This window comes from Cololabis saira, chromosome 3, assembly GCF_033807715.1.
Source record: "Cololabis saira isolate AMF1-May2022 chromosome 3, fColSai1.1, whole genome shotgun sequence".
NCBI classification, from domain to species: domain Eukaryota; kingdom Metazoa; phylum Chordata; class Actinopteri; order Beloniformes; family Belonidae; genus Cololabis; species Cololabis saira.
This window is the reverse complement of record NC_084589.1, coordinates 32,200,127-32,271,396: the sequence shown is the minus strand read 5'-3', so window position 1 is coordinate 32,271,396 and position 71,270 is coordinate 32,200,127. Positions and strand designations below refer to the sequence as shown.

At 38.2% G+C, this 71,270-nt stretch overlaps 5 protein-coding genes across 8 annotated transcripts; all 5 read right to left on the bottom strand.

Annotated features, from left to right (window-relative positions):
• Positions 1–671: 671 nt before the first annotated feature.
• Positions 672–19,010, bottom strand: stk40 (serine/threonine kinase 40). Of its 3 annotated transcripts, none has more exons than XM_061717259.1 (11): positions 18,790–19,010; positions 15,072–15,198; positions 14,494–14,579; positions 13,841–13,984; positions 11,962–12,186; positions 11,724–11,776; positions 7,950–8,065; positions 5,410–5,554; positions 4,896–5,015; positions 4,602–4,686; positions 672–4,378 (listed from the first exon to the last, which is right to left on the bottom strand). In XM_061717259.1, the coding sequence occupies exons 2-11, from the start codon at positions 15,187–15,189 to the stop codon at positions 4,160–4,162; spliced, it is 1,311 nt and encodes a 436-aa protein (XP_061573243.1). In that variant the 5' UTR covers positions 15,190–15,198; positions 18,790–19,010; the 3' UTR covers positions 672–4,159. The 3 variants fall into 3 exon arrangements, with proteins under 3 accessions (XP_061573243.1, XP_061573242.1, XP_061573244.1); XM_061717258.1 differs by having other exon boundaries at positions 18,799–19,010; XM_061717260.1 differs by lacking the exon at positions 18,790–19,010 and adding an exon at positions 15,481–15,603.
• Positions 19,011–23,476: 4,466 nt separating this feature from the next.
• oscp1b (organic solute carrier partner 1b) lies at positions 23,477–29,975 on the bottom strand. Its single transcript, XM_061718477.1, has 10 exons — positions 29,763–29,975; positions 28,082–28,236; positions 27,682–27,849; positions 27,184–27,264; positions 26,976–27,079; positions 26,029–26,157; positions 25,647–25,716; positions 25,294–25,433; positions 25,114–25,177; positions 23,477–24,508 (listed from the first exon to the last, which is right to left on the bottom strand). The coding sequence occupies exons 1-10, from the start codon at positions 29,872–29,874 to the stop codon at positions 24,389–24,391; spliced, it is 1,143 nt and encodes a 380-aa protein (XP_061574461.1). The 5' UTR covers positions 29,875–29,975; the 3' UTR covers positions 23,477–24,388.
• Positions 29,976–34,711: 4,736 nt separating this feature from the next.
• LOC133441088 (cornifelin-like) lies at positions 34,712–36,114 on the bottom strand. Its single transcript, XM_061718476.1, has 4 exons — positions 36,061–36,114; positions 35,374–35,554; positions 35,116–35,252; positions 34,712–34,905 (listed from the first exon to the last, which is right to left on the bottom strand). The coding sequence occupies exons 1-4, from the start codon at positions 36,097–36,099 to the stop codon at positions 34,801–34,803; spliced, it is 462 nt and encodes a 153-aa protein (XP_061574460.1). The 5' UTR covers positions 36,100–36,114; the 3' UTR covers positions 34,712–34,800.
• A 2,032-nt stretch (positions 36,115–38,146) lies between these two features.
• mrps15 (mitochondrial ribosomal protein S15) lies at positions 38,147–47,495 on the bottom strand. The gene is made up of 8 exons (XM_061717256.1): positions 47,266–47,495; positions 40,510–40,572; positions 40,329–40,404; positions 40,175–40,223; positions 39,966–40,050; positions 39,224–39,282; positions 38,719–38,910; positions 38,147–38,489 (listed from the first exon to the last, which is right to left on the bottom strand). Exons 1-8 carry the CDS (start codon positions 47,378–47,380, stop codon positions 38,388–38,390), a joined length of 741 nt encoding a protein of 246 aa, XP_061573240.1. The 5' UTR covers positions 47,381–47,495; the 3' UTR covers positions 38,147–38,387.
• Positions 47,496–49,459: 1,964 nt separating this feature from the next.
• On the bottom strand, positions 49,460–66,318 carry csf3r (colony stimulating factor 3 receptor). 2 transcript variants are annotated; one of them, XM_061718474.1, is made up of 17 exons: positions 66,233–66,318; positions 62,436–62,540; positions 61,762–61,836; positions 61,347–61,640; positions 59,001–59,133; positions 56,276–56,442; positions 55,598–55,764; positions 55,326–55,476; positions 55,000–55,082; positions 54,677–54,884; positions 54,389–54,580; positions 53,299–53,400; positions 52,883–53,029; positions 52,651–52,791; positions 52,448–52,544; positions 52,286–52,364; positions 49,460–51,186 (listed from the first exon to the last, which is right to left on the bottom strand). In XM_061718474.1, exons 3-17 carry the CDS (start codon positions 61,823–61,825, stop codon positions 50,701–50,703), a joined length of 2,511 nt encoding a protein of 836 aa, XP_061574458.1. In that variant the 5' UTR covers positions 61,826–61,836; positions 62,436–62,540; positions 66,233–66,318; the 3' UTR covers positions 49,460–50,700. The 2 variants fall into 2 exon arrangements, with proteins under 2 accessions (XP_061574458.1, XP_061574459.1); XM_061718475.1 differs by lacking the exon at positions 66,233–66,318 and adding an exon at positions 65,070–65,183.
• Positions 66,319–71,270: the final 4,952 nt, after the last annotated feature.

Below are 71,270 nucleotides of genomic sequence, written 5' to 3'. Positions count from 1 at the left end.
ATGTTTGGAGACCGGTGGTGACCTAATCGAGCTACAGAAGGGTGGGAAATGTTTCTTGAAAACGTGTTTCTAAGCATTACGTGAGCTTTTAATCATTTGGGTTAGGAAAGATGTAAAAGCTGTTGCTGTGAGATATCATGCATCTATTGCCATTATCACAGACTGGATCCATTTATCAGCTCTGCCCAGGTTAAAGTTTCCTGGTCTGGGTCTGCTTTTGGTCTGCACCCTCTTTAATGTTAGAAGAGATGTGTGGTAAATCATGGACCTCAGGTGAGGTGAGAGGAGGTGGAGGTGTAAGCCGAGAAGTCCACGAGTAACTTTAGTGCCGGAGTCAGCAGGAGGTTTCCTGTTAGAGCACGTTTGCTTCAGCCAGCCCAAAACTAAAATCCACACAAGACTGAGGCAGCACAAGGAATCATGGCTTCTGTATTCTTTCCCATTTTCATACCTTTAAAAGGTTTAAAAGTACACATCAGCGTTTGAGACTTAAGTACTTCCAAGTTGTACTTCATATCTAGTAGAAAAATATACAAGTTAATACAGGTTAGCAATCAGTATGTTGATTTCTTAAGACTTTACCTGCTTTTTTTTTAATGTTGAAACAAGAAATTGCTCCACCTAGTGTTAAAGCACAAACAATTCAGGACAAGACTAAGTTGAAAGTTTCCATATCAAAGTTTATTGCTGACATGCATGTAGAGATCTGATGATGTAGAAAAATATGTATTTTATACAAACATGTTTTAATCTGTACAATTAATCAGTTTTCTGTATTTAGATGCCCATGTCCAACCAAGCAGCTTACAACACATTGTCCCATTGGGTTTAAACGCCACCACATTTTCAGAACCTGCACCACGTTTCCAGTGAGAACAGGCAGCAATACATCAGATATATGCTGACAATTTTAGACTCCAGGTGAAAAAAAATTGTTTTTTTTTGTTTTGTTTTTTTAAAGAGGGTATATTTAATTTATTTATATAATAAACATTAATAACGTTGTTCTACTGATTCAGTTGGGGCTAATAATTTGGCCTTTAGATCTAGGTGTGTTCTTTTCTTGACCCAAAGGGGTGAACAAAAAAAATCTAATTTACTTTGCTCTGGTGGACCTTGCAGGTTCAAAATCATGCAACAGTAACATGTTTTATTTCTATCGAGTTTAACACCAAACTAATGTCCATGCTTTTCAGTCCACAATGCAGTCTACCGATACAACTCTGTAAAACAAATATTCAGCGTGGAACAGTCCACTAGCTCGAAAAATGAAACACTTTTGGATTCGGAGAGACAATTAACAACAATTACGGACCTCCAGTTACTAATCTGTAGCCACGTCTCATGGAAGATGGTGTGTGACACTTTTGAAAGACAGTCACTTGATGTCAGCGTTCAGCGAGGGGCTACGGAGTCCAGATGGCAACCTGTTTTCTGATGAACAACGTAGACGACTACAATACTGCTGTATACCCATGGAATTCACATTGAGGTGCAAGAAAGCTGACAGCTCTCATTATTTCAGATTATTTTAGCCTCCAGATGTGGTGGTTTGACGGCCAACGTGGCCTAAAATACACATCGATCAAAAATGTGTTGAAACAGAGTTGGTAAGTCACTGGGTGGAACTACTGTACATACAATACGACTGGCGCAGTCATGATAGTACATTATTTACATACTGACCAGAGAATGCAGCCTTGTGTTGGGATTTGAGGGTAATGGCGGAACAAAATACACTACAAACACCCCCTCCCACAAATCAAGACAACATGTGAGAGATTTTTTCTTTAAAAAATAGAGCTATGCAAAAGTCAGTCTCAATTTTAGTGTAGCTTAAGGTGACCACAAACGTCACGGCAGAATGGCAAGAACTATTTAAGTAATCTTTAGAGGAAAAAGAACAAAATGCTACTCTTTCATGAATGAGTGTGGAAAGGATGGAGATTAGATGGCTTAAGTAGAAGCACTTTTTGAGTGAACAATGCGTTTTAAAGCTGAGACAGCAAACAGCTGTGGGGCCTGTTTCACGGGCGAAAGTTACACCAAGTCTCTGACAACTTTAAGGAAAGTTTTACAATCAATGTCTGTGACACAAGCCCCAGTGGTTTGGGGGAAGAAGTCCACACACGTGAATAAATAAATCAACATGAAATTCCAAGGGGAGAAAAAAAAACAAAAACAAAAAAGAACAAGTAAAGATATCAGAAAAATTCCAAAGGCTATGTTCATGCAATCAGTTTGAATATAAATAGGAAGATGTCTAAAGACCCTAAAGCAGGTACCAATACGAAAAGGCAAGATGCAGTGTACAAATGCCTAACAGTCACTGGTTAGTAGCGTTGCCATGATTTAAAGAATCGCTGTGATAATAGAAGACTCCATCTAAAATGCTTAGCAAACCCAGAATCCAAACTTACAAATCAGCGAGTTTGAATTGTTTTTCTTTTAAACTATGAAATATTACAGTATTGATTATCAGCCACCAGTTAGTCTCACAGAGCCTACATAGTGAGATAAGACAAGCATGTACAAGATGCGCTTAAGAGAGGCAATCGATATGTGATCCTTCCCAATCTTAAAAGCATTCGTGTTACTCCCAAAAACATTCGGGTCAAGCCCCGCCGCGGCGGAGCCTGCTCTGGTTTTCACAGTGTCTGCCAGTGACGGCAGGCCGGATAACAGAACACCATGGTGACTGGAGGAAAGCTTAAAGTGTCAGAGAGCGTCAAAGGGTTAACAGCTCGACGGCTCCACAGACTCTTTATTATGCCTGGTCCAAACACACACACGCCGACACAAACACACACACACACACACCATGCACCCTCGTGGATACTGCAGATGTATCAGACCAGATAAATGACAGTTCACATTCATACTGAAAACATTTGTCCCATGATCTGTTTGGATAAGGAGTAACCGGGAAGATACCTGGAAGCCACTTTATTATTCCGAATGAGTGAGAGTACCAGTTTCCTTGGCTAAGAGTAAATTTAAGACAGGATTTTTTGGCAACAGAGACATAACGGTGCCTGATCAGTGTTTTAGCGGCACCGGAGGAGTTACCATCAATATGCCTTGGCATGGAGGATCGTATAGGTTTACCCATTCAGTTCTTGGCATTGTGACTTCCAGGTATCTCACGCTAGTTGCTTACATGCTAAAAAGAGATTTCCACATGGATGAGCTAAAGCAGGGGACAATGCATCCCAAAGGTATCAAAGGATGTGTGTTCACACGCTTTAATGTTCAGGTCTTTCTTCAATGCAACTTGAGGGATAAAATGCTACTTATTCAGGTAAATGATAAAAAGCTTATTCAGATTTTTAGAAACCACCAAAAAAGGGGTTTCAAAGCATGTTCACTCTGACAGAAAACATTAATGCTTTATGTCACTGGTGGCATCAAAATTCAATTGTTACAATACCTTGTCTCAGTGAGCATCGTTTACCAACAGAGAAGAGAGACAAAGAGGTAGATTGATTTGAAGTCAGAGTTATGGACAAGATGAGGACCGTTCTCAGTACAGGAAAACAGAGGAAGGAGTGAGAAGGAAGGTGGAATGGAGGTATACAGAAGTGACATCTGTGATCAAGTAATCTGACTAGAGGCAATACCTTTAACCACTCAGGAGAGAGAGGGGGTTGCTACATTATTCTGGACCTGTATTGCTCAGGGGACCCAGAATCAAAGGGGGGGTGGGGCTGTTACAGTAGGAAGATCTCAAAGATGGAGGAGGAAGAGGACGGGGGATTATAGTTTCTTCAACACTGCAGGCAGAGCCTTGTTGACCTTTGTGTTACGCCCTGTGCAACTGTGCCACCGGGTTTGGTTGCACAGTAAGAACTTGAAGTGGACAACCTAAGGGCAAGGAGCCTTCGCTTCAGAGTTCCCTCAAGGCCTTTCCATGTGTATGGTGGATCCCTACAGGGGGAGAGGAGCTCTGAGTTGGAAAGTTGTTCTGATGCCCACCTTATGTCTGCTCTACCCCAGCCTGCAGAACCCCACGTATGGGGTTGTCGGTTTGCCAGCTCATGCAGAGCCTCCTGTATGCCAGTTCACTTTTGGGGCTTTTCCACCTCAGTCCTCTCTGGTCTGTGCAGGTGTCCTTACTTCGTGGTTGGGCCAGAGAGGCTTGAGTGAGTGGGTCGGGGGGCTATTTCCGGAGGAAACGTTGGGCTAAGATGGCAGCATCTAGCGTGCTGACAGGCTGGGCGTCGTGGCCCAAACGCCTTACAGGTGGGATGCTGCCAAACTGGCGCTTGGTGAGAAAGCTCTTGGCTTCGTGGATAGTGTTCTTCTCTTCTGCCAGCAGCAGCTGCTGGCGCATGTAGTTCTCAAACTCGTACTGTGAAGACTCTTCGATTGCCTTGGCCTGAGTCAAGGAAAAAAAGAAGAAGAAGAGAAAAAAAAAAGATTCTTTAGTTGCTGTGGTAACATTTATATAATTAAAAAGAAAAAAGCTTGTGATGTTAAAGAACAGTCTGTTTCAGAGGATCATATGTGTTTTAGCAGTAAAGCCTGCATGCATTTTTGCTCAGAATGACCTAGACTTCTTTTCTACTCAGACCTGTACGCACAGATGTGGGATGTCTTACCTCTTGCAGATGTTCTGGGTTATTGACCTGATCATCAATATCTGGAACCACCTGTAGTGGGCCATTCATTGAGGAAACAGACTGCCTGCAATTGCGCAAAGACAACGCGTTTAAATAAAAACAAAAAAGCAATGATCACATTTGTTGGGATGACATGTGTGCAACTAGTTTGTGGTCACTAGCAGAGTAAAAAAAAACAAAAAAACAACTGCAGGCAATACAAATACAACATTTCTTCAAACCTGAAACGCTCATAATGCAGTTTTTCAAGCATCCAGCAGAGGGCGTAATTACCATGAGGCGATGATGCCACTGAGTGACTCCAGCACTTCTCCTGCAGTCAGCCTTTGCTGAGGATCCAGTACGAGCAGCTTTCGAATGAGGCACACTGTGTTCTCTGACACACGACCGTCCCTTTGAGAAGGTGGAGTGAACACAAAACTAGTTTAACAACGGAAACTGACTATTATTTCTGTCAGCTTTGCAAAGAGTACAGTGCGAATGCTTCATGACTAAAGTGAAGGTAAAAAATGTCAGCAGATGCATAAAAACTGTGTTTCATTGACACCACATGACCTCAAATCAGAAAGAGGATGCAAAACTACAGAGATTCATTTATTGTGAATGGAAAATATGGGAAAATTGTCAATGTAACAACACATAAGCATCAAAGCGAGTTATATTATCATGATAGCACAGCTATCATGATAATATCACTCGTGCTGTAAAGTGCTGCAAGTCGCTTTGGACAAAAGCGCCTGCTAAATGACTAGTAGTGGTAGTAATCCACCGCAGGTGAGATACTTACTCTGGGATAGAGTACTCTGCAGCCTTGATCTTTCGGAAGAGTTCTTGAGGTATGCTGTCATAAAAAGGAAACTGGCCATACAACATGGTGAAGAGAACGACTCCAAGGGCCCACATGTCACTGGGTTTGCCACGATATGGCCGACCTGAAGGACAGAAATCAGTCAAAAACAAAAATATGGATGAAAGATTGCACCAGCAGGTGATACGTAGAGGCTGACGGTTAGTGCAATCAAGGTTTTTGCCTGGTGTGACTAGTGAGTGATAAAGCATGTATTAGGGCTGTGCAATTAATCGATTTTAAATCTAAATCGGATTTATTAATCAAAATCGATGTTAAAAAAAGGAAATCGGAAAATCGATTTTTTGCAGCTGGCTGCATTACAGACAGAGCTCGTCTAGTTTGGTCAAGAAAATTGTAAATGTTGTCACTTTACTAAACTCAAGGAGGATTTACAGGATCTTTCAATTGCACTTCATTCCCAATAGGGACATTTGTTTGCTATTTTTCTTTAAAAATAAAGATAAAATATTTGAAATCATTTTTTTTATTGTCTTTTGTAGTTTTACCAAAAAAATCGAAATCGAAATCGAAAATCGGGTTTTCAGAGAAAAAAAAAAAAATCGGGATTTTTATTTTTTTCCAAAATCGCCCAGCCCTAGCATGTATCAATATCAATATCAGCCAATGCACCAGGTCTAATAATGAACAAAAACACACATCACAAATGCAAGCAATGACTTCACATTAATTATGTGTCCTAGAAATCCTAGGGACAAACATACTTTTAAAATGCAGTCAATGGTTTTGTAATGAAATCTCAGACAATAAACCAAATGGGGCTCTAAAATGAATAAACTGGAGTTGTTGAGGGAGGTGCATCATGGCTGTGCACTACCATCGGCAGTGTTGTTACAGCCAGGGAGGCGGCAGCAACAGCAGCCAGCAATTATGTTAAAGCTTGTGACACACACACACACTCACAGGCGGGGGAAGGGAGTAGATGGGAGTAGTTTCCCTCTAGTGAGTCATCTGTGCATGAGTCACTGAAGCTCTGTTTAATTGTGTGCCTCTCACGTTATGCAGATATGTACGCTGGGGCTTTATCTACGGTTTTCAGCTGGTTGGACGGGAAAGATGTGTGTTTGAAATCTTGTACTCAGTCCAGGATATTGCTCAGGAAATCCATGATTAAACTCATCCAACTAAGGTCTTTCATAGAAGACCATGCTTAAGCATCTGTGTTAACTGGCATGTGGCAAATTATGGGAACCTTGAACAACAAAAACATATTTCTGCTTTCTCAGACAAAGAGAAAGAGCTTCCTTTGTGAACGCCGCATAGGAGAAAATGCAGAATCACCATGATTACAAAAAATAATCTAATTTTTGCTTTTGTCACTCCAAGATTGCGACACAACATCCTTCTTATTTCTTAACAATCAGGAAATCAAACCTTTGACAGACTACCAAACATTACACAATCCCTGAATTCCAAGATCCCCTTGAGACATGCATCAATAAAGTGTGACTTCTTTAACCACAACATGCTGCTCTGTACTTTTTGTAAATACGACGGCCCACTGTGTTCACACATACTGCCATCCCATTTCGTTTCACTTCTAATAGTAAGTGGTGGTGAAGGTTTTCACATCTGTGTACACATGATCAATCACCGCAAGACCAGGTGCGATTTGTGAGTGACATTTGAAGGTGCCAAATACAGAGCAACACTCCTCTAATGACTAAACATCAGGGAAGCTTTCTGCACGTGTCTAACTGTCGAAATAGCAATTTGTAAACAATGTCTTAAGAAAAAAAAAAGCACATGCATCAAGGGCTGTTCGATTTTGCCCAAAAATAAAATCTCGATTTTTTTTCTCTCAAAATCCGATTTTCGATTACGATTATTTTGTGAATTGACAAAAGGCAAAGAAATGATTTCAAATATGCTGTTTTTTTATTGAACATTTGCCCCATTGGGCTTTAAGTGCAAACTTTGCTCTTATTAAACCAAAAATGAATGAATAAAGTGCAAAACTCTGTAAAATAAGTTGAAAAAAAGTTTTAAAAAAATATAATAAAATATAAAGTTTTATCTCTGGAAAAAAAAAAATCAGCAAATCAGCACTTGCAAACATACAGTAAGTTATATTTCCAATTAAATAAAACAAGACATTTTCTAATTAAACTAAACTGGGTCTTTGCATGCTAAATAATAATGCAACCCATGAAGGAGGTAGAGGTGTGTAATGTCAGTCATTACATTTGCTATTCACATTTGCAAGTTTTTTGCAAGGAACACGAGCTGGTCTACCGCATCTGGCTTGAGGGATGCCCGGTGGCATGTTACAACGCCCCCTCCTACACTAAAGAGCCTCTCCCATGGGGCACTTGTCGCAGGTATTGATAGGTATTTCCATCAATCATTAATATGGTAACAATCATGTGTGCAGACAAGGTAAAAAAAAAATATAATCGCGATTACGATTTAAAATCGATTAATCGAACAGCCCTACATGCATCATATTTTTCACTCACCACTTAATACATCTGGACTGATGTAGGCAGGACTTCCTCTCTGGTCCTTGAGCAGGTCGTCTTCGCTCACCAGGTGTTTCCCCAGGCAGAAGTTGGTGATGGTGATACGGTGAGTCCTGTAAGCATATAAAACCATATATATTTTATATTTTTATTTCCTAATACTTCCTCCTTTGGTTGCTCATAAAGTTTACAACCTGACAGCTCAAAGCGTGAGACTTTCCTGCAAGTTTTGTTACTCTTTAAGATCTAAAAGATTTTGGTTGTCCACACGACATTTGCATGATTTCAACAGTTAAATCTTATATAATTTATCGCTTTTTACTTGTAAGACAGTCATCTAAGTTTTAAATTTAAATCTAAACCCACTTAAAATAAGAACAAGACAAAGCATAGCAGAGAATAAATTAGACTTTACTTTAAGCTACAGCAGTTTATTATTGCAAGGAAGCCCTTGGTAGGTAGATGGATTTATCATTAGATGTACAGAAGTAATCCACAAGCAAATGCTTCTGAAGCAGCCCGACGTCTTAAATGTCACTGTATTCAAACAAGAGATTACTATTTTTGACACGAGAGCCTTTGACCCTCTAGACTCTAGAGCATGCTGCTTTTAGGATTTACTGTAGATAATACTCTTATATGAAATAATCCAGTGTAATGCATGTGCTCATGTTTGTGTTTCGTCTATTTAAGCTTTAATGCTCTACAAAGGGTTAGTTAATGATTAACACCATCTTTCCAGCTCATGACCATCTTCCTACAGACACAAAGACGACAAAAATTTCATATTCAAAACAGTGACATATTAAAATTCAACTGCTATGAATTAAATTGGAGCCTCTAGAAACAATGTCACAAAAGGTCATCAAAATCAACTTAGTTTAGTTATGACGGAGTGAAACCAGACTTCGCTTGAGCTGTGGGACTATGGACTGTGCTCTTTCACCAGAGATCGAAATAAAGCTGTACTTCGACAAACATGTGAGTCAAACAGTGGCTTATGATATTTGTTGCAATGACTAAGCCCAAACAGTGATGCACTGGAAAACGAGCATGTACATATATACATATATATTTAAAGCTCAAGAAGATTCAAAAATATGTACACAAATGCACAATTTGAATTGTCACTCCCTAACTGCACACGTGGACACGCACAGAAATGCATTCAAAAGGCACATTAGCACACACTAAAGTAGCCATCGTCTACAGTCTGGGTCCTCTCTGGATCACGCTTTTCACCCACATCCGCTTTCTAAAAAGCTTGAGGTCAACAGCTTCCCTTATTCTCTCTCACTTTCACACCCTGTTCCATCACACATATTCACTGCTCCCATTACAGCGTCTGGAGCCAACTACTGTTAAACACTCAATTTACAACTAAATGCTCCAATCTCAAGCCTCCCCGTAGATCATTCACTCTACATAACTTCCAGCTTCTAGTGCGATTCAAACCTTTCCACCGTTTTGCAACCATACAAGGGCCTTGTGAACTACGCAAGGATAGGCCAAATCACCAGAGTGTGATGCTTCAAGGAACCCTCCAAAGAAAAGACTCCTTTATGAAGCAGTCTGTTCTTTTGTCTGTGTGCATCATGACCCGGGCTTCTATTCTTGCACCGGAGATTGGCTAAATGAAATTGCATGTTTGCCTCGTGAGGCAAAGGTCCCAGAGGACTGCAGAGAGACCACATCATCTCCGCTTCCTGGTCACGTGAACCTGGGTAAGTCAGGAAACCAGAGTCCTAAACAACTCCTGAGACTTTTCCTTCCCACCGCATTCTGTTGAAAATACACCAGCTGATGAGAAGGGAGGTTAAACACAGGGCAAGCAACTTCCACAGAGACGGCCAAATTTCATTTCTCCAAACTGTTGGGGCCTGGTGCTCTGAAACAAGACGCAGGCTTTAGCAATTTAAGAAATATTAATCGTTGTTATGCAAGATGTGCATTAGTGCAGAATTTTGTTTGGCTAATGCCCCTCAGTGCAAAATGTGCTTTATACAGAGGATTCAAGGGAATTATTTCAGTTTCATTATATTTCAGAAACTAAAGTTAAAATCTACCTGGATGTAACGTCCACCCAAATGGCAGTTAATTCACAGAAATCCAGTTAAATTGGGAAGTCATTAAAAAAAACAAAAACTCAAAAAATACCTTGTCAGTGACCCTGCACACTGATTAACAACATCCTGCTTTCGTAACAGCTGGCTCTGCAAGAGGAAATCGCATCACTCTTGCATAAACTGCTGAGCTTTTTTCATGCCATTAAGACATTTCTCAGAATGATGACAAGCACCACAGAACAAGAGGGAGGTTCGGAGTCAATCTGCGTCTAAATTGACCACGTTCTTCCCACGCTGACTGTACAAGCACACACACATCTAGGGCAGGACCCCCAGGAGACAATAATGAAGCCTGAATGAATGGAGGAGAGGAAGTTAATGTGATACGTGTGGCAAAGTTGATACGGGGTCAAGGTTAGGGATTTCAGAGTAAAGGAACAACGGCAGAATACAGGGTAAATAAATGATGACTGTGTGTGTGTGTGTGTGTGTGTGTGCGCATGTGTATCCAAGTGTGTGTGACTTGCACTGTGGTGAGTCAGCTCTGAGCTATGGGGCCTTTGGCAGGCCTCTCCTTTGTCTCCAGCTGGGACGGAGTGTTCTGCTCGTCTGCTCCTCTCCCCGCCCCCCTCTAGCCAAAACATAACCAACTCTCCTACTGCTGGCGGTTAACGTTGCTGATATAGGAGACGCACAGTGTATATGCAGAAAATGTATGTGCTCAGACATGCTAATCATGTGTAAGAAGTTGCAAGTATTATAACCGTTTTCACAAAGTTGTCATGCTATGTGTAACTCCCCAGGAATGCAGTCTGGTCAAGTTGTAAAATCATAATGCTTCTGAGAGACAAATTGTAGATTGGATCTATATGCAGGGCTCCAGGTACTTCAATAAGAAGTAACTGTTACACTTATTACTACCACCTTCAACATAAACTACCCCTTTTGGATTTGATATACAAGAAGAAACTTCAAATGGAAATCAACCTCAACTAGCATGCTGACACTGTAAATGAAGACCAAAATTGACACATCAAACACAAGAACAGAAACGATCACAGTGACACGGCCTCCTGCGCAGGTCCTGCGAGATTCTACACGGAGCCATAAATCAAGCTCACGTTAGTGTAAAAACAGAAAGTCTGTTTAGTCATTCAGTCCTTCCAAATAAATCAGCAGCTGCAGAATGCATAAGAGGAGGCTCCAAGACTGCATACTTCTTTTTGGAGTTCAGTTTGTGTCTGTGACAAAAAAAAAAAAATAGGCAAAAAATAGAAGTTTTCTTAAAGTGAGAAAGACGTTTTCACTCATGCAAACCCACACCAACCATTTCATACAGAGTTTACAAACGAGTAATTTTCCATCTTGCACAGCCCCTCTGAACTGTGCAATGCCCTTAGGAGGGTCCTGAGTGCATTGTAAAACCCAATGAAAACAGAACGGCAGCATATTCTTTGTTCTGTTTAGCATTAGTGCCCAATTCAAAAACCCCAACCATGAGGAATGAATCAACACACCGACACAGGCCAAGAATGGAGCACAAGAGACAGGCCTTTAGGTTCCTGAGTCTGATCTTACTCTTAAATTAAGAATGTGACCTCTGCTTGGCTGTAAAGCAGCATGCACACTGGATCCAGGCTGCTGGGGCCACTGAAACGTCTGAGGATATACGCCAGCAAACTGACTGACGAGACGTAACCCTTACCGTTTGTTCAGCACCATGTTTCCCAGCTTGAGGTCTCTGTGCACAATGTTTTTCTGCAAGAAGGAAAGAGAGTAGAAAAAAAATAAGTATGGGAGTGGCACATGAGCCGGGGAAATGAGTAATCACGAAGACACGCAAAGAACAAACAATAATAAAGTAGTTCCTGTTGTAGTTGATCAAAACATTGTTAAATGAAAACTTTTTCTTTGGACGAGTTACCAAACTAACTCCAACTGACCTTATGGAGTGCCTCCACCACACGCACCACGTCGTAGAAGATGACGATGGCCTCTCGCTCGCTAAGCCGCTTCTCCTTTATAACATAATGCTGGAGGTTTATTAGATCTGCTGTCTTGTCGCTGAAATCATGAGCACACAGGCAGTCCAACACAAGGCAGATCCGCTTCTTCATCTTCCGTACTTTGTTGGACTCCATGTCCTCCACAATTTCATAGGCTCGGTCCTGGAGAACCATGAACAGAGAGAAGGAAGCGTGCAAAAAGAACCATTAAGGCGTTGCCTACTTCACAAATGGACAGAAGTGTGTGTATTTTAGATGCACATTTTGCTTGCACCTGATCAAAATGAGGTTAATCTATAAACATCTATGAGTACATCAAATGGAACAGATTACGCTACTAAATTAAATTTAATCTAATTTAATAATTTAATCTAATCATCAAGCAGATTCCTTTGGGTTGGAAAGAGACAGTGAAGGAGGTTAAGGTCAACTTTCAACAGCCTGCGTGTAGCTGATATGAATAAGAAATTTAGTCAGCTACAGTGTGTGGGTGAGAACAAATGACAAAGGTCGTTCCTCCTCCAACTCCAGCTTAAGCAGAGTTGACACAGCTAGACTATTTATTTATTTATTTTTATCAGGTTGGCAGTCAGCAACTCTGAAAAAGTACATTATGAACGGGTTTTCTGACAGTGGAGATGAACTATAATAACCCAATCAATACTGCAGATATAAATAAATGAGGATGCATAGCCCAGTGCTGCTATTCTGAGAGCAATACCGGAGTGAAAAAGACAGGATGTGAACGACAGACAAAGAGGGAAAACGAATCGAGGTGGAGGGGTGTGATGGAACAATAACAAAGTTGAGTGGAGGAGGCAGATGGGACGCCAGGTGTGGGGGGTTTGAATGGATGGAGCTCTGAACACAGAATGACTGGAGATAAATAGTGCTTTTAATGGTAGTGCAACAACCATGATAAAGAAAATACAAGCAGATATTACTAGACTAATGACAAGCCCTAATGACCACTGCTGTTACTGAGCTGAAAAGACTCAACGGTGAAACCCGAAACTGAAAGGTGACAGAAACTCTGAAATGACTAAGCTCGGCTACACCAAATGCTCACATGCATGATGCAAAGTTACACGTCAAAAACCAAGATGACTGAATATAAATTCTGAATAGGGCTGGGCGATATGGACCAAAAGTCATATCTCGATATTTTCTAGCTAAATGGCGATACTCGATATATATCTCGATATTTTTTCTGTGCCTTAATTGGGGTTTCCCCCAAAGCATTATAGCATAGCATCTCTGTTAGCTTCATTTTTTTCTGAGGCAAACCCTTAAAAAAACAGTCAGTTTTAATACAAAGCCTCGTGCCAAATGTAACACAGGTTCCTTTATTAACAGAGGTCTGCACAATATCAAAATGTATAAAACAAATGAAATAAAAATAAACTGCCTGCATATATAGAATAAAAATGCTTCTTGAATAAAATAAAACAAATATCCCTTTCCTGCATAACAATTAAATTAAAATACACTGCAATTAATACAATGTAGACAGTAACAGGCAGACTTTTCCACTGAGGTTGACAGTTGTCCAAATAACAAAACATTTGTGCAAATCTCAAATAAAACATTCAAGTCAATTTGTCACAAAATAAGTTATATCAAAATCATTTTAAAAAAAAATGTAAAAAAACATTTTTTTTTTTTTTTTTAAATCGATATAAACGATATTGTCTCGTACCATATCGTGTTTGAAAATATATCGATATATATTAAAATCTCGATATATCGCCCAGCCCTAATTCTGAATATGCAAAAATATAACGTATGGGGTAAATGTTTGCAGATTTCAGTCTACCTGGAAGAGGCCGTGGTGGTGGACCACTCCATCCTGGTTGTGTAGCAGAGAAAGAAGAGAATATTCTGTGTGCAGCAGCATCTTTCCTTGTCTCTCCTCCTGAGTTTCCCCTTTCGAGTCCACTCGCTCCTCCAGTGTCAGGATCTACCATAAAACACGCACGTCAACAGAGCAAACATTAGGTTATAAATCCAGAGAGCATACAGTGTGAGAGTTTTAACCTCCTGGTATGAAGCTAATCTTCAGTTTTGGCTCTGAACATTTTAATGAATAAAACATATGGCGTCAAGTCACATCGGAATTGAACTGAAAAGAAAAAGGGAAAAAAGCACTCTGGGGTTGTCATGGAACAGCTGGAATGCTGCATCATGGTTTGCAGTAGACACAGAAGCACTGTGGTCATGGGTATGAGGGGAGGGTCACGCACTGACCCACACCATGATTACTGGGGTTAATAGCTGACATTCCAGGTGGGGGGGATCCTTGTTTAAAAAAAACAGTGGATGGCTCCCAGTAAACAAACTGGCTCATGTTTTGTCATCTTTATCGGACCGAAAGAGGGGCAATAAAATGTGAACCCAAAAAAAAAGGTTTGGTGATTAATAGAAATTGAGAATGAGTATTTGAGGTTTTAAAGAGTCCAAAAATCTTACTTTGAGCTGATAGAAGTCATCCGTGCCATCTTTCCTGGCCAGACACTGCACTATACTTGGTACTGGAGAGTTGCCCAGGCGAGGCCCTGCAAGGATAACAAAAAGAACAGCTGCATGACCAAAAGGCTGTCTCCATGCTGGAGTGTGTGCTCTCTCCACAACTCATTGAGGACTGTGTGTGCATGTACCTTTAACAACCGTTGTGTAATGTTTTCTTTGGTGCCAACTGTTGCAAGTCATGTAGCAGAAAAACACATATGTTCCAGAGTATAGGGGAGAATTACATTATCCAGAGAGAGGAAATAACCTTGTCCCACCATAGACAGGGGGCATTTCTGGCAAATGTTACAGGGATCAAAAAAATTCCTAACATTCTTCTCTCAGACCTGCGTAGGCCAAAAATGTACAAACAGATACCCGACCACTCACACACACATACCTTTCCCCAGTCCCCTAAGGTCACACACAGGTTACACGATGCACACTAGATGCAATGTTAAACAAAACAGATGCCGTTTCTTTTTTTTTTTTTTGAGTGGGGGGTGTTAGCAGGTTGAGAAAAGAAGTAGCTTCCATACCAAGCACGAAGGGGCCAGCTCTCTTGGCATTACTGCCGGATATCCCAGGACATTGCAGCTTGCTGGCCCTGCCTGATGTCTCTCCAGCCCCCCTCTCCGACGAGCGCCGCTTGGACATACTGGAGCTCTACAGGGGAACAAATCTGATTAGTTCATGGGACAAAGATAGTCGACTTAAAGGGAAAGTGCATGCACATGGCTGAAAACATGCAGATAAAAAATAAACTGGAATAAAATGTCTTAATAAATGGTCAATAATATTGTTCAAAACTAAAGTCTATTCTCAGAACTGTAGAGGATAAAGGCTGGCTGAGAACACACCATTTAGCGGACAGAAGTGAAAGGAGGTAAACCTCAGGGCAACTCCACCCAGCCCATTTGAAATGTCCCTCCCCTCACATTTACTCACCTCAGTGTGAATGTGAGGCCATTACAGCTCCATTTAGAATAATGGCTGCTGGCGTTGAGGGCAACACCTCAGATTCAATCTCCCCAACAGGCCAAATGAATGTGCCACAATCTGAATTTTGCATGCAAATGCATGCCTCTGGCCCATTTAAAAAAAAAAAAAAAAAAATCTTACACAGAAGCATTTTAATTTGATTCTCTAATCTTTAGCTTTCTGTGCAGCTGTGGACATGGGTTTAGGGAAATCCTTGTGCTCTTAATCTGCCTGCTCTATCTCAGGATCTGTGCAGCAAGCTTATCTATGCAGATCTTCCTCTGAAAGGACATGCGTGTTCTAACAAGACTGAAAAGTAAAAATACCAAACCCTTGCCCTACAATAAAGAGGCAAATTCACATGCTAAAAGAACCATGACACATCGCCTTTTACTTTTTTCTTTTTTACAAACTGCTATGATCGGGATGACATATCTGATTGAGCTTTCATAAATCGGAGTGAAAGGTATGCCTTGTTAACTGATACTCAGTTCCTTTGTTATGAAACTGCACCCATTTCCCATAATGGGGAAGTAATGCCCTAAAATGAAATTCAGCATTCAGCTGTCGGCAGGTTTTCATCGGGCATAAACGCTTTTATGTCAAGGTGACGACTGTAGGGTTCCAAGACTGACATGCGCATCTTACCGATTTGGAATTTACTTAACAAAAAAAACAATCAGAATCATAAAAAGGAATATTTGAAAACAAAGCAACGAATGACTTGTCCTTCATCTGTCGTGTGCACCGTTAGTCAACTACTGGTTTTACCTTTCAGTCCACAGCACCTCAACGCACAAATTATGCAATATGAAAAGAGCTGACAACCGTGCACAAAGGAAATTCAGAAAATGTAACCAGTCTGGCTAAGTAGTACAAACCCAAAAATATTTACCAATCAATAAGGCGATGTTCCTGTCTCAAAACCAATCGTTTTGCCACTCACCAGTTGGCATTTTTGGACAAAGAGGAAGCAAAACAGTTGGCAGTCAGTAAGGGCTGATATAAATTTTCACTTCCATGAGGCTTTTTGTGATCCCAGACTGTAGACAGTGTCATCACCATGTCTATCACCCATCTGTCTCCATCTCCGCTAGTCATCACTCACCGAGTCTGATGAGCTAAGGTTTTCTGACAGCATTTATGGCGCAAGCCCGAGTGACAGCAAGTTACACAGCCAGTAATGAGAGACAATCTTTCTCTCGAGAATGCAAAGAAGCGGATAATCAAGAATTGCAATTCATGATTCCCAAAGAGGGAAACTCCAGTAAGTGACTGCGCACATACAACTTCCAGTGGTGCCAGTGCTAAAAAGGATGTTCATAAAAAAGATAAATTGGCTTTTTAAAAAAAAGAAGAAAATTCCTATTAACTCATGCACTTCAGAAGTGTGCAACTCCAATGATCCATTGATAGAAAGCACTAAATAACACGCTGCAAAACTGACCCAAGGCTTAGGCTATCCATCTACCAGGTAACAACCAACTGCAGTGCCGCCGGTGGAGCCAACCTCACACACATCTAAAAAGCAAAGGTCAATGTAACCAACTACTGCACACAGCGACCTAAATGACATCAGCGCAATGACAGCACCCAGCTATCTTTTCCTGACACTGCTGTGCCTCTCTGCACAGCCAGTGATCTGGCAAGCATGACCGCCTCTGCCTCTGACTGCACCACAGGGAGGACGAGAACAGATACAGCCTCTGAATCATATCATACCAAAAAGCAGCAGAGAGAGCTGCTAGTGCCCACGAAAAATGTGGGCTCCATAAATAGTATCAGAACAAAACAAGCACGTAGGTGTCTCTATATCCTCCCACCCAGACTCCCAACTGTCTGGCTTTGCAAGAAATGCTCGAGTGCAAAATCAAGCTAGGAGCAAGATGGACAAAAAGAAAAAATAGACAATGATAGGGAGTGCTCATAGGTTATTTAAAAAAAAAAAAGTTTATAGAGATGAGAGGATGCAAACTATAATAACTCCACGAGCAAATCAAACTGGGGTCCAAACCCTCCGCTAGAAAGCTGTCACTCATTTCAGCTCACACACTCCTTTCCCCGTAGAAAACGCTGCTGTTGGCTGCACTTTATCGAGACAATGATGCCCTTGACCATGCTGTGGACACAAGGTCACGCTTTAAATCACTTAACCAAAACAACTTCAAGTGCACGGCGTTTAATACCATTTTGGCAAGGCAATGCAAGTTTATTTATACAGCACAATTCAACACAAGGTAATTCAAAGTGCTTTACATCGACATTAAAAGCGGCAAGACATAATTAGACAGTAAATAAGAAATAAAATGAAATAAAATTATGAGAAAAGAAGGTAAAATAATAAAAAGCACAAGTTGCTGATTTAAGAGTACCCTTAAATAACAAATAAATGATATAAAATGATAAGAAAAGAGGTAAAATAATAAAAAGCACAAGTTGCTGATTTAAGAGTACGCTTAAATAACAAATAAATGAAATAAAATGATAAGATAAGAGGTAAAATAATAAAAAGCACAAGTTGCTGATTTAAGAGTACGCTTAAATAACAAATAAATGAAATAAAATGATAAGAAAAGAGGTAAAATAATAAAAAGTTGTTAAAAATAAGGGCAGTAGAGTACAGCAGGTTAAGTATTTTGCTTCAAAAAGTCTGGACACAGACCTGGCAACGAGCAATGCAAACGAGACGAGTTTATAATTTAGAGTTTTTAGAATTTAACCAAAAATAAATAAATGAATACATATTTTTAAAGCATTTAGGCTTAAAAAAAAGTCTATATAGAGTAACCACATACATATGTATCGTGCATGAATATCTATACGATTATCCTTGCACAGGTTGTTGCATTTGGTTAATATTAGGCAAAGTATTAAGCTTGTATGCCTAAATATTATATATTAAAGCAGTCCTTGTGTGCAGGAACAAAGTTAACTGGATAATGTTACTCCGGCCACACAAAAGGGCAACCCGACCAGGACTTTCAACACAAACTACACAAAGCAGCCGTCCTCCAAGTGCCTACTTCAACATGTACTTTAGGTTTAAACGTGTTGTTTTTTTCCAGACAGACGGAGAAAAGCAGAGTCTGCGAGGCAGCCGAGAAGAGGCCATTTAAACAAAGTAGGCAGCGTTAAGCCTGAATTAAATCGACGCAGAGCCTACGCCGTAGGGTACGCGGCGACGCGCACTGTACGCCGTAGCGCTCTGCGTCGGTGTGACGCTGGACCATAAATCAGCCGTTCCAGCTGGCTAGCAGATAGCACCGGAGTCCCCACCTCGCTTACCTCGAGCCAAAACCGCCGGCTAAGATCTGCGTCGTCTCCTTAAAACAGGGGCATTTCTTGAGTAAACGTTGAGGTCGGTGTAGCTGAGCTTCACGCTTCAAACCAGGGCACACCGCAGAGGTCTGATTTGTCGCGTTGCTTTAGCCTCTGTTACTGAAATGAGCAATTAAGGAAAAGCCTCCTCTCGTCGCTGATCGCATCTTTCCACAGCGACAGCACCACCTGACAACGGAAATGACGCACACGCAGGGGATTGATTGGCAGCTGCGATCGACCAATGGGAGCCGTGGATTCCCCTGGTGAACGTTCGCACATTGACGATGATGATGATGACATTCTTTGCATAATAAACGTTTCTTAATGAAAACATTACATCATATTATTGAGTTGTATAGCCAGATTTTGATGCATTAATATTATGTTTTGATTTCTTGCAGATATCACTGGACAATGAAAAGCATGTGCATATCGAACTGTGGAGTGACTCTGTGGGACAGTTTGGACCAGGAAATGAAACAAAGTACTAACATAAATCTGTTTAAAAAGAGATACAAAAAAATATTTATAAACAGGTATATGGAAGAGGAAATGGGTTAACGGGGAGTGTGATACACAAATAAAATAGGGAAAAATGGTATATTATACTTGCTTAAGATATATTTATATATTTATGTAGTATATATTATATGTTGAGAGGGATAGTTCTAATTATGTAATATATGTTATATATTTATAATGTATGTATCATATATATATATATATATATATATATATATATATATATATATATATATATATATATATATATATATATATATATATATATATATATATATATATATACATATATATATATATTTATAGGGCTATGTATGTAGCTTATATAGTATATATTTATATAGATTTATATAATATTTGTATTTTCTATATATTGATATAATTTTTATGTAATATTTATATTTTCTATATACTTATATGGATAAATATGTAGTAATAGGCATGTTTACGTAGTATTTATATAGACTATATTTATATGGATATTGTGTAGATATAATAATAGCAATAATGTAAATTCATAGAGTTATAAAGGGGTAGGAACTAGGAAAAAGTGTATACTTCGTCCTACTCCTTTTTCGAACCTATGTGCATATGAAGATGTTATTGTTTTATTTTTATTTTGTATATACATGTTCGAAATAAATTCATTCATTCATTCATTCATTCATTCACTGTTCTTATCTGTTCTTTGAACGTCAGCACACACATTTAACAAATCAGTCAAAATTATCAGAATAATTAAAGAGACAAACTGGCTCCAAACAACAAATAAATAAAAAGAAAAAATTTGACTTACGTCAAAGGTACCTAAAATATGATGATAATGTAAAGAAAGACACTGAAACCTGAAATGAAATGAAAAGAGGTTTTACAATGATTACAAGTCAACAAAAAACCTGCAGCATATTCATATATGTTTCTACCATTGGAAGGATGATAGAGCAGTCCATAATGATCCATGAAAAATACTTAAATCACAAAAATAAACAAAATGAAATAATGAAATATTTACAACCATGAAAACAATTTGTATTTACATGTATAATGATTCCCTACAAATAAAATGTTGCTCTGTGTGTATGCTCTAGAAGTCAAATCAGCTTCCAAAAATCTGTTTAGACACTTAATCTATGTATTTATTTATTCAGCAGTTACTGGAAATTAAGCCGATTAAATAGATGTGCTAACTCAAGATATTTGAAATTCTGCCCAATGTAAGACAGTACATGCTTTGGCATGGCACGATACATACTGCATTTTACTTTAGGTATACTGTACGAGTGAATGAAACTGCAATACCGGGTTCAGTAAGAACTCTGTCTGAAAAATGTTTTTGTTGCTACATAAGTGGTTGATTTATGATTTGATAAGACACAATGTCATTTCCTTCAACACTCATCCATAGACTAAGGATGCAAAAAAGTCATTTGGTTACCCATTGACTCTGCAAGTATACAGTTGAGTGACATTTAGGAGAGCCCACCTATATTCCCAATTTAGACCAACCGATTCATCTTCAATTCCACCCACAGCTACCAGTTTCCAAGCAGTGGGCGGATATGACAGACACTGAGAGGACAAGTTAAATGGCAGGGGCTCGTTTGATTGCACCAGCCCTGACTCAGCAGAGCATATGCCCCTAGCCACATGAAAAACGTGTCAGCTTGTGGCTTCATACTTCCCTGCCCGGCCGCGCTTTTCAAAGAGGAAACTGAATCATGACTAAAATGTGGGTTTATGAGAAAAACATCAAATATTTGACATGCAAAGAGAAACATTTGAGCTTACTTGTCAATACTTTTGTTTTTCTGTAATCTAGTTGTTTTGATGTCAAGTATGAGACTTTCCATCTTTTATTTTTTTATTTATTATTAAGTCTTTGAGGATATGGTCTAACTTATGATGTTGGTAAATCACATTTGTGTTGTGCACATGTTTCACATCAAGTTCTAACCTTGAAACCTACCAGTTGACCTATTTGGAAAGCTTTATGGTGTAATATTGTTTTTCAAGGAAATTCTGAAATAATCCTCTGCTTTCGGTTTCTTTACTAAGTACCGTCAGGTCAATAAGTGTTTGTTGTTTTTGTTTTGGCAGCATTATTGGGAAAGCCTCACCAGAATCGTCTGGCCCCCGTTCCATGAAGGCCTCTCCGTTTTTGCCTCCACAGCTTCGACTGTGTTCATGTGTAAGTGCGGCTGACCCGGGGAAGTGCAGACAGTCACTTTCTGAGTTGTCTGCAGGCCTCCAAATATCGTGCTTGCAACTTATTTCTGTTGCCATGGCGATCTCCACTGTGGTTTGTGTTTCATAGTGGAGAATATACACGTTGCTTTTAGTGATCTGATTTGGTTATTGAGTGGTAGTTGTTTGAAACAGAAAGTAGCCAACACCCTTTTTAAGTTACCTTTATGTTTCACGATGTAAGTGAATATCTTCTGGTACTCATCAGTAACGTTCACATTTCTGCTTCTGAAGGAAGTATGGGCATAAGTATCACCGAGGTGTTGCTCATAAAATGCACTTAATGATAATCAGCAAGTGTGAGACTGCCTTTATTCAATCATAGATTTTTTATATTTTGCTAGTCTGGAAAATTTAAGGGTTTGTTAACACAATGCCAAAAGGAAAAGACATCAGCATTAATTGTAGAGAAACAGCTGTTGCTCCTTATCACACACACACACACACACACACACACACACACACACACACACACACACACACACACACACACACACACACACACACACACACACACACACACACACACACACACACAGTAATTTAGCAGACTGTTTTATCTGTAGTGACTTACAAGTAAGGAACAACATGTACGTTTCCGTACATTACAAAACTGTGGTACACGCATGAAGTGATGAATCTATTTTAATCTATTTAAGCCATAGCACAGATGGAGCATAGCCTGGGGAGCCAAACCCATTCCCTTCCTGAAGATTGTCTCTGCTTTACATCAAGTAGTAAAAGAATTAGGATGGGTGGCCAGGATAGATGAAGCAGACGTCCAAAGCAAGTGTAAGTTATTCCTGTTACCAGAGGAGTTGCTCTGCAAAGAGAGTAGTCCTCACAAGATTCTCAAAGTTAGCATTTAGTAGAACCATAAGTGCGAAGACTGGACTGAAACTACCCTGTGCAAGAGGGATCATAAGAATAGAGTGGTTGGAAAGGAGCATAAGGTTTTGCGAGTGAGTTTACATTCTGGGTGCAGGCCCATCATTCATTATGTAAGCATTAGTCACTAGAATTTGATATAGGCAGTCATTGGTTGCCACAGGAGGTCAAAGAGTAGTGGTGAAACATGTTTCCTTTTATGTACTGTGCGCCTTGTTCTGGACCATGTGTAAGAGTTTGACTGATCCCGCAGGGTGACCTGCTAGAGATAAAGATAACTATGGCTTTTCGCAAGACTTGGGTTGCATACTGAGATATGGGTTGACTTATATGTTGTAAAGAGCAAATAAACACAACTAAGAAAATGTGTTGGAAGAACAGCTATTCACAATCTACCACAATCTACAATTGATTAAATCCAAGTTTTTAGCAAACTTCCTTAGATGCTTTTTCAATGCTGATATTTTAAATCTTTATTTTAGTCGGATTATCTGGAATGATAAACAGACAATTATTGGAGCTATTAGTTGAAGGTGGAATTCCTTCATCCATGCAGATATATCAGAGACTAGCTGAACACCAAGACAGTGCCACTGAATCACACACTTAGTTTTCTCAAACAGCTTCTGAATTTTCTCAAATAAATAAATTGCACCGTGTCATTTTATATGGTTTGTTCTTCAATCAAGGTCGCATGTACCTATTTTAAAATCAGAGAATGACTAGATACGTTTTTATTTAATCCTGATATAAGATTTAGACTTCAATAAAATTATATTTTCTTTTCCCATCTGATTTCTGACAGAGTTCACATAAACATGCAAGTGGTAGATTTTGAAAAAGGTCAGATGGCGCCCTCTTCTGCTACACCGCAGTAACTACAACTTCAAAAGCGTAAGCAACTATTAAGTCTGCAATCGGTTTTCAAAAATGTGAAAAATATATTTATTCATCTATTTCTAAGTATTAAATTGCAGATTCAGTGATTTTATATATTGTCAGTAATTTCCTATACACGAGATGATACATTCAATAAATACAATTTGCAACAGAATATTTTTTAATATTATAGTTTCTTCTTTTGCATTGTTCTTTATTATACCAATGCAGTCACAAAGAAACCCTTTCTTTCCACTCAGCATTCATAGACATGACAGGATAGTGAAATAAGTTTTTACTGTATAAAGTTGGCCCTCGTACTCTTATAAAGGTTGAAAATTCTGATGGAAAAAAGCTGATTTCTAGCCAAAATAAAGATTTGGGTTAACCAAAATAGGAAGAGCACTTCATTGTCTTCTGATTCTCCCACAGTACCGTTAGACGAGTCATTAACTAGCATACAGAAGTATTGAACTAAACCCTTCTCACCATGTGTATAAGATAAGATACTTGCAACGGGAATAAAATGTGAAAAATAAAAATACTGTGACTGCGACTGATATTTATGATATAATCACGCTATGTTTACATGAATTGCAATATTTAACTTAAACTCTAAATAAGACACTGTCTGTAAACATGTTCTGTTTACCTTAACTTGAATAAGGTACAAACACACGGTTAACACACTGCTATTCTTCAAGCTTAGTGTACACCTTGTTCCACTGTATCTGCTCTCCGCTTACAGGAAGCAAACTGTAACACCATATAACAGCTGGAAGCTCAGATCACCACATCAACTTTTTTGTTAATTGCAAATCACGTAGCTGCTTATGTGTCAACCACTGGCAGCACCTGCTCACATCAACATCTTAAAAGCAACCCGAGAAGACAGTCCTCTGGCTGCATGCGAGGTCGCTGCGTGTATCTGCAGACACGGACTGCAGGATGATCTTCAGTGGTGTAGACTTTGTAATACAATTGGTCCAACCCCCTGGGCGTTAATGACAGAGTGACAATGTCACAGACCGTCCATCATGGCCAAAAGGTCATCTCCTTTGCTGCTGGCAGTGGGAGACTGGTTTCCAGACTCTGTGAACTCTCCCATGATCTTAGTCAGTTCTGCATTGGCTTGTTGGTCCTGAAAGACAACGTTATTCACCAGTGATTTTGCTGCAATGTTAACAGGGAGTTAAACCTTATTACAGTAAATCCTGTTAGACAGACAGAGCAATCACATTGCTGATCATTGACTGTAGTCTAATCATAGAGGCTGCTTATCAAGGGGAAAAGAGAGCTAATCAGTTGTGAGGCTGATGTGTTGGGGCACGTGCATTTTGCATGATTTCTCCTCAATCTACCTGATTTGTTAAATATTAGAGAAAAAAGAAATCAAGAGTCCTGATGAATTCTGAACTCATATTGGTCAATATGACTGCTGTGGTTCAAGTAGTTCAAAGACAGGTTCTGGGCATGTTGTGAGTTCTTGCAGACCCTGATTCAGTTTTCAAATATGTTTGACTTCACCGCAAATTAAAGGAGAATTATAGAAAACAAGCACCAAGAGTAAACTCCAGAGTAGCCCTATAAGCAGTACATCTTCTCTTAAGGTCCGATGTAGAGTTTATTCAGTGATAAGAGCGATGAATAAACTGAGATATTTTAATCTGGTACAGTGCACTTTGTGTGATGACATGGTCACGCGACTTGTCAATAACAAACTAAAATCAGATCAGTATTCTTTACCTTTGTTGCTTGGATGTTTATGACTCCATATGAAAACTCATCGGGTCTCGACATTAATGCTTCTCTGTGGCAAAAGAAAGTTACAATCTTAGTTTTTTCTGTAAATTAAAAACAAATTAAGTGCTGCAGATAAAAATTTCATCTGATTAAATGCGGTTCACGACGTGTCAGGACACTCACTCCTCCTCTTCATCTGTGGCAAAAAGGTTTACTCGGAAGCCAGTGTCTTTGTGTCCTGGTTTCTGAACGTCTAAACCTCCCATTAGCCTGGCTAGCAGATTCAGTTCCTCTTTGGCCAGAGGGTTCGGAGCAGCATTGACCTGTTGAGACATGATGAGTCATTCACTTCAGTACATTTATTATTTTGAAGATTCTGCTTCTGATGATGGCACTGCAACGTGAATGTAAAGTTGTGCAGCAGGGTCACTTTCATGTTATGTACCAAGGACACCACACAGAGGCAAAACATCACAGGATCATATTTGTGGATATAAATGATCTTTATGTATTAATAAAAAACACAAAAAATTTACCTTTGTGTGCTGGGCAGAAGTTTTAGACGTGCCAGACATGTGAGTTTCCACAGGGCGGCTTACACTGTACCTGAATGAACACGTAAAAAAAAAAAAGAGAACAAGCACTTATGTTAATGTAAGCCTAGAAAGTAATTTTAAAATATGTTTTTACAAGATACAATTCTTTATATCTCTCGACAAAATGATGATATTAGGAAATCATTATTAATTATTGACTTTTGAAGCCTCTTGGATGAGAGGTGACGTCAACCTGCTCATGTTTGTAATTTAGACCTTTAAAGATATTTTTCTACCTGGTCAAGTAATATATTAATAAAACTGCTCAAGTGCATAAAAACAGAAAGTAATGTTCAACTATGAGTCATGTCCTGTGCCTTACATGTTTGTCCCCAGTTTTGTGACTCTATCTCCAAAAATATCAAAAGACCCTTCGCGGAGTGCAGAAGCGTAGTTTCCTCCATTATTAAACCGCTGTCTGGTCACTTCCTCGCCAGTACAACTAAAAATCCTGGAACGACCACAAAAAAATACAACAGCATGGACAAAAATATTTGTAATGTTTTTTGAATGAAAGGAATAATGTACTAGTTTTTGCAATAAATAAAATTGGTTATTTTCAAATGAAGCTGCACCTATGATGGTATGATGTCTTGCCTCTTTGATGGTTTTACTATTTCACTGAGCAAATACGATACTTCAGAGATCAAATACAAGCTAAACATGCAACTCATCTAAAATTAGTCACACACTGGTTCAGCTTGACCTCTGTAATGCACTTAGCTGCAGATAGAACTACTTAACATCAGATTACGCTGTTGGAGTAAGACAACCAGCATAGTATATAAAAGACAAAGAGGCAAGCGTGAGATGTCAGAGGAGGGACTAAAAGCAAATCTTAGAAACAAGGCTACTTATTTTATCTGTGTCCTCAAGGAGCACAAAAGAAATGTTTGCAATTTTTAGCTCAGAAGGTCCTGATACAGGATGGTCACTTTTATGATTCGCTCATATTTTCTTCCGAATTTACTTTCTTGAGTCTGTGAGGTAGCTTTGTCGATCTTGACGTGTAACTTTTTGCCATAAAACCATATACAGTACAGCTGTCCCACAATGATGGGAGTTACTTTGGATGGTTTTTGCCAATAGCAGAGAGGGGGAATCTGCTCCAGCTGCATTCTTTGCTTACTTAGGAAGCAAAGAATGCTTCCTAAGTAAGCAAACATTCTTTCAAGTGACATCTGATATTTTAACATTTAAAAAAATTATTCCTTTGTTCTGCTTTAGTATTTTGATCCGTGGGAAAATAAGGGATGTGTGCTGTTAGACCTTATCAACCCAGGGACTTGTGTTCCATGAGGCACAGGACCACTGGTGGGAAGCACAAAGCGGCCATTTGAATTCTGCACTTTATCCTTCAAAAAAATGGACACCTAACAGAGAAAAGGGCAGAGGGAAAAAAGTAGAAAGAAATTAATTTAAAAAAAAGAATGTATTTAAATCAATAGAGTCCAATGAATAATAAAAAAGGACTTACCCTTATATGCATGTCTTGAAAGAAGATCAGAAGAGTTTGTCTAATAAGCTGGAATTCGCCATTACACAATGGGGTATACATCTAAAAGGCAAAACATATAAATATGAATATATGTATGGTGTCAAGTCCATCCATCCCTGTTTTTATACCCACACATTTCTATCTAGGGTCACAGGAGTCTGCTGCTAACACTGATACAGGTTTCCTCTTGGTTTCCTGCATGTTCTTTACTTTTGCCAGAGGAGAAGCAGTGACCTGTACTGTATCATCAGCTCATCAATGTATCATCAGTAAAGTTGTTTTATACTAAAGATACTATATAATTGTGAGCCATTTATCATTACTTTTTAAAATTGTACTGAATTTAATATGAGGGAAAAAAAAAAAATCAAACATCGTATGGCAAACTGCAGGCAAAACCAACAGGCCATGTGAAATATGTCAATAACAATGTCATGTTAATGACAAACACAATCAGCGATCAAGTCCCATATTTACCTCCACGAGCTGCTGGTAAGTTTCATCAACCTGGCCGAGAATGCTGGGAGTGTCTTTCACAAAGTCTTTGATCGCATCCATGTGGTTGAAGGAGACGAGGAGGATGTCCTTTGGTCTGGGGCAAAGAAGTACCTGATATTTGAAAGCCATGGTCATCAAATCATAGAGCTGTGAAGAGAGGACAGATACAATATTAATACTCATTTGTGCTTTTGTTGTACAATTAACAGCAGAGGGAGCCACAAACAGCATATAAAAAAAACAAACTGTGGATCAATTACATTTTACCACCTCAAATATAGAAACTAAAACTTTATAAAATATAATACAGTTATAAACAATTAACAAAAGAAGGAGAGAGCCATTTGGTGCATGTTTCTTCTTTACATAGTCAACATACCTTGTCCATACTAGCTTGATTGAGCCTCATTATGGATGCATGGGCCAGCCTGTCAAAAACAGTTCGTAGGGCCTTCTTGGAATAAAGCTCCTGCGGCTTGAAAAGCTCCTCCAGAAACTTTTTGTTGAACATGGTTGTAATGATGTCATTCATAACTAGTAACGCAGACAAAAACAAGAAGAAAAATCCCAAAACGGATCCAAAAAGTTAGGCAAATGTCCTTTTTAAATGGTAAGCTCAGAAGCAGGCAGATAAGCACTCTATACTGTGTTTGCATAAAGCACTTCATTCATAACCTGGTCCTAATAAAGCTGCAGCATGGTGAGACATTAACAGTTTTCTACTTGGTTGCATATCTGTTATATATATATATATTTTAAAAAAATAACAAACGTACCTCAACCCACCAACAGAAACCGATTAGTCATGTAAAACATGGATATGAATACATTTTGGTGTATACAATAAAAACAATAAAAAATATATAGATTATTCGGTTGGAGTCTCAGAATTTACGCATAATGTGGCTTAACAGTGAAGAGCTTCACAGCCAATGAAGTTGGTGACCAGCCTGTGAGCATTTGAGGTTCACATTACTTGTGAACTGGTCTGTGCATATGAAGTCTCGACTACTGCTCATTAATCAAATACTATAGTTTAAGCAGCACATGGATTCCAGCAAGGCCAAAGCAGAGCAAAAGAGCTTCTACTGCATGAGTGCATAATTAAACTAAACCTTGCAGCAGTACCTCTCTTTCTGTCCTCCTCTATCCAGGCGGCTATTGTAGAAACTTTATGAATTGAAAGAAGATATATACATTAAAGTGTGTTCTCAAAATCAGATTTCTCATTGGAAATCCCAAACTGTAGAAAAATTTATTTTTATATACATAATATATAATTTAATGTAATTGATGTTATCATCTGTAAAGTTTTGTGAAAGATCTGAAATTGCACTTTCCTGTTAATAGACAGCAGAACAATATTGTCTTACACAGGACTGTCTGTATTTGAATATTGTGATTTTCTGTAATGCATTTACAAAAACAAAAATGTCATACATTCTGGATTCATTACAAATTAACTGAAATATTGCAAGCCTTTTATTATTTTAATATTGCTGATCATGGCTTACAGCTTAAGAAAACTCAAATATCCTATCTCAAAAAATTAGAATATTCTGGGAATCTTAATCCTAAACTGTAAACCATAATCAGCAATATTAAAATAATAAAAGGCTTGCAATATTTCAGTTGATTTGTAATGAATCCAGAATGTATGACATTTTTGTTTTTTTTAAATTGCATTACAGAAAATAAAGAACTTTATCACAATATTCTAATTTTCTGAGACAGTCTTGTACAGCTCCAAATATACTAACTACCGTATGTAGGTTAATGTATCGACATACAGTTAAACTAACCCAAGAGTTTTGAATTACGTTTTATGACTAACAGAAAATTACAAATGACCAACATTATATTAAACTGAATGTGTATTTGTTGTTTTACAGCAGGATGTCATTTGTGTTGTTACGCCTGAATTATGGTTCTGCGTTACATCGACCCCAAGCCTACGCCGTACGGTACGCGTCGCCGCGTACCTTACGCCGTAGGCTCTGCGTCGGTGTAACGCGGAACCATAAATCAGCCTTTAGCCGCATAGCTGCAAAACTCGCTACCTTTCTTAGCTTTGTCAGCGGGGATGTTCTGAGCTCGAAGTCGCTGGTCCAGGATGTAAAGCATTTCGCCTCCGAGATTGATGAAGAGCAGCGGCAGAGTCCTGGAAGACATGCTGGTATTTAAAATGTCGAATGTTTTGTCAGAAAAAGTCAATAACGTCTGGTTGATGGTAATGATGATGGGGGGTCTGTCTGTCTGTCTGTCTGTTTGGTAAAGCCTCTTCTGGTTGCCAGGCCACGAAGCAAACAGCCAATCACAGGGGAGTGACGTAATGACGTAATACGCAAGCGGTCAGAGAAGAAAAAAAAAGAAAATTTATTTTTATGAAGATAATTTTTAACATTATTTATTCTAAGTTTCAAATTCAAATTTAAGCTTTGAATGTATTTTAATTTAAATTAAAATCAATTAAAACGTAAACGAAAATCATGCTTTCAAAAGGGACATCCAAGTGCACCTACAAATCCTAAGGAAATTTGTGAGGTTTGACTTGATTTGATTTTTGATTTGATTTATTCACACTCACACATGTGAATTGGTCTCCTGGAGAAGCTATCAAAAGCTTATGGTAGGAGCCAATGAACATAAATACAGTAGACAGGAATACATACATGCACTTGCACTTATATACACACTTAAACTTAAACTTAATTTATTTATATAGCACCATATCATACATTTAAAAATTGCAACACATGGTGCTTTACATGCAGGATAAAATGACAATGAGAAAACACAATTTAAAACATCCCATACGACCCCACCCCCCACGCGTACACACACACTCACTCACTCTCATACACATGTGAACACACACACACACACACACACACACACACACACACACACACACACACACACACACACACACACACACACACACACACACACACACACACACACACACACACACACACACACACACACACACACACACACACACACAGTAAGTGGCCTGGTGACATGGCTTAGCACTAACGATCCAGGTGAGGAAAACACTACCTATGGGTGGCCGTCCACACTGAGAGGCATCACCGACCATCACCTACCATGACCGCAACAATACAACAATACAACATGCACATTATACTAGACTACCACTTACATTACAACATATCACATTACAAACACTTAACATGAAACATTTTGTGGTCCCGAAGTGTACATTTATATATATGAGCTTAACAAATGATTCTGACTGAGACTGTGACTTTTTAAGGCTATTTTTCAACTCGTTACAAATCTGTGGTCCCCGACACACAACACTCATAGTTGTTCCCACAATTTTACTTTTTTCCCCTATAATAAGGTGTTTATGTCTAGTATTGTGGGTGTGCTGGGGAACGGAGATTGGGATGAGTTGAGTTAATCTGTGATTCAAACCTGAGGCCACCTGGTTTACGAAAATTATACATGTACTGTTTCTATCTTAACTTTTTATCCACTGATTTTTCATCACATCACAATAAACCACTTGTAAAACTATGTTTCCAAAAGATTGAGACAGAGTATGAAATGTAAATGAGAGAATGGGGGAAGTTCTAATTAATCAACACTGCACACTACAAAAATTACATATAATTATTTTTTTAATATAATAATTTCAGTTAAGTTCTTTATCATTCCTCAAATATAAATGATATTCTTGCATAATAAATTAGTGCAAGTAAATATTAAGTAAGTACATATTGCAAGTAAATATTATAATATTAAGCTAAAGAAGTTGCAGGTAGCATATAATGATGCATTCAGGATCCTCCTTAAGCTTCCAAGATGGACAAGTGCAAGCACTTTTTTTGTTAATTGTTATGTCCCCACCTTCCATGCTCTGCTGAGGAATTTTATGTTTAAATTTATGTGTCGACTCCATGAGTCAGAAAATTGTCTAATAACTGCACTCACTAACATCAAACGGAGTGATACAAGGTACACATCTGGACTATGGAAACATTGGAACAGATGTTCGCATGTATTTTAATGTGTGACCTGTAATTTTATGTATTTTGAATGGAACCTTTTGAGTCTGTAATAAAGTATTCATATTCATATCATATAAGGTCACCACAAAGAGTCATTGTAAAAAGTTATATTATTGGGCAGAAATTATCTTTACTGCTGTATTTTGCAACAAACTTGTAGAAGTCTGAGCAAAGACTCTCAGTTGCTTCACTGTGTTTTGTAGAGTATGCGCAGTGTTATCTATTATCTTGCAACATTCTTCTTTGCACAATCAGTAAGAGGGGCTGCGGAGCAGCAGCGCTAGCCTTCTATATCATTTTGATCAGTTTGTTTCAGTCACCGAGTCAACAGCTTGCTGCGAATATTAAAGGGCTTAAGTTTCATAAAGAAAAACAGTCTGCTTTGTCACTTGCTGAGTAATTTCTGCGATTAAAAAGAAAAAAAAGTCAGTTCATCCAAGTCATCAAATGAGCATATTATACCTTGACGTATATATTATCTGAAAGAGATGTTACTAAGTTGAACCTAATAACATTTATGCATGACTTTAACACAGCACAACTTACTATTTATGTTACCGGTATTAAATTGACATTATGTGCCTCTTTTCTAGAACAATAACCAAGACAAAACTGTCTAATAGTCGAGTAGGACAGCAGCTGAAAAAGTATTCTTGTCTCTTTTTGCGGTGATGTGAAAACGAATAACCCTTTTTCAGTTCTAAGATTTGACCTATCAAGACATAGAGAGGCATCTGGTCTTATAAAATAGGTAAATACAACTTCATATGAACAACAATGTATGATGAAAAAGAAAACCAGTCTTTACCTTTGTTGTTAAAACTCTTAAAACTTGCCCTTCTGGTGTCACATTCAAAATGTTAGTCTTGATACTAAGAATCATTACAGTTTCAGCCGACTCATCTTGAGGGAAAACAAACATTTGGAGGGTTCTTTCTTTGACCTCTTCCATTTCTACCACTGACATTACAGAAAGTATTGGAACGATTTAGTTTTCCTTCCTCAAATGACACTGTTTTGAAAGTAACACTAATGGCAGTTCTGTTCATTTCCAGAAGGGGCGTGCAGCACTGATCATATCTTACTGGTTGTGTTAGTCATCCACCTTTACATGTTCAGCTATTACATTCAGTCATTATTGGAAAAAAAAACTGTTGTTACTGCCTGTATTGACCACATTCAAACTGGCTCGGGTTATGAGCTGGGGAGACCGGCCTGCTCTGGGAAGCCGGATCTATGAAAGGCAACCTGGCTTGAGAAAAATGAGGCAGCTGATGAAACAAAGCAGTCAATCAAACATATTTAATACACTTTCTTTTCTTCTTAATCTTTGAAAAAGTGCATCCTGCATTCTTCCCAACTCTTAAACCTCCTGGCCAACCTTTTCCAGTTCCTCTGACAGAAATGAATTCAGATGAGTTTGTTGTTATAATGGTCCTAGAGGCGCTAATATTAAATGCAACACAGTAATAGCTCGTAGCACACGCTTTTTTGCACATACTGTGGCTATATGTCAAAGATAACCCTAGCCACAAGATGTAACCCATTGATATGTGGACAACTCTTTTGATGCCTTAAGTGTGGCATTTGTTTGCCACCAGCTTAGGTTTATTTGGAGCTAGAAGTGATCAATGAGAGGGTTTATCTGGACAGCAGTGCACTTCCCTGGGTTCACTGAGTTGTGAGTCACTGACATTGGCTACTTTACGGTACCACTTCATGACAAGCTAAGTTTGTTCATCTTGCTCATAGGCGGTTCAAAGGCCTCCCAAGCATAGACAGAAATAAGTTAAAAGAAGAATTAAAATAACCAATTTAAACACAGAAAAAACACCATTGTTCTTAGACTTTCAAATTGCTGCTAACTGGCATCAAACTTAGTTGGAGGAGAATAATTTCTTTTGTCAATTGATTATCAGAACTATTTTCTCTAAGGTTACATTTAAGCTCCTCAGTTACTACTAAACGTCTGTTAAATTATGGATAAATATGCAGTAAACACAATACAATCCTTAAGACATTTTGGACTCACGCCAAACATACAGCCAAACTACAAAAGACTGCACTTCTGAAATTACATTCTTACTATTAACACATCTGTGCGCGCATGTTGCAACAAATCACAACAAAAAAACCTATTAGCAGAAGCCCGAGTCATCTGAATCAGCTTTGTTAATCTAGTTTGCATGTGTCATCATGACTAAATGTGGTCGTATATTAGCAGGAACAACCGCAAGAGAGGCTGTGAGCAGTTGTCAGTCTGTCTGCAGACAGATTTTGTCAACACGTAGCTTACCGACTTTGCAAAACTCCATTATAAGTTATTTGACACAAAAACCATCGGTTGAGACAGATGGTTGACGATTCAGATGGTTCAAAATGGCAGGCCTCCCCTAAAATGGCAACCTCCATCTATAACCTCGGAAAAGCACCTAGAGACCATTTTTATTGTAATAAATGCTATATAAATAAAATGTAATTGAATTCAAATGTATTTACCTGAATAATATAGTTCATTAAAGGATTGCAGCTCAGAAAAGTTGAATGTAATGTAATGTGATTAGCTACCTTTCCAATTTGAGTTACAATACATACATACCATACATACTATATGTATGTATATATGTATATGTATATATATATATATATATATATATATATATATATATATATATATATATATATATATATATATATATATATATATATATATATATATATATATATATATATATATATATATATATATATATATATATAATATATATATACATACATACAGACCAAAGGTTTGGAGACACTTAGCCATTTGTTTGAATGGGAAGGTGTGACCAAACTTTTGATCTGTACTATATGTGTATTTTTCCACATTTAAAAGTATATGAAATGAACAGACGGATTACATTTTAAGTCACAATGTAGTTACTCATGTTTGGGTTTAAATAATTCATATCATAATCAGGTGGGTTTTAATAATGCATTTTATTTACAGCGACAGAAAGTTTAAGCATGAACAGCTTGCGAGGTTTCCATGACGTGCTGTCCATCAAACATCTTGCTACACTGAAACGTCCCCATTTCTGATGCGGACTTCTCGGGCCATCCTGCACACTTCACAAACCCCGCAGCAAAAGGTCATGAGGGCGTCGTTCAGTATTGTCCCCTGCGGTGGAAAAATTGCAACAAATACTCACTACATGGGGCGTTAGCTGAAGAAATCGTGGTGCAAGTCAGGTTTCTCAATTTTTACTGCAAAGACATTTCCCATCTTAGGGTCCCTTCCTTTCTTAAGAGTCAAGGCACTGTAAACTGTCTGTCTCCTATTTGAAAAATGCTGCAGGATATTCTGACAAGTCTGAAATCTGTGACGTACCTGGATACCATAAGTCAGCCTCATGTGAGTCCTCATGGCTGTCATTCCTCCGGGTATGCAACCCAAACAGCAGTTTTCTCCATACTTATTTGCCGTGTAGCAGCTCAGTGCAAGTGGACAGAAAAAACCAACGGCACCTGAATGACGGAGGTGACATTTATGAAGAATTTTTCAACATGCAAAACAATATCTCCCTGAACGTAATAAACCATGCAAGTGTTTCTCTGGTAGGTGAACCGAAGAAAGGATTGTACTTACAGACCAAACAGTCACTGCAGCAGGAGCACAAGCCCGTGCTCCATTCTCCTGTTTGAACATTTGTCCCATAGCCCCCTGCGCCAGGTTGCTGAGTGACCACTGGGTTGGACATCTTTACGACCAGATGTGCTGCTTTGACTTGGCTGCAGAGTGAAGAAGACAGATTCAGCTGGTAACACTCCTGCAAAAAAATAAAGACATAAAAAGGATATGACAAAAATCAACCTTTCCATATGGTTGAATTACTTGGATATGACGTGTCAGTTCCAAATATTTGGACTTCTTTTGGGTTTCTTTACAACACACGTCGAGTTGGTTATCGCCTGCTCAGTTACACAGTTACACAGTTACACAGAACAGTCTTTATGAACTGGTTCGTGAGCTTTGAGAAGTTTTTTGTTTTGTCCACAATAATTATTTCATCCATTCACTTTGTCAGTTGTTTTTTATGTTCTGGAAAATTCTTCAGTGTGTAACATTTCAACCTCTCATCGCTTTAACGTTGCTCAGACGATGTTATCATTTGAAATTGTTGCAAGACAGAAAAACTAAATTAAATTTCTGTTTATTACATACACTTCGACTCAAAATACTGGTTTGCAAAATTATATTTCCATAGGAAATGTCTGGTAAATGTGAACTGAGCGACACAGGGATGTTCTTAGAGCCATGTAAATAAACTGTTACCTTCAAAGTAACTTGCAAGTGATTATGTAGGTAATACATCACCTGAAGACCATAAAAGCCCCTGGAATAGTTTGGTTGCACAATTAATGAGAAATTTCAGTACAACTAAATTAACAATGTTCGTCAACCTAATGCGAGGGGAAACAAAGATGTCACTTACCAGAAGTTTCTGAGCGTCTGAACTCCTCCTGATCAAACTGACAAACTGCACACCACACAGGAAACGGTGACGAGCTTGAGCTGTGAAATGATGGGTTGGCAACAAGCTGCTGTTTCTGAGGACGACAAAGATCTGTGGTGATTCGAAGTGGGACAATTAACGAGAAATGCTGTATTGTTTTTAGTCAAATATAGAAGAACTAACGTAGAATGCCGGCAGTTAATCTGTTGTTGCCTTGGTTACTGGAATGCTCTTCTTATGCTGGTTAGTTAGATGTGTTGTGCTTGTCATTAAAGAAAATATTACGGGTCAAGCCAACCTTGGGTCCTCTTACACCGTTAGACTGCTGCAGGTCTACATGTCTTCTGAAGAAGTTAATGATTCAATTTCGCATAAGATCTGCACAGTTCAGAGAACTCATTCAGTTGTGAGAATTGTTCAGATCACATTTTCACACGTCACCCAAAAACACACCATACCCCCTTGTCAAACTGCCTGAGGTTTAATAAACCATAGTAGCATGTTTCCAGTGCAGCTTGTAAAAGAAGAGGTGGACCTCATTTTTAGATTTAATAAAACCCCTTTACTGGCAGTAAACACACACTGGGCTGAAAAGTTGTTAAACTGTTTGAAAGATACGTGGAATTCGTGGAAAGTATAAAGTGAGGTTACAAGGTAGAGGCAGTGATAGCTTTTTGTTGCTTTGTTCATTAATAAACAAAAAATGAATGGATGAACACTATCTTGGAACTCTACTTTGCAGCCCAGATATAACTGAAAACATCCGGAAAAGCCACCCATTTTTGTCAAAAGGAAATAAGGAACAGCATCACTACACTGGGAATGAATGAATGAATGAATGAATGAATGAATGAATTAATTGTTTATTTATGTGTCATACACCTTTAAGATGCCCAGCCTATAAGGGCTTACAAGACACAGATACCCTACGCCAGCAAACAAACATCAACTGTGTACAAATAAAAACACAAACACAAAATTATAATATCCACTTATACATTACAGATCAGATCCTTTCTCAATTTTCATATAATTTGTCCTTTCTCTGTTTCCAGGCTCTCTTTATAAAAGTAGCTATAGAGGAAACCTCCTCTTTAAAACTGGGTTCAGTGGTGCTCCTGGTAACTACTTTGGTACGGCTGTTCTGCAGCCGAACCAGCTACTCATGCTGCTAAAATTCTCTCATGAAACTGCTCCAGGACTGCTCCCATTCATAGCCACTGCTACTGGTACAGGATGTACCGAGCCAACTGCAACAGGCGGAGGCCGGATATATTGTTGATGGCTCATACAAGAGCCAGTGGAGCCACAAGTCAAGACAATCAAGATGGCTGCTATCATATGGTTCGTATCGCTGCTGTATGCCGATCCAGGGATGTCCAGTTTCTTCTGCATCTGTTGGTTCTGGCCCCTGGAAATGAAAATCAAATCTAAAAGAACAAGACTCATTCTTTCCTTGGAGGAGGAAAATAATTAGTATGGCTTCTCTGGCTATTGTAAACAATGCTCTCATTGGTCTTATAGTATAACTTTACTAAATAAGACTGAGCTGAAACAGAGAGGAGTAGCATTGTGTAGTACTAGTAGTGACTAAATATTTGAATAATTTGCATCCAATAGGAATGCTAACATTGACAGCAACTGGATGAAATCCAATTCCAATAATGTGACCAAAAACCAACATTGTGGACTGCATCTAAACACAGAGCAGTCTATTAGTAGTTCTCTCCCAGTGATTGAATGTTGAATCACCTTCTCCACGCATCTGCAGCTTGTAATGGATCACTTCCATTCTAATTACTTCATCTTAAATTAAACCCTCATTTTGCATTTTCAGGTCTTTTTTATGTGGTTGTTGTGGTGTGTCCTATTTCAACGAAGAAAAAAAAAATATCACAAAGTTCGTTTCAGTTTTACTTTACGAGGCATTTTATTTCCATCAAATTCTGACATTTTGAGAGGATTCTGATAATTAGCTGAAAACAAACACAGTACTATGAGGGTGATAAGAACGCCCTAACATGACCAAAACCAAACTATTTTTAAACACCCACTGCTTTTTACACATTTGATGTTGTAGTAAAAAAAAAAGAAACAGGCGACAAAAAGCATTTGCAACTGACTGTTGTACAGCCTTTTATTGCATTTAAACGTCTGTTGCTTTGGCTTCCTCTGTCTGTTTGGGGCCAAGATTTTGCTTCATCTTCAGCCTCTGCTCTGCTTTCTGCTTCTGAACAGCCTGGAAGACCTGAGAAAAAACAGACAGATGTGACAAAGTGTTAGAAGGGGTGTCAAAAACAGACCAAACAGTGAAAAGAAAAACGAATGACAAACAACCTGTCAAACCGCATTAACACAAAAAACAAAACAAGGTCTTCTCCAAGGGAGTCACGACTATACAACAAAATGTGAGTTTTTGTATGGAAATGTATGGAAAATATAATGTGATAAGAACTATGGGGTCGTTTGTTTGTCACCTTAAGGCAGAATTCTTTCTTGGCCAGGTAGCGGCGGGTGGCCCGCCTGTAGTACTCTGGGGGGAAGGTGTAGGTGATGCCCAGCTGCTCACACACCCTCTCAAAGGCGTCATAGCGAACCAACCGAAGGTTTTTCAGAAGCCTTTTTCTTTTGTCAATGGACATGAGCATTCGCCTCTTGTTAGCTTTGTCCTGCAATGAAATAACACGCAAATGTGACCCACAAGAAATAAAAATACATCTAAAAGCTGTGATGTAACATGGAAACTTCCACCCGTGGCTTTGCGTACACACTATTTTGTTTCATGCAGAGGAGTACACAGGATATCCTGTAGACATACATGCCTCACACAAGAGAAACTCAGGCAGGAAATGTATACGTGAATGCTGCTGTGGTGCATGTCCAATGCGCTGAAACATGTTACGTCATTTTTTATCCAATCTGTGTACATAGCAACGGTTTGCTCCGCGTGCAAAGGAGAAGAGAAAATCTACTTCAGCTCACCTTGTGGTGTTTTTGCAAATGCTCCTGATAGTTTCGAATTCTTGCAGTCAAAATAGCAACTGAAAACAGAAATGTCAGAATGGGATTCAGTACTCAGACAATTAACGTAGAGCTAGGTCCAGAGTTTTACGATCTGGCCTTTATTCACCACCACAATGGATTTGAAACAATCAAGGTTTGACCAAAGTGCAGAGTTTCAGCTTTAAATTAAGAAGCTTCACAAAAATGTGGCATTTACCATTTAGGAATTACAACATTTTTAACCTTCCTCCTCTGGAGTAGTTTTGACTTCTGCAGATGTTGTGAAGGTGTTTTTTCCTTCACCAAAGAAAGGATTCTTTGATCGTCAGCTGTAACTAAGTTTAACTTTTAGGCCTTTGGATGTTGTTGAGGTCACCAGTGTAAGGTTTCTGTTATCTCTCTTATAGATTTAAGTTATTTTCTTCCATCTGATGATGGCCTCCTTCACTTGCACTGAGATCTCTATGGACCTCATATTGGTGTCTCCAGTCAAATAGTTGTCAAATGTCAACTCAATACCCGAGATCAACTCCAGACCTCTGCTTCTGCATTTGTCAATTGTCAAGATACTTGAAATCTCTAAATGGTAAATAACATATGTAGGTGAAACCCCTTGAATTAAAGCCTATTTTGATCATATCTTGATTCCGTTATATATTTTAATTTTAGTGTACGTGTACAACACAACAATAATAATAATTTTTAAAAATTAGCATCTTACTCTGGACTTCCGGTGACCTGCGGTCATTTTCATCCCTCTGAACTTTTGCAACAAGCTGTTCGGTTTTCAGTTGTAGCTTTTCCTTCTGAAGATATGAACATTACAGTATTATTAGTAACTCATTGTAAACTGCTTGTTCATGTCTATCTCCTGAGAAAATCAGATGCATTCAAAATAAAACATCACAGTGACGTGTTCAGAGTCCTTACATGACTCGCAAGCTCCAGTGAAATAAGACGCTTGACAAGATCATCAGTCCTGAAAGAAGAAAAACACTGGAGTCTGAGGATATTTATGAAATGCATATACACCATTGTAAATACTGATGTCATCTGGGATTGTTGCGTATATATGAACGTTTACGTTTGAGCAAGAGGGACGGCTGCATAATCCATCTTCAGCATTGTTGGAGGAAGATCATTGAGTTGGCTCTCAGAGCCTGCAGGAACACAAACGCTCAGATGAAAACATTTCTTTAGGAAAATAAAAAAAACAACAAACAGTGTAAACATGGTTTGGTAATGACAGTGCGTCTGTAAAATACCTGTTTTGACTTTCTTTGCAACCCGAGCATAATATCTCACTGGTTGTGGAACTGCAAAGTTTCCTGGAACCAAGAAAAAGAAGAACAATAAATGAAGTGAATTTACAAAGAGGATCAACAGTCAGATGAACAAAAAAACAGAATGGTTTGTGAATGAAACCTGCCAACATGTATATGTATAAGAGTTGCCTGCAAAATAAGTCCCATGTGGGTTTGACTGCAAGTTTCATGGATTCCATACTTGTGTTCGTCCATGTGGACTCTGAATAGGATCGATCATTTAAGGTGGTGCCTAACTGCTTAATTTTCCAATTTGGAGCATATGTTAATGTAATAAATAGGACCAATGCCAGTTGCTTATGTTCTTATCCATGCCGATGTAGTACACCTGTTTCGCGCATGTACTTGGATAAGAGCACTCATTTGCAGGAAGACAACTCAGATAAGAAAAAGTAAACAAAGCGATGTTTTCATTCATTATCCAACATAGTTCTAGTTTTCGTTTATTTTATATGTTAAATGCGTTTAAACAAACAAGTTTTAGCAAAAATACATTTGGTAGTTTCAAAATGCTGGGCTACGTCAACATGTCCTAATATACATTACAGAACTTTAGAGCTAAATCAGTAAATATAATCTGAAAAATCCTTTCAGTGGATGTGTGGTGATGAAGATTACACTTTCAGACAAACTTCCCTTTTATTTGCAAATTTGCATCAGAGTGGAAGAAAGACCTTTTAGAAAGACCTTTCAAGAAGACTTTTTAGGACATTTTTACATCTACAGGCTTAAGTCGACTTAAAACGAAGTCCAATTTTTTTCCAAAAGGAGACCAGTTTTCCAAATTTGCTGTGTTTTTTAATGATTGCTGATGATGAAATATTAGATTTGCTTAAGATAATGACAAGTTCTAAATTCAGTGACGTTTCTGACACAAAGTGTACCCTTTTAGGAGTAATTTTTGTTTTAGAATCAGTGCTAATGTTTTGCCTTACAGGACAATCTGTAAAGGAAATTACTTTTCTAACAGGACCGGTTTAGCAATCATTTTGTAAGCGAAAATAGCCAATTTGTTCAAACAGAAGAGCACTGTTTTTCTGTGTTACAGTCTCAAGTGGTCACTCTTAATGGCTGAGGAAAATGTCCTCCGTCTTAGTTCAACGCCCCAAACCTTTCAACTGTGAGCTTAAATAATGCGAGAACCATTTCAGTTCTGTGAAAAGAATCTTCAGAAGTCGTGTGAAAAGTATGATGACACAACTTGCAGACAAATTGAAACTTTATGACTGATTGAATGATTTGAAGAGTGCAACCAAGATAATCAATGCAACACATCTGTCCTGCACCCCAGATAAAACACAACTACGCACATAGGAGTTGATTAGAGAACAGCAGTTTTCAGTGTCATGAACACAACAAAGGAGGTAATATCCTCTGAATGCTTATGTGCCTAGTCTCCATTGAAAATCCAGTTTTCCCCCCAATTTGGAGACATTCATAAAGGAGACATGAAGAAAAGTGGTCTGCGAATAAAGTTATTACCAGAAGGATCTCTATTTAAAGACGGCTACATCTGTAACTGACAGCAAAAGAAAAACGAATCACAATCAAGTATACGTAAAAGGGAAATGACAGTACAGCTTCTCTAGATGATAGATTCAATATGATGATAATGATGAAGAAAGATTTTGCACCGGATTGAGCAGATAAAGACCAACAGGGGAAGTAATCACACGTACACTTGACTGAAGTTAAATTACACTTTAAGTTTTATCTTTGTAAAGGCTTTACGTCAGTCTAATGTGTAGAAAAGTTTGTCATGAAAATTATAATTAATTTACGTTTAAGTTACTTAATTAGTTTATTAGATTATTAAAAGATTAAACATCCCTCTAAAAAGTGAAAGAAACAGCATAGTTATATCAGAAATATTATCTCAGTCCCTCTTTTTTTGCTGATGTATACACGTTAAGAACACGTCTTTTCTGGGTTAAACCTTTTACACCTGGCCTAATCTCAGGCTTATGTTCTTAAATGCCCCCTGTACCGGGAGCTCCCGGGTACAACCAGTTAAGATCATGGCTTCATCCGGAAAGATTCTTTATTGAATCTAAAACAACAGGATTGGAAGTTAGTAAATGTACTATTCAAATGATTTTGTCCTTGATACGTGCATATATTTTAGAAAATACATCAACACCAGCAGCGTTCCCTGTATATTATCTGCTTAATCTAACCACATCTCTGTATCTACAACCAGATATCCTCCTTGTGCATGAGTCTATTAAAAGTGGGTGATCTAGAAACTCTTGAGTATCTTTAACCTGAATTCAGGGTAACTTGGAGTTTTCTTTTTCATAAAACGAGGTTACCTAACCCAACAACATGGGTCCACTGAGCCAGTTTCAGAAACCGAGGTAACTTATACAGAGTCTGTTACCTTGGTAACTGACTGAAATAAATCTGGTCAAGATCAGGTTTACTTTAACATGCCCCGAGTTACTTTTTGTCTCCTCACCTTCAAAAAGCTAAAATGAGTTCAATTTAGTCAGACAATCAATCATATAATGGGCATTTTAGAGACTTCTGATCTAATTCTTTAGTGCATGATAAATATCACCCACATTCACATTCATACTTCATACAAAATACCTTGGGTTATTCATTTTATTAGCTGTAATTTATTTCCTGTTAAGTTTCTGTTTTCTTAAGAACGACGGGGATACAAAACATAGCTTCCAACATTTTATCAGAAAGTAAATGATGCAGAACTGGGAAAAGTGACCTGAGTGACCCCACCTTTTTCTTTTATTTTTAAACTCACGTTACAGTTTAAAATGTTTCCAGTAGCCACTAAGTCAGCATAATTACCATGATGTAAAAGTTGATATCGTGAATCCTGCTCCCACTTGAAAAGAAATTTCCTTTTAGGATTTACCTGTTGTTTTATATATTCTTTTTATAAATTCATAAGACTTGGAAAACCAGATGGATATAAAATGTAATTATGGAATATTGGAGAAGGAGTAGGAATAACTGACTTCTTCCTACCCCTTTTCAGACATGTTAAACATGATTTGTGTGTTGTGTGTATTGTTATGCGTGTGCATGTACTATGTATATATAGATATATAGATTTTTTTTTTTTATATATAGATTTTTTTTGTGTACATTCAATTAAAATACATTAATTCATTTATTTATATAAATGTATTTACAAGGGATTCTGTATGCTCAATATGTGTGTGTATGCACGTGTGTATATGTATATCTATTTGTACATCGATGCATATAGAAACATGGTTTTGACATGTCTGGAATGAATCAATACATTGAATGAAATACCATTGTGACTGGATGTACTGCCTGCACCAATATGTCCCATTTCGGCTCCTTAAATTTTCACTTTTGATTTTTCCATTCCTCTGAATTTTTTTTTAAAGTGAATACAATTGAGCATGTTATGTTTCATTTACCTGTCTGAAAAACATTTTAAGGTTTGTTTTTTTTTCTTCATTTCCACTCTTTGGATTGCACCTACAAGTATTGCATCATAAACGGTCCTTAAATATTTAATTCATCAACGCATTCACATGACATTTTCTCCCACGCTTACTCCCTTTCCTTCGCTGCAGTAGCCGCATTATATTTTTGTTTCACTTTATGATCATATTCATTGTATGATTACGCTAAGATGTTCAGTTCGCACGATTTGAAGTAGGAAGTTCACTCACACTCACTATGAGTTGCCATTGTGAATCATGGTATCTGAACTCCACTGATAAATGTGCAGAGGCTCTAAACCTGCTGTTCAGACAACAATCTGACACTGAACACAGCAAAAACAAAGATCATCATAGACTTCACGAGGAACAGACCCGTGCCACTTCCCCTCTACATCAACGACGAGTGTGTGAAGAGGGTCCACGTTAGGGCTGTGCGATTAACCCTAACCCTAACCCAGATTTATTAATCAAGATGATGTTAAAAAAAGGAAAATCGGAAAATCGATTTTCCTTTTTTGCAGCTGGCTGCATTACAGACAGAGCTCGTCTAGTCATCTTTGTTTGGTCAAGAAAATTGTAAATGTTGTCACTTTACTAAACTCAAGGATGATTTACAGTATCTTTCAATTGCACTTCATTCCCAATAGGGAACTTTGTTTGCTATTTTTCTTTAAAAAATAAAGATAAAATATTTGAAACAATTTATTCCATTGTCTTTTGTAGTTTTACCAAAAAAATCGAAATCGAAAATCGGGTTTTCAGAGAAAAAAATCGGGATTTTATTTTTGTCCAAAATCGCCCAGCCCTAGTCCACGTGTTCAGGTTTCTGGAGGGTCCAGATCTCTGATGGCCTCTCCTGGACACACAACACCACAGATGCCATAAAGAAGTCTCAGCAGCATCTCCACTTCCTGAGAGTCCTCGAGAGGAACAATCTGGCCTTCTATCGGGAGCCTGCTGACGTACTCTGTCTCCACCTGGGAGACACAGGGAGCTGCACTGAGGCAGACAGAGTGAGGCTTCAGAGGACAGACAAAACAGCACAGAGGACCGTTGGCTGTCATCTTCTCTCCCTGATGGACATCTATTCCACCCGGTGCCTCAGCAGAGCTCGCCACATCACCAAGGACAGCTCACGTCCCAGTTCTCAGCTGTTTGAGTTGTTGCCGTCTGGCAGCCGCTACAGAAACTTAAAAGGAAGGATAAACAGACTGAGGAAAGGTTTCTTTCCAAAAGCTACCAACATCCTGAACAAATACTGTATAAGTAAACTATATGTACAGTTAGCATAGTTTTTTAAATACTTCAATACTTTTTATTCTTAGATTATTATTTTGCATACCTTTTTTTTTTCCTTAAATTGTTTTGCACTGAGCACAGGAAAAAGCTGTACAATTTGTACGTTGTACAATGACAATAAAAGGCGTTCAATTCAATAACTTTTTTATATAACTCAGACTCAACATACTCAGATTTAACTGAACTAACTCTGAAAACCTGTTCTGAAACCCAAAATTCAGAGTTTCTTAACTCAGAGTTGGAGTACGAGTTAGTTTTTTGAATCAGTTTGTTGAACCTCCTTTGTGAAACAGGCCCCAGGCCGACTGCTGACCAACATAAACTGCACCGCATAACCAAACTCCCAGCAAATTCAGAAAGGACACGGAAGAGAGAAAAAATCCAAACCTTTTTCATTTCATATTAAGAATTATTGCCTTTAAAACAAAGTTTAAAAACAAAAGCTTTGAAAGAGTCAACTTAATCAAAAGTACTGTATGTCATACAGTTAAAGACAAAGATATATCTCTGCTGAACAGAGATACAAAACTAGTATTACTTTTTTTAAAGTGTTGAGATTTAAAGCTAAAGAAAAGATGCACACAATAGAAGATTTATAGGAGATAATGTAGTACTTTACACATCCTTATTTCATGTACTATTCAGATACCTCATATAATGGTAATACTACTACTACTACTACTACTACTACTACTAATAACGATGATGATAATAACAACAATAGTGTTGTTATTCGGTTGTTCCCCTGCCTCTCTCTCGAAGACAGTTGGGATAACCCTAAATAGAGTGGGTTTAAATGGATGGATGGATGGATGAATGGATGGATGGGTGGATGGATATCCTAATGTTATGCATGGTGTATAGGGTGGCTGTAAACTGTGTGATAAATCAATCATCATTAACTCCTAATTACTATTACTACTACTACTACTACTACTATCATTTAGCAGACGCTTGAGTTATCTTGAGTTATTTTCATATGCATAAATATCGCTAAAATCAAACAACTCAAACATCATCTAACTTACGCTGATGATGATAATAACACTGCCTTTGTAAAATATGGATTTTAATAGAACAGTCCTGAATTACTAGTAAATGAGCATCAATAGTCTTTTGGGCCACTTTTCAGCAGTCATGTTTCCAGACATATTTTGCCATCTCACAACAAAAATGTGTGTGTGAATGAGTTGATAAAATGAAATAACTTATTAATGATACCCCACCAATTCTCTCTCTCTCTCTCATATGTATGTATGTATACACACACACACACACACACACACACACACACACATATACATATACATATATATACACATACACACACATACACACACACACACACACACACACACACACACACACACACACATATACACATATACACACACACACACACACACACACACACACACACACACACACACACACACACACACACACACATAAATCTTATTTGTTTTGTTTAGTTTTTCTTTATTTCTAATCAGAAGTGAAGAAAAACTTGCAGGAAATTACTGTGTTGCCCCGCTCCAATTTAGAAATCCAAAATAAAAAGAATAAACATAAATAATGTACATTAAAAACATAATTTTGAGAAAAAAAATAAAAATTAAATTTGTAAATTAAAAATTACAAAAATAAGATAAAAGAGTAAAATGATAATTATTTATAGAACTTATAATGAGCATTTTTTTTCCCTCTTTCATTGCCATATTTATGCACGTGTTTATTTATATAGGCTATTATTACTAATGTACTCTGGTTTGTGTAATTTATATTTTGTGTTTTTTTTTCACTAAAATAATGTGACTAGTGTAAAGGCTGATTTATGGTCCGCGTACCAACAACGCAGAGCCTACGGCGTAGGGTACGCGGCGACGCACACCCTACGCCGTAGCTCTGCGTCGATTTAACGCAGAACCATAATGTCTTCTTCTTCACTTACCACTGCTAAGCGCTGCTGGTGAAGCCGAGCTGCTCGCCCAGGACAGAGCGCCCCTTTCCGCTAAAATACACGAGGACGACCTCAGAACGGCCCGCAACCCAACGTTTATTAACATGACTCTGAGAATATATGACAACGTAGAAAATAAATATCCCTAAAAGGGTTTTGAATTGGTTACATGTAAACACGCTCGACCCCTACACGATGGTCGCCATTTTGGCCATTTTTCTTCTTCTTCTCTGTTTTATTGGCGGATGGCAACCAACTTTAAGGTGCATACCGCCACCTACTGTACAAGAGTGTGTAACATTATTTCATTTAGCCTGTTTTTTAAATTCTATTTATCAGCCTAGTGTCTTTTAAGAAATGAATTCGTGCCTTTCTGTGGATTTCAACCCCCTCTCCCTCTGTTCCCAGTATCCCCCTCAAATCCTGCCTCTCTGACTTTTTCCTGTAGCTTCTCTTTCTATTTCATATTACATTAGAATATGTTCACTATTTTCTTTTATTCCACCGTTCTCACTGTCCCTTTTTCCCATAACATACAAAGTGCCATTTAAACCTGTGTGGTCCAGTCTGAGTCTTGTTATGATTATTTCCTCCTTTCTGTTCCTTTCTGTATAATTCTTTATGATAGACGTTTTGTATTTTGTGATATCCCTGTCCTTTCTGATCCTCCTCCCACCTTTTCTGCCATATTTCCATTCCTTTCTTCTTTATTACTGCGTTACCTTCTCCTTTTCCTAGTGGAACTGGTATTGTTTTCCTTTTGCAATGCCATTTTTGCTAATTTATTAGCAAACTCATTCCCTGTTACTCCCTGATGTGCTGGTACCCAACAGAACTGTAGGCTACATCTATGCCACATCTGTGTATTCTTAATAAACTATGATAAATATCTATGAGTAAGTCTTCTCTGCAAGTTGTTGTTGATTGTATACTTTCCAATACAGCTATTGAATATGTGCATACCACCACCTTATCAGGTTTGACCTCTTAACCCAATAAAGACTGCCACCATTTCTGCTGTCCTAGTTGGTTATGAATGCTACTAGCCCACACTGACAATCCCAGAACACATCGATCGGACAGTCCCATGAAAACAATAATGCACGATAACAGCTATTTGAAAAATAAATATAAAAAGTGAATGCCAGAATTTCAAGTTTTATGTTAGAATCGTTATCAATTATACATGTTTGAATACTACTATCACACTTATAAGACAGTTATCTACAACAATAATGATATTATTTTTTTACCTAAGATATGTTTAGCCTACATTTCCCCCATATACACTTTTGAATGATGAGGCGCTTATGTTACGTAATTTGGGGAAGTTCAAGGAGGTTAGATATGCCAGCAGAGAGGGTTAGAGGAAGATCAAAGAGGAGATTATTGGATGTGGTGGAAAAAGGCCATGAAGTATGTTGGTGTGAGAGAAGAGGATGCAGAGATGTGCTCGAGGGAACAGCTGCATGGAAAAGAAGATGGGAGGAACCCCGACTGCAGGAGGCAACAGTGGCAGCAATGCCTCTCTATATGTATACATATAGTATACATATACGTAGCTGCCTTTTCAGCTAAAGATATTTTGTTCTGTTTTTTAGGCAGTGACATTTAGAAGAAGCCTGGCAAATTGACCTCAATCAAAAACAAGTCTGTTTTATTTGTATTTTATTGAATGAATTAATCTTATTGCCTTCAGGAAGTACCATTACTAAACTGACATTAGCCATAGGAAACACACATATTTTCTAATCAATACTGCTCCACTGATAAATGTGCATTTTTAGTGAAATAGTCTTTCCGTTCTCCATCCACCCATGAAGACTGAACATATATTATCTCACCTTGCAAGTCTTTTGGGTAGTAGACTTTAGTTTGTTTGAAATTTTGTGAACAATTTTTATTAATATGGTTTACTTAATATTTCAAATTTAGCCATGTGAGAAAATTAGTCATGCACAGCCCATCATACTTTTAAATGTGATTCATGCGTAATTCAATGTGATTCACATCAGATGGGATTTTGAATGGAATGTACTCAGTGCTAAATGAAATATTTGTATTATTATTACATTATTAATATTCATACTTGTGGATTTTGCATGCATTTTAATCTTATGAATAAAACTACATTTATTTTTTGAGAAAGTTGCCATGTAACCTTCAATGTCACAACACAGATATACACGATCAGTTTATTTTTTATTTAAAAATGTATCAAAAAAGAGGTTAAAAACAAAAGCATGACAAAGTTATCAAAGAAAACATGTTCTGCCTCCTTACAAATTGGCACGTTGTCAGATGTCTTTATGAAATGTGACATGTTTTGATTAAAATACACAGATATACAGTATCACAGCTCCCTTTTAAAATCACAACTTTAAATTCTTTAAACTGTTAATCATAGCTAGTTTAAAGGAGACATATAATGCCCTGTTTTAAAGAAACCAAGATCATTTTCTGAGGTTTTGCTAAAACGTCAGCATTTGCCTTGGTAAAAATACCACAGAGATACTGTACAACAGCCCATTTCAATCATGTCTTCAGAGTTCTGTTCATAGCAGTTGGTTTTAGGGAGTGGGGTCACCCACCTGACGGTGCTCCTCTTTTCTCTTCCTAAGGGTGTGGCTCTACTGACAGCCATCATAAAGCTCTGTGCTACCCACTTCTGAGGTACAATAAATGCAGTGTGTTGTGAAGTTGTGTGGCTTGCTCATGTGCAGTTCATCCATAGACAGTTACTGATCCATCTTTTAAGGCACTATGCTGTCGCAAGTTATGCATAGTATTCGCCCAGGTTATTAATACAAAACAAGGTGAATGAGAATGCTGAACTAACATACTAACCTACACTTGATATTCAAGTGAAGATTGTGTCATCATTTTTAAAACATGCTTGAGAAGCCTAAGCTTAATTGTAGACGTTTTTAGAGACAAACATTAAAAAGTGTCATTTATATAGGTAATATTTCACCAGCACTTACTCACTTAACGTGTTTTTGTCTCCTTTTTTATTTTTTCATGTTTTTTAAGTAAAGACTTCTGGTTGTATGCTACTGATGCCTTCAGTAATACGTGAAAAGTCAACATTTTCATCTTTAGTAACAAAAAGGCAAGAAGAAGCTGAATTTTCCCGTCAAATTGTATATTATACAAAGTTCTGATACAGCATTATTAGCTAACTTCTTAATTTCAAGCTATAAGGCTGGAAATGTGCAAGTAACAAAAAAGATAAAATAAAAAGTAATGGGTTTTCTTTTCAGACACCCAAATATTTGCTCACAAGAGCATCAATTATTATTTTATTTTTTATGTAAGCCCCCCTAAATTTAACTTGCATATACAGGTGCATGCGGTACTGGGTGAACTTCATGACCTGACGGAAAATCTTGCAAGCCAGTTGCTCTCTTAATCAGCAAAGTACCTTTAATCATTTATAGTATCATTCATGGCTAATGCCCGTAGAAAAGGAAACTCATCCCAAACGATGACTGAGTCTTCCCCTTCTTCAGGTAGACACTCATGGCACGAGCCAAAAAAACACTGCTCCCTTGGCATCCCGTCAACCACCATGTTCTGGTAGCACTCTGGACTGAAAGACTCCGTTTCTGTTTCTAGGAGGGGCTGTGTGGACTCCGAGCGCAGATACACGTGAGGATCTGTGGGTGTCGGGCTGTTGCACGGACCAGGGAAGATCACACTAGCATAGGGAACAGAGTTGATGTTTGAACCAGGGTATCCAGGGATGAACGGTGACCCACAGATGGACTCTCCCAGATCACTGGTTTCCTCTGTACTTTTTAACCAAAGGTCATCGTCCTCTTTGCTCAGTTTGGTAGCGAGGTCCAGGAAGCTTAGGTGGGACAAGTATATTGGATTCGGCTCATCGTTATCCCAGGATGAAAGAGTATACTGCAAAAGGTAAAAAACAGATCAGTAATTAATGTCTTCCATGGTATGGACATGGTAGTAAACAGATTAGACTGAGTTCTGCAACGACTAAAAGACTTTGTTTAGGACAATTCAAAACCCTTGATTCTGAGGAGCATTGCAATGCTCTCGTCTACTGCCACACCGTCACAATTTGAACCTCTTCAGAAGAAAATCTGCATCCTCAGCCCAAATTTCAGAATCAAAAGATTGCATATGAATACGTAAACCAGCCTGACTTACTTTAGAAACAAGTTGAAGCTAAAATAGTTAAAATACAGTGGACTTGGAGAAATAAGGGTGCATAATTCCATCAAAACAGTGAAGCACAGTGGTGGATCTATCATGCTTTGTGATTGCATTATAACCAGAGGTTATGACATTGAGAGGGAGGACTGGATCAGTTAGAAAAGCTAAAGGTGGAGAGAATGGCTCCACCGCAAGATCATGATCACAAACACACCCCAAGACCCTCAATGGTCAGTGGTCGACTTTCCCAGGGGTTTACCATGGTCTTATTTCTCTACAATCATAATCGTCCACATTTTGCTGAGAGGAGTTGCAAGAATGTCCAAGAGCATCAAGCCACAAGAAATGTTTTGCAGGAAGATTTTGTAGAAATGAGTCAAAATTATATAAAAAACAAGATTTGAAATATTCTTAGCTTCTACAAAAAGTGTTTATCTATTGTGACAGTGTGCACCAGATATTGACCATGCAGGGTTCCCTAACTTTTGCTTCAGATAGTATCATTTTTTTTTCTGTTCTAAAAATTTGGAATTAGAAAAAAAGAATTTGTTTAAAGTATTGAAAAAAATGTGACTAATGTAACGAAAATCTAACCAGGGGTGCGCAAATTGTTCCTCAGCATCGATGTTTAGCCTCATACACTGATTATTTTGATAAATTCAAGACAAACCATAAATATAAACACAATATAAGAAAACAATAGTGTCTTATTTTCTTACTTATCAGACACAGAACGACATTCTTTAAAACGTTAAGCACGTCATCTCATTTTACGTGTTCAGTGCTTATAGTACTTTCAATCTAAAAACCTGTGGGTAATAATGTTCCACACCTGAGTTGATTCGGATGTCCATCTTTTGATGCTGCTGTTGGCTGGATCAGGAACGAGTGGCCAAAGGTGCCCCTTCAGCCTTGAATCAGAACAGAAACAGATGTTGAGAGTTAATGACACCAACGCTTCAGTGTATCTTAAGAGAGCTCGTGATCATTTTACCTTTTGTGTTTGTAGAAGCAAGTCAGGACGATGAAAATGATCAGCAATGATAGTCCAACACCAGATGGGATTATTATCACCACCACAGTAATTGGATCTGAGAAAAGAAAATGATGCCATTAAGTCAAATAGGACTTGAGAATACACATCTTGTTTATTTTTATTTCTACAAAGCCACTGCAAACTAGTAATAGTATACCAACCATAGTCCTCGATATTAAAATGTATTGTTGACCCATTTAGGCTCCCGCCAAATGTGCTAACCATCATAAACGCTTCACAGCAAGACTCAGTGTTGTGGATTTTCAGGATCACCTTCCTCTCTTCTTGGCTCGTACTCACAACTGGAACATATTTCCAACATTAGGAAACAATGACTATAGAAAAATGTCATATGGCCATATGGCCATTAAAAAGTGTAGAGCTTTAACCTACCATCAAAAGGTCCCTTCTCATCCCTGTAGAAGACTGTGTAGCTTTGGATAATGCCATTCCTTTGATCTAAAGGTATTTCATCCCAGGTGAGCTCAATATGGGACTTCCACATCTTTTTAGTTTGTAATTTTGGAACCATGGATGGAGCTTTTAAAAGAGAAAGATCTATCAGAGTTTGACATTTCACATCCCAGCTAATGAGCTGTGAGCTCTGCAGGCCAGAAAAAATAATCAGTCATGTCTTTCCACAAGAGGGCATTATTCCACCACATGTTATCTGGTCACTGGGCGATTGCACGGTTCATGTTATCTGACTCATGTCAATACTTTTCTCACATTTTTAAAGTCAATTCAGCCTGACTCTTGCACCACTGCTTGCTCTTTGTGTGATCCTCTTTGTGCCTTTGGTGACTTACCCTTTTGTCTCAAGTAGGCCTTAATAGTCTGGGGAAGACCTATCCCATCCTTAAACCTAGGATACACAGAGATCCCATAGGGCTTGTAGGGCTCAATACTGCCTATTGATGAGAGTGAAGAGGTTAGAGTGGATCAGCGGCACATAAGCCATGAACAGTGTGAACAGGCAGGTTGTGTACAGGAAGAAGTGGAGAAATCTTTCACGTGAGCAGTACTCGAGTTGAGGGGGGATGAGGGGGGATGGCATCCCCCCTGAAATAAAAACGGTCCAAATCATCCCCACTGTAAAACTGCCATCCCCCCTTTCCATCCCTTATGTCATTTCATCAATTAATGTGGTTTTACTGCTATTTCAACATTTAGAGTCATCACCAGAAAAATAACACCAGAAAAATAACTTATTTGACAATTTTCACCTGTTTCAAATACATTTTCACTTGAAATAAGTAGGAAAATCTGCCAGTGGGACAATATTTATTTTCTCATTAGCAAAAAAATCTTGTTCCACAGGCAGATTTTTCTACTTATTTTAAGTGAAAATCTACTTGAAACAGGTGAAAATTGTTGTTTTTTCCAGTGATGAATCTTGTTTTAAGTGTAATGAGATTTATTTACTAAAATGAGACATTTTAACTAGAAATAAGACAAATATTCTTGTTAAAATTTTGAGTTTTTGCAGTGATCCATTTAACTTATCCTGTGAAGGACAGAAACATATTGATAAGTTCAGAAAACTGTTCTTTATTTTTGTGTTTTGATGTATTTGATGTAAGCCCAGTGGATATTTAAAGCTTACAGAAGGCTGCATTTAACTGCTGTTATGTCATTCCTGCAGTATTTCTGCAGGTGTTTTGGTCAGTGCTATTATTTGTGATATATTATATTATTTGTAATCAGCACAAATTATCTCTCCCCATATGATAAAATCCAGCATCCCCCCTGATTTTTTTTTACAACTCGAGTACTGCACGTGAGTGATTGATTCTTCTTGTAAATGATGATCACACGCTTAAAAAGACAAAATAAATGCTTTGTGCAATGTAAGCTGAATGGATTCTAAAATAGGTATTACAAAGACTGTAGACAAACCTGATATGACGAGAGTAGAGTAGTTTTTGTCAACGGTGTCAAACCGGATGTAGGAGAGGTTGGTTTTTAACAAAGGTCTCCACTCTACCACATAACCCATGAGACCTGAGGTTTCCACACTTGTCCACTGAACCAGAAGTGATCTGTCATGGTCACAAGGGACTGCTGTGACGCTTTGTATTGGAGTTTGATCTATGGCAAAATAAATAAAGAATATTTGTTATACCAGAATCCCTTTCTGCATTACCCAAAAAGAAAAGAAAAAGAAAGAAAACAGATTCCAGATACCTTTAGGTCTGTAAATGCGTATTTCAGTGGGGTAGGAGCTCCCTACTTTATTTACAGCTCTCAGATACATTCTCTTGACTCTTCCAGGAAGCTGGAAAGTGCAGTAATTCTCATTTGTCGAGCACTGTTGATTCATTCCACCGGACTGTTTTCGGAATGAGATGATATATGACACATTTTGGCTGTTGGCACGGAACTGCTTTGATGGCTAAAAAGTAAATAAAAGAGAGAAGGTTTTCAAATACAAACCTTGCTTACTTCACCAGCACTATAAGTTAATGTACCATCAAACTGTGACAGGTGTCAAACAATGACGTGCATACCTTCCAGAACAATTCTATGTTTAGTTGTTTGTGCATGGGATCCCTTGATACTTTTAACCAAGAGTCTAAGCGTCCAGTGGGAGCTACAAAAAAAGAAACACAAAAAGCAAGAGACAGCTGTCAGTATGGCAACTTGTCAAAAGCCGTAACTTCTTCTCCAACTCTTAAGAAAATAAAACTTTTCTGCCAAAGTATGCAACAAAATACTCAGCCTGAGTAATAAGGTAAAGCAACAGGAAATTCAGATCACGACATTTGCATATACTGAAGGCAAAAGGTTGGAAAATGCTACTAAGTGTATCAATCTGAAGTGAACAGAGGCGTACCGGTATCTAAGGTGACTCCAGATTGGCTGCTGCTCCACTTGCTCCAGGGGCTCTGCTCATATCGGACTCTAATTTGGACCAAATACTGAGTCCCATGAAGAAGATGACATCGTTCCACAGGTCTGGATGATTTGACGCGGCTTTTAAGGATCTAGCACAAATGATACGAACATTGAAGACTCCAGGTGGGGTCTGACGCTCTATGGGCAACTCTCACTCCTGGATCAAGTTTAAGGCGAGAGAAGCATAAGGTTCCACTGGTTTGAACTCACCGGCTCCTCGGTCCACTCGCTGCTGTCGGCAGTCTTAAGGCGGACTTCCAGGTTTAGACGTGTGCTGGTCAGCCAATCCTGGTGCGGCGACAAGTTCCAGCTCAAACTCAGGCAGCCAGCTTTTTCAGGCTCGTGAATCTTCACTATCTCAGGAGGGTCAAACTTAGCTAACATAAAAAATAATAATAAAAAAAAAAATCAGGACATATACACATAACTTTCTCACTGAATTGGGATTTTTCTCATTAAAAACATGAAATAAAATAATCAACATAGAAAAAGAATAGACCCAGCGTTCCTGTCTCATGTGGCTTGCTTTTATGTTTTAATCACAGAGAAAGGTATCAAGCTTTTACCAAAATAAGGTGACCTTTGAAAACAGAGACACACTTTGAGCCCTATTGAAGGTATTTCTATTATTCCCAAATGTCACACACACACACACACACACACACACACACACACACACACACACACACACACACACACACACACACACACACACACACACACACACACACACACACACACACACACACACACTGACATTTAATTAATCGAGGAATAAAAAAAGTAATGTTTCCGAAATAAAAAATTATTCCAACTTTATGTGTGACAATTTGACTTTTCAAATGCTTGTCCAGGGCAATCACTATTCCTATTTGTAGACATCCTCACCTGCTCCAAGTGGCTCCAAAACGATGGGCGTTGATGTTGCCTCTCCAAGATCGTTCTTACCCTTCACGTATATTTTCATTTCAGAATACAGAGCAAATTGAGGGCGAGGGATTGTGTAGCGGTGAACTCCTTCTGGCAGCTCATATGTATAGTTCCTGTTTGAATCCCTGAAATGACAAAATCATAATTTGAGAAACACAATTGCACAACCTCACACACACACAGACATTGCGTAACTGACATATTATGGGATAAATATTTTTGACTCTTTTCACACGTTGACACATGCAATGCTTTAGTAAAATACCATAAATACCATAATTTTACAGTACTGAAGCTCCCTTTATAGATGTCACACCTCTCTTTACAGCTGCCAGTTTTGCCAATGGTCAAAACTAGCTGTGGGGTACGCCTCACGAGTGACCGGCTAGTATACATGGATTTCAGTCACGTGACATTTTTTGTTGTCAGCGCCATCTTGAGGACCGACCGCGGACCTTTCCGTCGCGCAGCCAATATGACGTCTCACCTAATAACTCACTTAACTCCCGAAGAACAGCAACGGTATCTACAGAAAATTGACACTTTAGGTTTCGATCCGTATCTAATAGCTAATCAATTACTGACTCCACTCCAGTCTGCCAAAAACCTGCCAGATTTGTCGTTTGCGGACATATATATCTACCTGGTCCACAATCCTTCTCCATACACCGGCAAAGCCCTCAAAGCTTTTAAAGTACCGAAGCTTACCGCTACTTCACATCATGATGGGTTAAAGATGCCAAACTTCATCATGTGGAGGCCAAAAAAATGTTGGTGGTAATAGGAAAGGTAAGTGACAGTCTGGTGATGAATAGCATTGAATTGCCTGCACAGGATACGTTTATGTAATGAAAAGTAAGAAGGCAGTTCACTTTTTCAGTAACGTTACTACTCTAGAAAGTAAAAGCATATCATCATGTCACCATAAAACTTTATTAAAACATAAAATATAAAATATGATTTATTATATTATTAATGCAAATGTTCATCTTGCGCTCCCGATCTCCTGCGCGGTGCGACCCGTGACGTCTCCATCACCAAGCGGCTCTCCCAAATCCAACTCAGCCTGGATCATTTCTCGTGTCCTCTGCTTTTTCCCCACATCTCAGTAATGATCTGACATGCTGACATGTTTGCTGCATTTAACACCACGAACACGCCGCTCATTCCACGCTGTTCGCTGTTTGATTGCGTCACCACACGCAGTTATTAATTGTTTTTTTCCCCCCCCACTTACAGGACCTTTTCTCTCCCTCCCGTCCGATGTTCTGGGACCTATATAATAATAGGATATTATTTATTTCTGCCACTTTATTGTGGTTTTTGTGGTGAAATGAGGAGGAATCATAGATAACTTCTCATTTCAACTAACTGGATCAGCCGTTCCTCATCATGACTGTTTCCTACAGCGCTTTCAACCGGCTTTCAACACGAGTGAAAGGAAGAAAATAAAAGAACATTTAAACATCACAATATACCACAGCCCACTTAAAGCACTGATAAAAGGTCAATCCCGTTTTTTTAGACTTATTATTGTCGCATCCCACGGCACAACAGATAGACGGCATGCTGAAAGTCGGTCCTCAAGATGGCGCTGCGAGTACTGTGTGACGTCACATGAAATCGATGAATACACACACTCAAAGGGAATCGAATGTAATAAAGTATGTTATATTCTGCCACGATATGTAGAAATAGTGACCACGTTGGGCTTGTTGTCATTGAGCCTGTCCAGTTGATCTATTGCTTCACTTGCCAAACTAACACATACGTCTATGGTTGAGCTGGTGGCAGCAAATAGGAACAAAATGGTGAATTGTATAGACATACAGCTATTTAAATGTCGGAATCCTGTATACTTTAGTTTTCTTTTTTCTTTTGTACTTTCTTCTGAGTCTCAGCAGCTTCTTGTAATGTCATGTTCAAGCGCAGGTCAGGGGCTGTAGCCTATAGGGGATGCATTGAGTGCTTAGGCCAGTTTCAGTCCAGCTGGAAGTTTACAGGTAGGGATTGTTTACATGAGTTAGACTGTTAATTTGATTTTAGAGGGACAAAGGTGTTTACATACATATATTTTAAAGTTATTTACATAGGCTTCTGGTGCAACTACCACTGAGGTAATGTAACAGCCAGCAATCAAGTAATGAACCAGACGAGAAGCACGTTGCATTTTGTATTTTATTCATCTATTTGAATTTGGTTGAATTTCCTAGCTGAAATATAAAGCATTCGATTACCAGTCAACCATTAATAAATGACTGTTGTCTTAAGTTAAGTAAAAATATAACTGCTAATGAACATTTCCTGGAAAAAAAAAACACCAGTTTTAATTTCCCAATTCTGAGAGATTGCAGAATGATCTGATTGTGGGTGGAGATAAAGATGGGGAAACTGGACGATTCCTCTCCAAGCTCGGTCAGTGGTGTAACACTGCCCTGCAAATCTCTACTGCTTACTGAATCACGTACTTGTTAGAAGCAGGCACCAGACAAACTAACACGGCTGTGTGGTGTCACATTTTTTGGGTTGGTAATGACTTCAGAGACTCAAATACAGGCTTCAAGTGCAAAAAAGTGACTTTTTTCTTTTATAATATGTCACTTTGAAACATTTGTGACTCCAAACTGAGATTGTCTTCCTCACAGTTGTTTCTGTGTATTCTTAAATACTGTCAGGAGATTACCATATCTCAGTGTGGAGGGTGTACGTCGTAACAAGGTGTGTCTCCTGCAGGCCAGGATCCCATCTGCAGGTCATGGTGTTGGGGTTGGTGAGGTTTGTCTGACAGCTGAGGTTTTGAGCTGCTTCTGGTGGATCTGATAATAAAAACAGGTGATAAAAAAAAAATCTGTCAAAAAAGATCTATGGAATTTAGATAGGCATTTCTGTCATTGTGTGAAGTAATGTCATTCTAGTTATAGAATACCTTAAACCCACAACCACACACAAACACATGGATGAATGTAACCACACACACACAAAGCTTTTGAGCCTTTGGTGATCCTGATTTTTGATTGTAATAATAATGATAATGGATTAGATTTATATCGCGCTTTTCTAAGGACATTCAAAGCAATTCCAACGGTTCCATTTTTCATTCACTCCATTCATACTTGGTGGTGGTAAACTACATGTGTAGCCACAGCTGCCCTGGGGCAGACGGCCTCTCCTACCAGCATTCATACAACATTCACACAGCAGCGATGGCCTCACTGGAGCCGAGGAGTGTCTTGCCCCAGGACACAACGACAGATGACTGGGGGGAGCCGGGTTAAACTGCCAACCGCTCTACCACCTGAGCCACTCACATTAGTGAATGTATGCATATTTTTCTAACCACGGATAGGCAAAAATATATCAGAATACCTTTCAAAATAAAATATAAACTACAAACTATAAACTACTACTAATTTATCGAGATAAGATGCTTTATTTTGCATTTTTGATTTCTCTGGAACTCTAGGCTCTAAAACATTGTTCACAACAAATGGCAACTAGTTTCAAATTAAAGGTATAGTAAGAGATTTTTGGATGAGATCATGTCACGATTGTAACAATAACGTAAAAAAAACAACAGAAAGCTACCTCCTCCCTCAAGTTCTCTCCAAGAAAACATAACTAATCATGAAAGTATATTTCCAAAGCAAAACCAATTGCAGAAGCATAACCTCTCTTTCTATCAGTGATTGGCTTGGGTCATTTTTCTTCTCCCTTTTTGTTGTAGAGTAAATAAAACTGTACCAGTATTTGATATAGTCAAATGTGTTCTCTCTGAAGAAGCAGCATCCATGGGACACTGGGACAGAGACATTTCTCCGCACATGTTAGTTAGTTTGGTTTGTTGTGTTTTGTAAGTTTGCTTTTGACCATAATAATAATAATAATAATTTACTCTTAACTAAGTTTGGTGGGTTAAGCTTTCAGGACATGGGGGTTTTTAACTAGCAGATACAACATTAAAGAACGTGTTTTTATTATTGAATGTCCAAATAAAATATGTTAGTATCTTTTCCACTATTCCTGTTTCCGTTCCTTGCCAGTTGCCAGCCTTACCTGCTCTTTTATTTTTTTTTACTGGGAAATTCTTTTCTTCTTCATTGGTTAGTTTCTCTGTGGACTTTGTCCATCATGACAATCCTCTCTTAACAGGGCTAGCTTGCCTACTACATCCACACTACGAATCAATTTTCTTGTCATCAGCCTCAAGTTCAGAGAATAAATGCATTTTTCTTAGTCATGACATCTCGTTGACGTTTCAGAAAGTATTTTATGTTTTTACAAGGTGATAAGGCCAGTATTTATAGTGCTCCAATCCAAACTACAAAACACATTTAATGTTTGAAATATGAATTTTAAATGCATGTATAATTAAAAACTGATAGTAGAGATAGAATTGTCAGCCAGCACTTAAAGGATTCTAAAGATAAATCTTTTACTGATTATAATTACTTTTTCTTTTTTTTGTTTGGCAATATCATTTAGTTTGTTTTGGTGGCTATCATATAAAACAACTTGCGTCATGTTGTCTGTGGCCCACTAAGTGAGAAGGTTATTGTTGACACAGAAGCAAACTTCTGTTTTCCAGAGCTTAAATGCAGATCAGCTAAAACCGTGCGTGTTGAAACACTGCACTCATGTTTACCTTTAAGCACAGTTCTGGGTTGAGCTTGAAATGTTACAGTTTAATGTGAAGCTAAGTTACATACCTGTTAAATAAGTGCAATTGACCGGATTAGCTTTCAAGTACCAGTAATGGTGTTTGACTTTCCCACCTCTGGACTCACGGAGTATATGAAATCTGGCGCATTAATTGAAATGCTCCCTAAAATGTTATTTAAAAAGCAGCTCCTGTAGATATGCTGCGTTCATCCCCTTTTTACAATTTCTGTTCTGTATCCATAAAATGTTTCACTTTCCAAAGATGCAGTTTATTGCAATATATAACTTTTTCTGTGTGTTGAGTTATGATAAACAGAAACTAATAAAACCCTAATCAGATGAACAAGCATATGTAAAAGAATTTCCTCACATCCAGCCCAGATCGTCACTCCTGCTACAACTTGTCTGGTGTCCTGAATGCCGCATGTGAGAACCGCCCTGGTGTGATTGAAGCTGGACACAACAGCTCTGGAAACCCTGCTGCTGCCGTTCACTCCGGGGCTGCTGGGAATGAGGCGGTCGTCAAGGTGCCACTCGATGCCAGCAGCTTGTCCAACGAGCACATGGCAGCCCTCTTTGATGATACAGGCGGCTGCAACCGGCGACCCCAGACGCACCACCTTGCTGGATACCTGGACCTTCGCACAGGGCTCTGTGTCATCCTCTAAAAAAGGAAAAAAACACAGTTTTAGTGCGGAGAATGAGCAGGATTGGAATACTATTCAAGACAAGACTGTTGTCATCTCCGCCTTTGCATTTCTTTGTGGTTTCTTTTTGGCACTCACCGTTCCTCTCTCCGTTCACAGATGCCACCAGCAAGACGATCACTGACGTCCATGTGGATATCATCCTGACAAAACCTGTTGGGAAGCCGATTGGAGAAGGCCTATTTTTGAATAACAAAACGTCACGCTCAGTCCAAACAAAATGTGAATTTCCATTCCCTTACAAGTGATATACTGCTTTGTGGAGGAGGAATAAGGGAGACAACATCAGCCTGCTGTTTTCAAGATTTATATGTAAGCACCGTCGTGCTCAATAACTATGAGTGTACGGGCATCTGCGTCCTCTAAGAAATAAAAGTAAAAATGAAAGTCCTGATAGATCTGTCAGCTGATTTGTAGAAATATTCAGCAGCTGTCTGAACACACTGCATTGTTCCTCTTATGCAGTTAACAGTTAAAAGGTTAAACCTCCTCCAAGGAGTCGCAGAGGTGATAACTGCTAGGTGTTCAAAGCTAACCAGGCTTGTTGGGCACGCATTTTATAATTAACTGATCATGTAAGAAAAATAGAAGAATGGAGTTGATGGCCTATGCAGATGGAAAAAAAAAGTCCAACATGTTTTCCATCTGATAATAAATCAATGCTTCTTAAATTTCAGCATCATTTCATTCTCCAACATTAAGTATAGTGGAACTTGGAATCAATTTGTAGCTACTATTTTAGAAATACTTACCATTACACAAGCATGCAAGGTAAAGTTTGCCAAAAGTAGTACTGCAGATTCATAAAACACTGGCAACAAAACCCAGACCTGCCATCACAGCATGAACCCGTCTCTCTGTGGGTGAAAGAAGAGACAGAACGCGTTGAAAGAGGCTTGAAGCAGCTGTTTTATCTATCTATCTATCTATCTATCTATCTATCTATCTATCTATCTATCTATCTATCTATCTATCTATCTATCTATCTATCTATCTATCTATCTATCTATCTATCTATCTATCTATCTATCTATCTATCTATCTATCTATCTATCTATCTATAGATAGATTATACAGTTATCCCCTCACTTGTATCTAGGGATATTTGGAGCATCCTGGTGTAAAGTAACACAATGCCAAAAGGGAAACACATGAGCAATGGTCTTAGAGAAGCAATTGGGGTGACATATCAAGATGTAACAATAAATAAAACCGTTTGCAAACAATGTGCAGGCGTAAAAGCCTCGCTGAACATGTAATATCTTAGAGTTCATGCCAGCACAATTAGTATGAAGTATGGTTTGTTAAGTGTTACCAGGAGAAAGCCTTTTCTGTTTAAACAGAACACAGAAGCATTACTCTGGTTTGCAAAATTGCAAATGAACACACCTCAAGACTTCTGAAACAATACCCTTATGGCGAAATAAGGCGAAACAACTCCACTTTAGTTTCAGTTCCCAGCAGCATATTTGGATAGCTATCTGCCGTTTCAAAGAATGCCATCAGTAACTCTCTTATGAAATACCGACTCACTTAAAATAAGCCCTAATGTGTTGGCACTTTAGGATTTCTTTTCGTCTAGACACATTTCAGACGTATGGATATGGAAAATTTTGTTGGCACCTTTATGTTGAAGAAAAAAAAAACATATTGATCACAGAAATAACTTGAATCTGACAAACATCGTAATAATTAACTAAACATTTAGCAGTGAAAAAAAACGATGCCGTTGTCGAATTATGGTTTAACAGAATCATTTAAAAAACCTTTAATGAAATTGGCCTTTAGAAATTAGTTGGCAGTCCTATAAAGATTATAAATAATTGGACCAAAGTGACATATTACACTAAAATATGTTCTGTAATTAGCATAACACACGTCTTTGGTCTTGCAATCAGTCAGTCTGACTATTTAAAAGGGAAAAGTAATCTGCTGTTTGGCGTCATGGTGTTCAACACCCAGAACATGGGCCAGAGAAAGCAAACGACAGAGCTGTCTGAGGAGATCAGAAAGAACGTTTTAGACAAACACTTAAAGGCAAAGGCTGTTAGAACACCTCCAAGTGTAACTGTTTCTACGGTGATGGTTTAGGGTGAACAGATCTGTGGTCAGTCTCCTCTGATGTGGCTGCAAGAGGAAAAGTGATGACAATTTGAAGGAATGGATAACGAGCTGGTCGTCAAAGTGCCCAGAACAACTTCCAAAGACATTCAAGGTGAATTTTAAGGTCCAGGTACATCAGCGTTATTATTACATTTTCAATTAATTATCATTTAATAATACTTTTGTCAGTTTCAAGTTATTTCAGCGACCATTTACAGTTTTCCTTTCTATAGTGGAAGGTAGGGCTGGGCGATATGGACCAAAAGTCATATCTCGATATTTTCTAGCTAAATGGCGATACTGGATATATATCTCGATATTTTTTCTGTGCCTTAATTGGGGTTTCCCCCAAAGCATTATAGCATAGCATCTCTGTTAGCTTCATTTTTTTCTGAGGCAAACCCTTAAAAAAACAGTCAGTTTTAATACAAAGCCTCGTGCCAAATGTCACACAGGTACATTTATTAACAGAGGTCTGCACAATATCAAAATGTATAAAACAAATGAAATAAAAATAAACTGCCTGCATATATAGAATAAAAATGCTTCTTGAATAAAATAAAAAAAATATCCCTTTCCTGCATAACAATTAAATTAAAATACACTGTGCAATTAATACAATGTACACAGTAACAGGCAGACTTTTCCACTGAGGTTGACAGTTGTGCAAATAACAAAACATTTGTGCAAATCTCAAATAAAACATTCAAGTCAATTTGTCACAAAATAAGCTATATCAAAATCATTTAAAAAAAAAAAAAAAAAAATATATATATATATTTTTTTTTTTTTTTTAAATCGATATAAACGATATTGTCTCGTACCATATCGTGTTTGAAAATATATCGATATATATTAAAATCTCGATATATCGCCCAGCCCTAGTGGAAGGGTACCAACAATGTTGTCCACGTCACTACATGATCTCTTGCACATACATTCAGGACCATTAACTGAGACAACATCATTGAGAAACTTCCTGTGGTCTTGTAACATGTCTGATTTTGATAATTAAGATGAATTATGTAAAATCCACACTTTCTTTAGGCAAATCAGATGACAAAATCCATATCTTTATAGACTTCTTTTGCTCTGTTCTCCTAAAATATCATATATATATATATACAGTATATATATATATATATATATATATATATATATATATATATATATATATATATATATATATATATATATATAATATTTTATAAACAACATTGTAGCCCCCAAAGATGTACTGAACCACTAGATTACATCAGCTCTGCAAATTTAGGTGCTATTACCGATGATTTGTATAATTTGTAGCCATCACTCAAGCTTTCAGATCTCTCCCTTCTGTCCGTAATAACTGCATATTTGGTCTGTGTTTTGCAGCGAGAGGAAAATGGAATTTCTCCAGCGTTTCTTATCAGTGGTGCGCAAAAAGGCCTCCGCTTCCCTCTGCTTTCCTTTTTAGAATTTCTGCTCGCTGCTAATGGTTTATTGCCTGTGGCTGTGACAAAGACAATTAAAAGTGAGAGAGAGAGCAGAAGAGAGAATTTTGTCAACAAACAAGATGTGCCACACTCCAGAATTCACTCTGTATTGGGAGAATATGTCCCCGACACAAACATGTACATGCATTTCCTGGAACATTCCTTTTTTCTCGGGGAGTTGTGTCAGTCAAGAAATACTCTTGTATCTGTACGTCTCTTTTCCTGTTGCTGTTGGGGGTTACAAAACGCCCACTTTCAGGATTTGGCAATATCCTTCACACAGACTGCTATGACACACTCACCACTGGTTCCTCTTTTTGGGGGGCTTTTCTCATGCCAAGGTCTTTGGATTATACATTTATACATGTATAGTAACATGACACGCAGTCCAGAAAATGGTGACCTTTCGTGTCAGCACTTCTAAAAACTCCCAAAATGTAAAATTCATGGAAGCAATCTGTTTCACATCCTTTTTATTTTACATGAACAGAGAGCACGAATATATTTCCCAAACCACAAGGTGAAATACGGCTCCGAGACTGACAATCCGACATGAAGAATGTTTCAAGGATGAAGCGGCTTGAGCAGAGCCAACTGTCAAAAATGATTGTTTATGTAAAATTTAGTACCTATAAAAAGCAGTATGAATCAAGTGTTTTCTCTTTAAAAGAATAATAGCACTTTTATGACAGCTATTTTAAGACCCTGTGCAGCCACAGGACGTATTAAGTATAAAAGTAAACCAACAAAAGATGATAAATGGCGCAGGTACACTACAGAGTGGTCCAAAAATTAAATTAAGTTGAATTGTCCGTCCAACTGTCGAAGCTTGTGCCTGGCTCACTCAGAAGAAAAAAAAAACGTTTTGTGAAGTTTTCCCTTTCAGTTTGGCACAAGTATAAAAATGAAAGGAGCGGCAAATTGCTTGATGTGAAGATAAAAGAGAGCCATTTCAGAGGCTTGCCACTCACCACACAGCAGCAGCAGCAGCAGCGGCAGCAGCAGACCCAGAAAGACAAGAGGCTCTCATCAGCCCTGATAGCACGGGATGAAACAGTGTGGCTCAAAACTGCTCAGATTGGAGGATGTTCGTGTGTGTGTGTGTGTGTGTGTGTGTGTGTGTGTGTGTGTGTGTGGTAGCCAAGCAGCTGCAGCACCACCAACATCCTTGTTTTGAATTTGTGAAACTTCACTATTTTCCAGGAAGAAAGCACATGACTGATGGGGCCCTGTTATGGGAAGAAAAAGTGGAGTATTATAAATCAGCTTTATTGTGAAAGAAAATGAGTGTCTTCAACTAAATTGATCAAGTTTGGAGAAAAGTCCATTATTTTGATGTTTATTTTCTTATTCTTAATGCATTTCATCGGGATTACACCTCGTCTCATAGCAGTTAAATATGCATTTGTGTGGCGTTACGGTGTTCCTGGCCTCGCTTGGAGGTTTTTCACCTTGACTTCGCCATTTTTCCTCGAGTTATTAATATCGCTGCTGTCAAATGCGTACAGTACGAGTCCTGCTATAAGAATGTGATAATTCTGACTGAGGATGCCCCCTCTGCATTGAGAGTGACCTTTGAAGCAGCAGATCTGCAGTATCACAGGGGCTACTTCAAAATGCAGTCATCTCCCTCTCTGAGCCCGTGTAAGCCTTTGTCAGCATGATAATAGAACAAGCTCTTAAATGGGATTGTAAGCTGTGCCTTGACCCTCCCAAGGGCACTCGAAACTAGTTGTCATATCATGTTTATTAGCTTATTAAATCGTAAAATGATTGTGTGGATGAGGCTTCATTTAAAAACGGTGAGCGGGGCACGCCAGTGAGCTAACCCACTCAACTTTTAATCTAAGAGCCGCCCGCATTTCTGCTCTGTCACTCAGCTGCCCTCAAAATTATAATGGAGGCTAACTCTGGAGGAGGAATTAAATGCATGCAGCCGTGCGTTTTTAAACAGGAATCAGCGAGAGAAGAGAAAAGCAGGCACTAATTAAAAACACATTAAATGGTTATCATGAGTTGACATATTTTGCTTGATCTTATTTCCTAATCAGCAGTAATGAACAAAGTATTCTCCATCCACTGAGTATTACATGCAACGTTTCAGTGAGCAGTAAAATTAGCCGAGGGCCCCCAAGCCAAGCTGCAGATGAAGCTTTGCTAGGCTTGATTATGATTCTTTTACTGTTTTTAATAGAATCCTGTCTGCTTTTTATATTTTTACTCGCATTAGAGATGTGACTTACCCCATATAGTCACTCCTGAAATATATTTTCATATCTGTCTCCTAAAATATGCCAAGAATTACTGCAGTTAACTGCAATCACAACCACAGTCTCAAGGCTCCTGCTAATTATGAACACTTATGTTAGATGTTAAAAACACTGACATGATTTTTTCTCACCACTGCGCTCAGTTCGGTATGGAAGGGTCAAAAGGATCGATCATACATTCAAAATGGTGATACGACTCATGTGCTTCCTTTTTTCAGAAAAATACCACATTCATGTGAAATCATGTCTGAGATGTGTGTGCGAAATTGTGGGCAAGAAAAAGCATTGTAGCAGCAAAGTTCATGAGACGGTTAAAGGTAGGGTAAGTGATTCTGAGCGCTTTCCAACTCTGAACATGTTTTGACAAATCCACTTTTTCAGGGGATGTTTGTTTCAAATGTTGAAAAAAAAAATCCTTACCCTCCCTTCAAATCAAGCAGAATTTGGTTTTCTTCAACACAATATCAGCTGACATGTTATAGCTAACCATGACTTTTATACCAGGCGCGAAACATGATGATTGAAATTATCTCTTGGCAGGACTTTACTGGCCAGTTCTAGGTACATAAATTATTTTTTTGTGAACTTTGCATCATGTCAAAAGCTTTATTAGAAAAGAAGTTCTCTGTCAAAACGCTGAAATTGATCTTTCAACAAGATAATGATTTAAATTTTTAGTCCATAAATGACAGGCCCAAGTCTGGATTTGAATCCCAGGAAAGTGTTGAGGGCATTTCACATTGTTTCAACGAAAGAAAGAAAGAAAGAAAGAAAGAAAGAAAGAAAGAAAGAAAGAAAGAAAGAAAGAAAGAAAGAAAGAAAGAAAGAAAGAAAGAAAGAAAGAAAGAAAGAAAGAAAGAAAGAAAGAAAGAAAGAAATTTAGCACGAAAGAATGTTCATGAAGTTAACGTTCTAAAAATCTATCAAATACTAGCAGCTACAGAATTAAAAAAAAAAACTGATGGGTAACATATTTAAATTGATATAATAAAAACATCATTATTTATACGCACGTTTTTCAAATACTAAAATCAGTTCTGTTGTTTTAAACAGTTTTATTTATCTACAACATCCATTTTTCATAAATAAGAGTAAGTACACCTTCTCAGATTTTAAAACATAAACACAAAACCTCAAATGAGACACAACAACATCTTGTGTAATTATTAACTATAAAAAGTGGAGACAGTGTGTGAAACACGTAGTATGATTCAGTAGCCTGTCGATCCAACTGAGGTCAGCAGTGAGGTGAAGCAACATTTCTGTGTGACTTTATCAGTCTCTCACACTGTGGTGGAGGAATTTTGACACTCCTTTTGAGAAGTTTGTCCATTCCTCTCAAATGTTGTCATCCTCTTTTAAATTCTTTAAACGCATATAAATGTGATATGTCCCTGACGACTGTCTGATGTAAACTTTCTATATTCAGAAGTGTTACTTGGCCACTCTTGTCATAGTTGAAGAAGTCAGCTGACAGAATCAGTGTTTATGTGGGCGGTGATGCACATGAGACTTCATGCAGGTGGAGACGAGGTGGCCACATGAGGTTTTGCCAACAGAGAATGAATTGGGGTTCGTAAGGTTTAGTGTTAAAGCGTTTCTTAATGTTTTACCACAGCAAAATATATTTACAATCCACTGACAGACATAAAAGGAACTGTTCATGACCACAAGTCATGAGCAGTTAAAAAAATCTGCCTATTCAGCATTCACGCAGCTTGATGTGCCAACATTCCCGCGAGCTGTTACGAGTAAAACAGCCTCTTGTGCCCCACTGCTGTGTCCACCGTAAGGGTTGGCCAAGTTACTCTTTGCGATGCTGTGTGCTTGTGAGAGAGAGAGACAAGAGGGGTCGGACAAGCTCGGACTCACGTTGCTGCTCCTTACATGCACCCAATCCACCCCTATCTAGTACCTGTCACACGCCAGCTGCAAAATGGAATTGACTATCGATTTCCCCCTTACCACAGGTCAGCCGTGCTGGCAGGGTACCGTGGGCTCACTGGAAAAGCTCAGAGCAGGACAACAAGAGGATGGTATCAGAAACTCTGGGAGGAAATACACACATTACAAATCACAATAAACGTCGGCTTGTTCTTGTTAACCACCAAATTCTCTGCGCTTGCGATAAAGGACGGCGGTCAGCGTTGTTTTATGAGAAATTGGGTTCAAGGGTTAAATTGAGGTTTGTTATTTTGGGAAGGGAGGCTGTGTGGATTTCAGGTTTTAAGTGAGCACTCGTGTGCAAAGATGATAAAAATCTAAAATGAATATCAATGGACAGAAACAAAAACTATGAACGTAAACTGGAATTGATCTACGTCATTGAGTGCTACAAAATTGCAAATGATAATTTTTCATGAGTTAATGTAGGAATTTATGAGGTTGTTATATATCTTTTACCAAGATAACGTCCTGAATGCTACGAGCTATTAAGCTGGCTTGTTTTAAACTATATTTTGGAGTGAAGCTGACCTGCTAGATTAATTAGCGGCTTAGAAATACACTATTTAAGTTGGATATGAACTACATTGTAAGACAAAGACCTTTTTTTATAAAAATGTAAATATGCTTCAAATGCACAAACCTGTAGAACTGATGTGAAAAATTGAAAATCTGTTAACATTAAAAAAAAGTGAGTTTTAAGTCAAAGAGAAATAAAAAAAACACATCAAATAAATATTTACATGTGAAAAGTCAATAGATAACATTTTCTTGTATTAAAGTTTTTATTTCAATTCTTTTTTTATTTGACAATCACAACTCAGTGATTATAACCTCTCGAATGTGCGTCACCAGTAGCGAATCTGCGCGCTGACTTTTGCAACACTCGCTAGCATAAGTGTTTCAAAAGTCTGCAGAGGCGAGGGCAGAACTACGAGTGCCTATAGGCAACCAACTTCGACTTGCTGAATAGTCGAGGGAACCTAGGACAAGCCGTTCCATCCATAAAAGAGCAGAAGTTGAATAAGAGAAATATATGTTTGGTGCTTGGAGTTTCTGAAATTGTGTGGTTGGCTAAGAGCATGGCAACCACACCTCAGACATGTGATCGATGAAATGTGGTTGTACAAAACAAATACAAGACAGCAAGACAGCTAACTTACAGTGCATGTAAATATCTAACATTTCTGCAACTTCACATTGAGAAGTTTGCGTGAAAATTTTCAGGGGAATATTTCACAAACTACACATTTTTTCTAAAAGCTGTTTTTCCTGACTTCAAATTCAATTCCCTTTTTTTTGCACGAGTGAAGATTTTACAGATTCAGATTTTGTCTGCATTTTGAAACATGTTTACCTTCAGCTCGTAACCTCATGCGCTTTGATAAAGAGACAGTTTCTTCTACAAGTGTAGGTTATGCCTCCCAGAAACCCAACTTGAATCTAGAGGAATCAGACCAAGTCTTTTTAAATCAAACAAATAATTTGAAAGACCTGGGCAAGCTGACCAGGGCACAGACTCTGAATAATACTGTAAAAAGGGTGGGGGGGGGTCATCACTGTGCAGTAAATACCCGTTCAAACATGAAACCTACAATTTAAAAAAAAAAAGTGCAAAGAGTCAGATTTTCAGGAATACTTGCCAGCAAGTTAATAAAAAGTCCCCATGTGTGTGATGCTTGCCATCTATTATTTACTCTAAAATGAAATAAGTGAAACTGCAGGTTCAGAAGCAGATTCATTTAGATATTCAGCAAAATTATTTTTTGAACCTTTAACCTGCATATTATAAATG

What these genes read in the sequence shown, in the direction of transcription:
- stk40 (XM_061717259.1), bottom strand. Translation starts at nt 15,189, where the DNA reads ATGTCCAAGCGGCGCTCGTCGGAGAGGGGGGCTGGAGAGACATCAGGC. An exon ending in ACCACCACGGCCTCTTCCAG is followed by an intron (nt 12,187 to 13,840) that starts GTAGACTGAAAT and finishes ATGGTTCTCCAG; the next exon opens with GACCGAGCCTATGAAATTGT. An exon ending in GCAGAGTACTCTATCCCAGA is followed by an intron (nt 5,016 to 5,409) that starts GTAAGTATCTCA and finishes ACCTTCTCAAAG; the next exon opens with GGACGGTCGTGTGTCAGAGA.
- oscp1b (XM_061718477.1), bottom strand. Translation starts at nt 29,874, where the DNA reads ATGTCTTCCAGGACTCTGCCGCTGCTCTTCATCAATCTCGGAGGCGAA. An exon ending in CTTACCAGCAGCTCGTGGAG is followed by an intron (nt 27,265 to 27,681) that starts GTAAATATGGGA and finishes TTTGCCTTTTAG; the next exon opens with ATGTATACCCCATTGTGTAA. An exon ending in GCCACAGATGAAGAGGAGGA is followed by an intron (nt 25,178 to 25,293) that starts GTGAGTGTCCTG and finishes CTTTTGCCACAG; the next exon opens with AGAAGCATTAATGTCGAGAC.
- LOC133441088 (XM_061718476.1), bottom strand. Translation starts at nt 36,099, where the DNA reads ATGTATTACCTACATAATCACTTGCAAGTTACTTTGAAG. An exon ending in ACTTGCAAGTTACTTTGAAG is followed by an intron (nt 35,555 to 36,060) that starts GTAACAGTTTAT and finishes ATTTTTTTGCAG; the next exon opens with GAGTGTTACCAGCTGAATCT. An exon ending in CTGCAGTGACTGTTTGGTCT is followed by an intron (nt 35,253 to 35,373) that starts GTAAGTACAATC and finishes TCCGTCATTCAG; the next exon opens with GTGCCGTTGGTTTTTTCTGT.
- mrps15 (XM_061717256.1), bottom strand. Translation starts at nt 47,380, where the DNA reads ATGTTAATAAACGTTGGGTTGCGGGCCGTTCTGAGGTCGTCCTCGTGT. An exon ending in ACCAGCAGCGCTTAGCAGTG is followed by an intron (nt 40,573 to 47,265) that starts GTAAGTGAAGAA and finishes TCTTGGTTCCAG; the next exon opens with GAAACTTTGCAGTTCCACAA. An exon ending in AGAAAGAATTCTGCCTTAAG is followed by an intron (nt 38,490 to 38,718) that starts GTGACAAACAAA and finishes GTTTTTTCTCAG; the next exon opens with GTCTTCCAGGCTGTTCAGAA.
- csf3r (XM_061718474.1), bottom strand. Translation starts at nt 61,825, where the DNA reads ATGATATCCACATGGACGTCAGTGATCGTCTTGCTGGTGGCATCTGTG. An exon ending in ACCCTCCACACTGAGATATG is followed by an intron (nt 56,443 to 59,000) that starts GTAATCTCCTGA and finishes TTGTCATTTCAG; the next exon opens with GGATTCAAACAGGAACTATA. An exon ending in GGCCTACTTGAGACAAAAGG is followed by an intron (nt 53,030 to 53,298) that starts GTAAGTCACCAA and finishes CTCTTTTAAAAG; the next exon opens with CTCCATCCATGGTTCCAAAA.